Source organism: Sinohyriopsis cumingii, chromosome 11, assembly GCF_028554795.1.
Source record: "Sinohyriopsis cumingii isolate HCF-2022 chromosome 11, ASM2855479v2, whole genome shotgun sequence".
Classification (NCBI taxonomy): domain Eukaryota; kingdom Metazoa; phylum Mollusca; class Bivalvia; order Unionida; family Unionidae; genus Sinohyriopsis; species Sinohyriopsis cumingii.
In genome coordinates, this window is record NC_142971.1 from 76009728 (window position 1) to 76081816 (window position 72089).

Genomic DNA, 72089 nt, shown 5'->3' on the forward strand with positions numbered 1-72089 from the left:
AAGAGAGAGAATGTGGGAGAGAAAGAGAGAAAGAGAGAGAAAGAGAGAAAGAGAGAAAGAAAGAGAAAGAGAGAAAGATAAAGAGAAAGAGAAAGAAAGAGAGAGAGAGAGAAAGAGAGAGACAGAGAGAGAAAGAGAGAGAGAGAGGAATGAGTGAAAAGATTATTTTGTGCTGCGTACTGTTGCTGAGTCGACAGGCAAGTTTCATGAAGCAAATGGTTTAGTAAAAGTGCCATTTAAAGCAAAACTACAATAAAGAACTGTATGATACAGGATCTTGGCCTTCATTTTTAAATCAATTTTGTTTTTAGCATAATGTAGCATAATTATATAATTACGCGATTACATAATTATTTTGCAGCGAATTCTAATTGAGCAATAAATCCTACTATAACCCATTCATTAAAAGCCACATGGACAATCCACGATGATCACTATGTCCAGTCAGTGACATTCAAGCGTTTAATGAAATAAAGTCTACAGTAGGAGCCTATATTTTTCGTACAACGCGACGCGTGTACTGTACATACACACATACACACACACACATACATACGCACGCACGCACGCACGCACACACGCATACATACATACATACATATATACATACATACATACATACATACATGCATGCAAGATGCATGCATGCATGCATGCATACATACATACATACATACATACATACATACATATGCCTGCACATATATGTGGGCGTGAATGTCCAGCTTCAACAAAGCACATGAACTCTTTACGTATCTACATCATTAGCAATATAAGACATGCACAAAAATGAACAAAAATAATATATGCAATTACTACAAAATGCTATCATATTCACTGAGAAAAGGAAATATAGTGGCGTAAGGTCAGTTGATGGAACAACGGGTTCGTATTCCAGTCAGGCCGTCATCAATTGGTGACATACGTTACCTCGGAAAGAGATTTCACTGCTGTTTCCTCTACAACAGTTTCATAAAGCTAATGGTTTGGTAAAAGTGCCCTTTAAAGCAAAACTGAAACAAAAGAACTGTATGATATTGGATCTTGGCTTTCACCTTTAAATTAAGTGTTTTGTTTTTAGCATAAACGCAGTGTATACTTCTTTGAAGAGTTGATACTATTTACGGATTGCCGCACTGGTTTTATGGTCACCCAGCTGTAATTACGTACTCACCGAAACCAAACGTAAGTGCAACCATTTACCAAATTTCGGAAAGCGGATATGTTCATTCTTTATACGTACTACCTTAAAATAAAATAAAGAATGACGACGTTTTTATCAACAACACGTTTTATCAATAACGAAACTTGTATGATAGTTTTAGAGTAACTCCCCTTGCAGACCGTTAATTTAACCATATACATGTATACGAGACTGTTCACGCTTGCTGATCAACTATATAATTGAAACTTCTCATATCTGCTGATTGATGTTAATGTTTTCCAAAACATAACTAGTCTGGACAGAGGTGGACAGCGTTCTATTGTGAGTTACAAAATTAATCACATTTAGTACTCAGTCATGTGTAGACCTGTAAATGTTCTTCATTCAAATTTCGAACACATTTGCTATATTGTACTTACAGGTGTGTGTGATAATATCAAGGTCGTAACGAAACAGTTTGTTTTCATGTTGTTTTTAGCCTAATATAATCTTGACTCTCTCGTATGAAAAAATGATCCTTTGAGTTGTGTTGAGATATAAATTTTACATTTGGTAAATAGCCAGGGCACACAGTGCAGTAACTTTACGCTATGAACGTAGTGCACCTGTACAGGTAGAACATGACAATGTATGTACATTCATGAAAGCAAGTGAGTCAACTTTAATCAGGGAATCTACATCAATCGACAATATTATTATAGACTAGTGTACATTACATTGCCTAAGCATATACATGGTAGCTAATCAAGACTAATCAAATAAATGGATTAACTCAGGTATCCTTATGGTTATGAGAACAGCAGCTGACCGCTGAGTCATGTTGGAAGTCTATATTGTAGGGACTGGGTATCGACTGTAACCGATCCGAATGACGATTAGTTATATGCAGACAGTTGCTCCTAACAGTTCTTGTTAACATTTATATTTTTGTATGTTCTAATGTTAGTGTGATCTCTACGCGGATCTGCATGATACATACCTTTATCAAAACCTATGGGAAAGTTTGGTTGCTTACACCTGTTGCAGAGTGAGTGGTGTGGTTTACACTGCAGTCAAATTCAATTCTAAAAACGGGTCTTGAATCATATATATATTATTAATAAGTATGGTTCGTGTTGATTGTCCCATCATATTTAGTTTATTATACTATTTATTTTCTTCTGATGGTAATGTCTAACGTTCAATAAAAACGAAAGTGCAAACTTGTTTAAATTTGAGGATGTACTTAGCTTATTCTTGAATTAAAACATCTGCAAGCGTACTTTTTTAAACCTAAATCTCAGTATTAAAACATATCTTACAATCGGCAGATTTTTGAGTGTTCATGTACCTGTCATACAAAATAGCCAATATATTTTGTTCCCAGGCCAGCTTACCAAAGCCGTGTCATACTTGACCTTGAAAAAGTAGAATATTTCGTACCCAAAGAAGCTAAAGCATTTTCACAATATAAATTATGATGGTGTTGGTGCTATTCAAGATTGTCTTAGAGTGTTAAATATACCACAGTTAGAAAATAAAAGGGATGTCAAATATACTTATCCTGGTCGTCTAAGTATTCGTTTTGACCCCAACAAAAGGAAAAGAAATACAACATTTTCAAAGCGAATTAGAATGAATCTTATAGGCAACATCATCTAGAAAAATAATTTTTACCGGCAAGCAGGAATGGCTGATGATACTAAAAATAAACAAACCTTTTGACTCAGATTTCTTCGCCAGTATCAGCAGGATGAGTTGTATCAGATATACGCGTGTCTCTTGCTTTTCAGAAGGTTAGGATCTGATATAGCAAGACTTAGGATTTATTGTGTTATCATTATTATTGACTTACCAAATTGTTTTTTACATTACCCTTGAAGATCGATTAACATCTTTCTTCCTTCATCTTTCCAGATAAATCATCGCAAGTACAAGTAGGAAAGGCAGATAGGAAAAGAAAAGAATAGTGCATGTGTCATTTGTCCATACAGAGGGGGAATACAGAATGGGAATTATATCCCCTCTTGCTGGGTGCGCTCTGTTGTTGATGGCATCGGCAATAGGTAACTAAAGCAGTCCATGGCTAAAAGAAATAGAAATATAATTTTCCCCACAAAGAGTGACAGTTAAATACTCATTATCTTAACATGGATTTTTCAGAGTGTTTGCCCGTACAGAAACCCACTATGCCCAACACAACTTGAATCCATCCATATTCGCCGACAATTGAGTATCTGAATATCAAATATTCCCAACAAAATCCTTACCTCCCATGGCCTTTTATAAGACCCAAACTGTTATGTTATAATGTCCATACGTCCGTAAGTCTGCCTGATACAGATTTGGTTTCCCCCTAGTTCGAGCCTTCCACTATCTACGGTTACCAAACTATCTGAACGGCGGGCATAAGGAATAAGTAAAAGCCCATTGATCGGGGCAGTTAAAAGCTGAAGTCACTGGCAGAAAGAAGACAATTGGTTTGGGCTTTTAATATCTCGCTATTCACCATCTACAGATACAAAGACCTTTTACTACCTGAACAGGATAAAAGATAAACCGTACTGAATTTGGTATAAAACGGTTAAGGTTCCATATCACTGGGACAGGGAAAGGATTTTACAAAGATTGCTGAATGTGGCAGCTCTCCTCAGTTTATATGACTTTCAGCATATGGCTGAACAAAATAAGACAAAAGAAAGGTTGCTTAATCATAGGATCATGCCATGCAGGAATCTGACTATACTCGTGTGTTGCAGATCTGTCTACGAAAATTATTCTTCCACTCTGATGATATGCCTTTGTTATAACTTATATATTCTCTTTATTCGTATAGAGGCTGCCATTCCTAGGATGTCAACAGTTGATTTCAAAGCAATATTTGTGAAGCCAGGCAGTAGTGTAGAAGAATGGTGTAAGGCCAAAGGAGACCCTAAACCCAAGTATGTACAACTATACGCTGTCAGTGAACATTAATAATTGCTAGGGCAACATCATTTATTGCGTGACACTATAGTTTATCAGTTATATATAAGTACAACAATACTTGTTTAAGGCAAACATGACTTCAGTAGTGACAGTACACTCTGTCAGTGTTATGTGAGTATGACGTGAGTAGTGACAATACATTGTCAGTGTTATCTGAGCATGACTTGAGTAGTGACAGTACACTCTGTCAGTGTTATCTGAGCTGTGCACAAACATACATCAGGATAATGAGTACCTCTTTCATAGTTTGTGATTTTCATCAGCATATTAACCTGATCTGAGGGTTTCGATTGTTTACAACGTTGCCATCAAACGATGATGGTACCTACGGGCTTTGACTTGAAATGTTTTGATCCAGCAGCACTAATGTACTTGTGGGGCTATTATTAAGTGAACTTTTTTCTTGCCACTAAATACCTTAATACCATATCAAGTCCATATGAGTACCACACTGATGTATGTGGATATATAAAAGTATCACAGTAATTAGTTAGTTGTTCAGACCCCCTAAAATGTACATCTTTAGAACTAACACACTAGATTGGACTTACGATCACATAATTTATACGCAGTCTATGAATGTTTCTTAGTAAATACAAGTAGTACACAATACAGATTTTTACCTACTAGTACATTAGGCACATGAGTTATAAGCGCTTCCAAAACTGCTTATGTTTACCATGGCTTAGGAACATCTCGGAATCGTCTTCTGATACATACCAAATATGTTCTTTGCCAAAACTTGGAAACAATGGTGTCATTAGCGAAGACATCAAAACACGTGACGCTTTGGTGACCGTTACATAAATAGAGATAATCCAGATTAAACACCAAAACCAACCAAGGAGAAGTAGATGTATATATCAGAGATAAATATAATGTCGTATAAAGATATTCAGTTCCACCGCTACGTTTTATTGGATATTACTGGAACTACGACTGCGTCAAAGTAAAACAAATAAGAGCAAATAAAATCATTATGCATGATATCAAACAAATAAAATAAACAAAATATTCAACTCACCCAGTCAACTGATGGAAATGTGTATATATAATAAGATTAATTTTACTGTTTTTGTGATAGGTACATCTGGAAGAAGGATGGAAATGTACTGTCCACCGATGAACATTATGACATTAATCCAAACACTGGTGCCATAAAAATTAAAAGTATAACATTGGCGAATGGAGAGGGAAAGTATCAGTGTGTGGCCCAAAACAAACATGGAACAGCATCGTCTGGCTTTTGGGAAGTACGATTAGCATGTAAGTCAAATGTAAAACTCCTTTGAAACATTTCACTTACTAATAAACATTCTTGTCTTAAATTTAACTTTGGGTTGCCTCTTGTTGTTATTGTTGTTGTCTTACTTCAAATTCTGATACTTTCGTATATAGGTCTTATGAAGTTCAACAAATATTGTTCAATTGTAGGCAGTTTCCAATGTCCTCCAATCGATGCTGTCCAACATTAACCTAGTTATTGCTGCTCGGTGACATATTCTTTTCTGAAAGATATTACAAATAACCAAAACAATTATATTGCTAAATCTGAGACAAATTCTAGATTACAATTGCAGCTCCCACGCTGTTGAGACAAAAAAGAAATGAATGCCTTAACAAGAAACTTTGTGAATTGCACAGAGAAAAATAAAAACGTGGAGCTTGGACTCCTTTAATTTTAATGAATTTTTGGAAGTCATACTAGACTGAAAATTGTCAACTGAAAATTAGGCAGGTAAGAACTTTATGTATTACCATAAGTTCTGGTATGATTAATACAGATATTTTGTCTCTTGTAGAATCACAATGAAAAGCTTGTAATTTCAACTAATATTGCCTATAACCTTTGATATGTTGTCCGTAACCTGCATTAATATCTTTAATTCAATTACATACATTTTAACTGTATTTATAGCTATGACTGGTGACGATAAAAAAAAGAATAACAAACCGATGGAGAATAAACATAAAGATAACAAGATGACATGTGAATATGAAACCACAAACATACCGAAATCCAGAATTGGCGATAAGAATGCATGTTCAAAACCTTCAGACGACAAGCGAAGATTTGTTCTAAATGCTCATGGTAATTATTTTATGTTGTTTTCAATACTGGGCATGCTAGAATAACGTTTTTGTTGTTCAAAATATATCTGCATTATTAATGGTTTGTCATATGTATTTTCAGCATTCCACCTATATATCTATTTCGAGCAATATTTGTCTGATCAATACATTTCGTGGTTGAACATTATTTATAATTTATTACATTATGTTAGGTTTTTATTATGACTTAATTGTAATAATTATATCCTATTCATTGCACATGTGCTAAGTTGATAACTTTCTAAATCAGTATGTTATGTTCGTTTGCGTTGGTTATTTTCTTTCAGAGTATAATATTGCAAGATGTGTTGTCATTAGGGAATATGAAGGTCCATCATACAGGCATCCATTTTGTTTCTCGAGTAGACGGCTGTCCCATCTTTTGTCTATAATCAGATGAAGGTTGCCACGTTGCACAATTGGTTCACAAAATACCTTTCTTCCGCCACATTTTGTTAGACGATCCCTAACCTTCCCATAAACTGTGTTGATCTTTACATCTTGTGGCTGAGAATAAAGCCTCTATGGGGAAAGTATGGTCTAAGACTATCCTGGTTTGCAAGTTTCATAAAGGTCATACTCGGCAAGACGGATCGATGACAGTGTCTTTCAGATATAGATTGTGGTTTCATCCAAGCTAGATACATCAAACGATAGCCAGCCTCGCATCCACCCCACCTCATGATAAAGTCGAACAGCATCCTCTCATATGAGAAAAATTGGGAGCTTCTTTGCTCCAATAATAATAATAATAAATCTGATTTGACTCTTTCCATCAGATCCTCGTCAACATAATGACCACCCTGTACGTGTCACTGGCTTTTGAACACCGATCGCTGATATTTAGGTCATGTTATAGATCTGTGGAGGTATATCAGGCCGATGACTTCCCCATCCCCGCTTTAGTGCTACTGTTTGATCCGTATTGAGATATGGCTTTGGCAGTACTTGTTTTGCTAGAGAGCTGAATGAGATCTATATTTCATTTATCTGTTTTCTAGTAAGTTGCAAGGGTATGTTGGAATACTTTTCTCCGGCAAGGTAGCCCCTTTCTTCTCTCTAATAGGACCAATGATTTCACACCCTTTGCGTCAATGTGGAAGAGATGTGTAAATGTTTAGTCTTTTATATTGCCAGCAAACAATAGGGGAGCAGATACAGTCCACCTAGGCACCCCATCAGGAATGAGAAAGGACAACTATATGACCATGTCACCATTCCCGCAGAGGTAGACTAGTAGAGAGAGTAAAGTGTCCTGTTTCATTACTGGAACAAACATAGTTCTCTCTCTAACCGCTCGAGGAGGAGGATTTAAGGGTCCACTTTTCAATTTGGGTTCCCAGCCAGCATCATCCAACCCGTAGAGATGGCTCTTGCAAAATGAAGATAAAATAGATTATGTTTTAATCGCATTCCATTCCAGGAATGTCTGAAAACTTACAAGTACATTTTCAAGAGAATATAATTTCTTCAGGCAGTATATAGGGTGGCCTTCCAATTACTTCCATCTCTACGTATAGACGACTTGCCTCTATATACAGTTATTTGGTCCAATCACCGCCTAGACACCTTAGGTTTCAACTACCATTTTTGATACTTGGATATCACAAACTGAGATAATTGTTGATAGCTTGCATCGCCATCCAATTGAAACCTTTGACGCTAAGAGCGTAAATCCCGTAGACTTGAAATTATTGCCTCGGCTGTTGATCAGCTTTCCGCAGCATCATTCCGTCTTTCGAAATTGTATTTAATATCTTCTGCGATGCCTCGCTGTTTCTGCAGGATGTGGTACAGTGGTCAATATCAAGTTATCTGATATCCAAAATACCACACTATCTAACCAACACGCGGTTTTAGTGTCCAATAATCAGTGATTGACCACTGAACACCCAACACTTACTAAACATTTAAAAGGGAATTTTGTAAATGAAGGAAGCCAATAACACACTATCACACTGAGTTTGGTTTAATATTCAATTGCGAAAGGCAAGGATATACACATTGACATACACACAGAATACTATGAATTGAAAAACATATATTGTGTTGAGAGGACTATTGTGTTTGTTAATCATTGATAAGAATCATTATCACGGTAATGGATCACTGCTATTCTTCTAAAAGCTTCTCTTTTGCCGATCGATATACGAAGACCCTCTTCAGGTTTCGTTGCCTTTCATTATACATCATTCGTTTCCAGTTAGACGTTTGTTTTGGATTTTCAATGTAGATTTACAAATTGTTTCAGTCATATCGCTGTCTGCAATGTTGCAATTTAGAGTGATGTCTAGCACTGGGGCATCATGCCGCAGACATGTAGCATAACGTCTAAACCCAGACACATTACTCTGACACAATGACGACCAGTAATAACAGTCACCACTTAATGCTGAGCCTCTGGCGAGGCAGCTGTTAGTAGCATTCTCATAAGTCTTTGGTAGGACTTGGCCAGGCTTCGAATTTTTTAACCTCAACCTTCGTAATCCGAGGCGGAAGGTCTAAAACCTAGACAACCGGATCGGTCATAGAAAGAAGACAAATTGGAGATTGTTTAACATTATTCCAATCAATCAATCAATCAATATATATATATATATATATATATATATATATATATATATATATATATATATATATATATATATACTTTGTCCTGCCACTGGATGTGCAGAAAATCCAAAACACTCACATGCGCTCGTCTTTCCGACGAAATGGAATTTTATATATATATATATATATATATATATATATATATATATATATATATGGTTGCTTGGCATCCGTCCGTCTACGAGAGTCGATGGTGTAGCTCCAGAGTAAGCTATATTTTTTATCCTTCTGATTAGCTCTCTGTTCAGCTTGTTTTATTTTTCTGTCTTTCTCTGCTTTTCGAACTCCCTGCCTGACAGCTAGACGCCATCTGGAATGGTTGTTTGGACAGCTCTCCCAGTCATTGACATTGATGTTTGCCGTCTTCATATCATTCTTGGAAACATTTGTGTAGCGCAGATGTGGTCGTGCAGTCGGTCGTGCGCCTTCTGCTAACTTCCCGTGTAACAGGTCCTTGGGAATGCGGCCTGGGTCCATTCTCATGACATGGTCAAGCCAGCGAACGCGCCTCTCACTGAGAATAGTGAACATGCTGTTCCTGTTGGCGCATTGTAGAAACTCTGTGTTGGGTACTTTGTCCTGCCACTGGATGTGCAGAATGCGCCGAAGACAGGCGGAAGCTGTTGAGTTTTGTCTCGTGTCTTGCATAGGTGATCCATGTTTTGCTGCTGTAGAGGAGTGCGCTGAGCAGGCAGGATTAGTAGACACGCAGTTTGGTCTTCTCGGTGAGGTTGAGGTTGTTCCAGACCCTCTGGTTAAATCTGGCCATCACTGCTGCTGCCTTGGCAATCCTGCAGTTCACCTCAGAATCAATGGAGAGTGAGCTGGAGATGTTGGACCCGAGGTATGTTAAGTTCTCTACAACTTCCAAGTTGTACCCGTCGATGGTGACAAAGAGAGGAGAGTCTGCGTCCTGCGCAAAAGACGTTCGTTTTCTTCAAACCGATGGTCAGTCCAAATTCCTTACAAGGGTGGGAGAGGCGGCATACCAGCTGCTGAAGTCCATCTTCCATGTGTGATGTCAAGGCTGCGTCGTCAGCGAAGAGCAATTCACGGATGAGTACCTCTGTGACTTTACTCTTAGCACGGAGACGGGCGATATTGAAGAGCTTGCCGTCAGCCCTGGCATGGATGTACACTCCCTCCCTGAAGACATTGATGGCGTACTGGAGAAGGATGGAGAAGAAGATGCAAAGAGCGTCGGCGCAAGGAGACCGCCTTGTTTGACTCCACTGATGACTGGGAATGCTTTCGATGTTGCGCCATTGAAGCTCACTGTGCTGTGCATGTTCTCGTGGAACGACATGAGCAGACGTGGGGGGGGGGGGCAGCCGATCTTCTTCAGGTGTCTGAAGAGTACACTCCGACTAACCAGGTCAAACGCCTTCGTCAGGTCTATGAATGAAATATAGAGGGACATCTGCTGATCGCGACACTTCTGCTGCTGACATAGTGAGAAGATTATGTCTACAGTTGACCTGCAGGCTCGAAATCTACACTGGGACTCTGGGCAGACGCTGGAGGCTAGGATCTGCAAACGCGCCAAGGCAACACGGGCGAAAGCCTTTCCGACGATGCTGAGGAGGGAGATGCCTCGGTAGTTATTGCAGTCGCTACGGTCTCCTTTATTTTGTGTTTAAAGTGACGATGTTGGCGTCACGCATGTCCTGTTGAATGTATCTCTGTTTCCTTCAGAGGCAGAGGAGTATTTGTAGGGGATGGAACAGTGCTGGTTTTCCGCTCGGAAGGACTTCAGGCGGAATGCCGTCGCTTCCAGGAGCTTTAACACAGGCAAGGCAATCGATGGATTTTCCGAGCTCTTCCAGGGTGGGTTGTGAGTCTAGCTTCTCCATGACAGGCAGGTCAGGAATGGCGTCCAGGGCAGTGTCAGTGACGTTGTTTTGGGTTGCATATAGCTCGAGATAGTGCTCAACCCTTCTCTACAGTTGTTTCCCCTGGTCTGTGATGACTTCGCCCGTCTTGGACTTGAGGGAGGCGGTGTTGTAGCTGGGGGGAGGGGGCCGTCGCCTTCTTAATACCCACATACATTCCTCTTGCATCCCCCGTGACAGAATCTGTCTGTAAACTGTTGCAAAGGTTCAGCCATTAGGTGTTGGCACAGCGGCGGTCGGTCTTCTGGGCGTTGTTCCTTGCAATCCTGAGGGCTTGCAGTGTTCGGGGGCTAGGTACAGCCTTGTAGGCCAGAGGGCTCTCCTCTTCGCCGGAGTCACGTGCTCCATCTCCTCCCGGTTTTCCTCATACCAGGTAACATTCTTTCGCTCTCTCTTCCCGTAAGATGTTGTGCTGAATTGTACACATAGTCACGGAGATGAGACCACATGGAATCAATGGTGTCATCAAGTGTCACATTGGTGAGGGCTTCAAGCAGTTTGCTGATGAACTGCTGTGTTTTATCAGGGTGGCTTGCATAACAGGTGTTGATGCGTGGGTGACCCTTTTTCTTGGTGTGGTGCATCTTCTTGGGTAATATTAGCACCTTGCTGGCCACGAAGGAATGGTCCGTGTTGCAGTCAGCACTGTGGTAACTGCAAGTGAGGAGGACACTGGCCAGTTTCGCACGCCTGGTCATGACGAGGTCTAGCTGGTGCCAGTGGCGTGAACGTGGGTGTCTGCATGACTCCTGGTGGATCTCCGTTCCTTTTGAAGAAAGTGTTGATCACACATAGACTGTGGGAGCAGAACATCTCCGGCAGTCGCTGACCGTAAAAGCCGATACAGGTAGACCAGGCCTCATGGTCATCTCCCACTCTAGCATTGAAGTCTCGTAGTAAGTAAAAGCCTTCATTGCTGAGGAAACTGAATATTGCCTGATCCAGAGCCTCGTAAAACTTGTCTTTCTCCTCGTGGGTGAAGCAGAGGGTTGGGGCGTACACTCTGACGATATTGACCGGGCCTAAGGAGGATGTCGCCAACCGGACGTCATGGATTCTCTCATGGATGCCGGAAGTTCAAAGCAGGCGATTAGCGTGTTCTTTACGGCAAAGCCTACACCGTTCTGTCTAGGTTCATCCGAGGGCTTCCCCTGCTAACAGAACGTGTAATTGCCTTCCCTGATGGTGCCGCTGTAAGCCAGTAGGGTCTCCTGGAGGCAGGCAATGTCGATGTTCAGTTGGAAGAGTTCTCTGTCAATGACGGCAGCCTTCTGTGCATCGTCAATTTGCTGTAGGTCTGCGGTCAATCCAGGACACATGGTCCCGATGTTCCAGGTTGCAACAACAAAGAGCTGGAGTATATATATATATATATATATATATATATATATATATATATATATATATATATATATATATATATATACCTTCTAACAATTGTGTTTCGTGTGCATCCATTCATATGAGTTGAACAATTAAAGACATCTTTAGCATAACTGAAAAATAAAGGTTGCATAATGGAAGAATTTACCGACGGTTAATTCTATTTTGGCATTACATGCCATCCATAGCTGTCTCCCTTTAACAACCAAAATATACATTATACATTATGAAAGTGTTTTCGGAGGTAGTTTGACGCTCCTACATGCACTCATTGCCTTGAGGAAAATATTGACCACGGAGATTCATTCACCTAGCCTTGAGCCATGACAATATGCATCACTATCTATGGCACTCTTTACCACTGATATGGACATCACAACTTCGATGAAATTTAGTTGGTAAAATGGTAACATTCATTATTTGTCTTGAAGATTTATATCAAACAGCGAGTGCCAAAGGCAACATTGATATGTGATGGTTAAAAAGTTAAAATGAAACTGCATCAAGCACATATATTTTCTGCTTTTATAGAAATCGATATCGGGATTTTGTAAATGTGACACATGTTTCTTAATACGCAGATGCTGTTATTTATTTTATTTTTTCCATTTTTCCGTTTATTTTCCTGTTTTGTTTTGTTGGAGCTTTTTGTATTTTTTTTTATTCAAAAAGTTCTTACAACCCCCAAATTAGGAGCATAGTTCTTGATGTCTTGAGTACTGCCATGGGAGAATTAATATAATCATTACCTATAAGTGTTGTTTAGTCTTTTTACAGCCGTTTGACATTTTATGCGAACGTGTCAGCTATGTTTCTTTGAATCATCCAAGGGCTATAATGGATTATGATGCATATTGGATGCATTAAATATCAGCTGTTGTGAATAATTGATATACAAATAGTTCTTTGCTATTTGTGCTAAGCAACTAAGCGGCAATAACACGGGTGGGGAAACTAAAGCATTGACACTATATACCCGAATACGGTCTATAAATATAACATATCAATATTTAGCGTTAAGGTTCATATGCATACATACACAATTATTATAATTCAAAAAGCAGGTGTTTAATGTCCCATATAAAGAGAATACGTATCGTATTAATTTCACTGTGCGTGATTCTTCTCATAGCTGAGAACGTTATTTTGTATTCAAACTCTCCACTCCCCACCCAAAAAACGGCCTGTAAAATACTCTGATAGGGATTAAACATCACAACATGTTTACCATGGTAGGTTTGAAACATATGGTCACTCTGGTAGTTCTCTAACATCAGTTCGTGTTCGCTCTAGAAATATCAACATAGGCTTAAAATCAAGACTGAAAAATCACAACCTATTCCTTTTGCAAGGGGTTTTAACATCATTACATTTTTCCCTTATAGGGCCCAATAATTACAAGTTACTTGACCTTGTAGAGACCCAATATTGTTCATACAAACTGTTTAAAACATGTTATGGTCCTGGAGATCAAACACTATACTACATTTCTGTTAAGTAAATACATAACAGGAGAAAAAGTTTAAACTTGTACTTAGGCAGTTTTGAAAACGTGATTTGTGCAGTTTGATTTTGTAATATCAATCAGTATAAGTGAATTTGCTCGATGAGCTATTGTTGGTTTGAGTGCGGCGTGTTCGTTACTTCATTCAAAGCTATTAGGGAACGATTGATCAAACAAGCATTTTCAAAGCATGCAATAGTAACATCTGTCATTACCAATCTGAACTCAAGAGAAGGCTTCATTCAACCAGGTGATGACTGACAATGATGGATATGTTTGTTCATTACTTAGTACACCAAATACAACTACCTAATAGTATGCATTAGGAATACAAACACAAATTACATTGAATTAAAGATGCAATGATTGAAAGGGATCATAACGAGATAAGCACATATATTGAATATTTAGAACAAATCGAATTAAGAGTCCTTAGAAACTGACTCTAGCGGGTTGTTTAATCGAAAAAATGTACTCGTCTCAATAACATCGATATATAATTGTTCCAACGGCTTTTAGTTGTATTTGATATAAAAATAATTATGTTACAGAAATAAGCTTTATTATTTTAATTATCAAGTTCATTCAGCCTTTTAAGCCAAGCAGCTGATTGTCCACATCGCATCTTTTTTCGACTGAGAGTCAGTACACTGACAGTCATTGTTCAGACTTAAGGTTTCTTTCAATTATTGAACAATTATTTAGGTCATAATCGATATACTTGCAAATTTCCCAGGATTAAGGGCCTCTTTGAGGAATTTCGAGATTTTTTAAGACTAGTCGAGACCGTTATTTTCAGATTTTGTGTAGCTGGCATATTTTATATTTAATTACTGATACGCAACAAATGCTCAGTCGATGATACAAAAAGAAACATATTGTGCAAAAGAGTAGTTTAATATTATCATCGAGTGAACAATTTTATTTTGTTTAGATTGAAACCAAAAGAAACGTTACTGATATCATCGTGTCAGCATTTTCAAAGGTTGTTACAATTAAATAGAAATCGGCTGCAGCTGAAACGTCGGCAGGAACGACATTCATCGGACTGAAGTATAGTAAAATAAGAAAAATTAAAGTTTGGTATCTGAATGAGAATCAGATGTATTAATAGTATAGACACAATGAAAGAAAAGTTAATACATTGAATGTAAAGGATGGCTAACTAAATAATCTACGTCCACGTTACACACAAGAGGGGATTTATGCGTTCGTTTAGTGCAAGATATACCTCTCCAACGAGATATAGGATAATAACGCAGAGAAAAACAATTTTTTTTTTATATTGCATGCTTTATAAACTTCGTCGTCTATAAAGATGAAACAATCGTGGATCCCCTGAGTGAAGTGATGCAGGATCTATGGAACAGTGATGCCAGTCGTCTACGTGATTCGGATTACACCATTAATTCCACAGGCAGCAGGTGATGTATTACATGTGCAATACTGTATGACTATTTTAAGACATCCAATTATACTTCAACCGCACAATGAATACTGTACACATATATGTTGCTCTTTCGGTAGATTAGAAAATAGCAAAAGGATAGACCAGTTGGGACGAACATTTACATTTTGCATTGCTTTATACAAATTGAATTAGTTATCTGTGCACAATAGCAACAGTTGAACCAAATTGTAAAAACATACACAAATATGCTTATTCTTATCTGACTAATTTTTTAAGTCATTTTGTGTGCATTTTAATGTTTAGGAGTAAATTGTCTAATGTTTTCGACAATTTCACTTAAAGTATCAATGTTTAGTTACTCTGGATGAGACAAGTGGTACTAAAGATTGCAAATGCTAACGGTCATGAACGAAAACAACGGATATTGCAGAAACGTTTATTACAAAATTCCATTATTAGTCTTTTTTGTCAGACCGGATTCATCTACCACAATTAAACCTGACCACTAAGAGAGACCACCTGACCACTATTTGTAAAATTCATCAACTTGCTCCTGCACGTCAACGATTAATTTATCAAATCTATTGTATTGATTCAGCTATTTCACGCTTTGCATACATTATATCAATTTTGTATGGATTTGGGTCATGGTAAACCTCTATTGTGTTCTGTGCGAAGGAAACATGTTCCATTGCTAACTGATACAATATGTAACACTAAACTCTACTAACGCCAGTATGGACAACACGGCTTATCAAAGCTAGTGACAATTGAAGTGTTTGAATAACGAAGAATGGGATACAAGATTATCTCCGTTTTCTATCATAATCAAGGTGAACGCGCATCTTTCATAAGAACATTTACTAGAAATGTTTCTAAATGGATAAAGGATAAATAATATCGATTTTATACAAGTACAGCAAATAAAATTAAGTAATAATGTCAAAACTCAACATTGTATGTTTTTAACACCAATTAGGAGGTCATATAACAGTTTCAAGTTATACTCCTTTGTCTAGATAGTGTTGCAGGCCGAAATTAATTGCGTTTAGGATACACACTGCATATGTACATAGTGACCAACATACCTTTAAGTGTATATCAATAAGCGTTAGACGAAAAGTATATTATGGTGTAATCGATATCATCGGAACACTACTTCTGAGATAAGTGTACTCGTGCATGAAGTGTAGTGGAAAAGGGCTTTAGACTGTGAATCAATATTATGTAATATAATCTTGTAATTTTAGGTTATGGTTTTAGTCAACAACCTATTGCATTAATTTTTAACAGAAATAACTTAATTTGTTACAGGAAATGTAATTGTGGGTACATTAAATACACTCTTAATTCTCCAGATTTTACCGCACAAATAATATAGGACTCTAAACATGTGATCCTGTGATAATCATCTAGAATTTTATTTAACAAACTAAGCCGAGGAAGCATATCATATCATCGCTCTATAAACGTATATTGAACAACCAATTTATTTTGACGTAACCATCATTTACACGTCTTAACAAGAGAGTATAAGAGAATGGGCTTTTGAAAATATAAACATTAAGGTTCATAGGAAATGAATTAATTATATGCCCATATACATGCCATTTTACAGACGATTCTAATTTATTTTCTCCACCGTAAGGCATATAATGGAAAATTCAATTAATGGAGAAGTAATATGATAGGATGAGTGTTTGTAAGTGCCTACAAATACTTCTGTTCAACAAGATTTATGTCATCAGAGAATATGAATCGCGTGTCATTAACTCTTGCTACGTCTTAAGATATGAAGCGCTAGTAGTGAATTGTTGTTTAATGTTAAGATGGGCATGACTAACAAGTTGTTAGCTGTTGTTACATCTTAAGGTTGGTATGAATTGCTAGTCTTTAACTTCGTTAAGTTGCTGTTTGTGTTAATGTGCACATATCCGTTTCTGGTAGCGAAAGTTTCAACGATGCCGTTATTTAAAGCTGTGCAGTAAAGTAAATCACAAATCTTTATTCCTAATAACAAACTATCAAATTTGACTTAACAGTGATGTAAATGGAAAGTAATATAAAGACTGTGTCCTTTGCAGACTATTTACATATTTAAACGAAACGACGTTGAACAAGCCAACATACCAAGGCTTCTTGCGCTTGCTTGATAACTACAACAGGGTGGTGGGTCAAGCAGAGGAGCTGACTATAGCAGAGAAGGCAGAGGTTGACGCTTTCGTGAATGCCCTTCTCGCCACGTCAGTTATGTCTAAAACATATACCTTTCTGACAAGCAACGGTAACTAATATTTAATTAATGGCTTGTAGTGGTATTAGGCCAATTCAGGAATCTATTTCTATTAACATAGTTACAAAAGTAAATTGATTAATTTATTGACAAGTTAGGAAAGGAATAATGGAAAATAACTATAATCAATATCGAACAGACGGGGAGTCAGATAGTATGATTCCCGTATCCAGATGGGGGTGGGGGTGGCTCGGATAATATGTTTGTTTCTTCAAAGCTGATCTAGTTTAGAAAAAGCGTGTTTGCTCATCAGATAAAGGGATCTGCTTCATATAACAATTATTTTCTAAGTAGATGAAGGATTCAACTAAACTCTTCCGAATCTTCTATTGTTCAATACCTAGATGGCATTGATGAATGATAACATTTGACATTTATAAATAATAACAATTTTGCCAGGTCCCTTTGAAAATTGAGGAAGAAATAAACATTATTTAGGGACATACATAATAACGGAAAGCATACATGCAAACCAAAAGTCGGGATAACATACAAAGTAAGCTGTATGATATTTTTTACCTACGCTCTCTTCCATCAAAAAGGGATAGTTTCATTTAGCTTTGAATATTATTTTATTGTTGAAAGTATTTCAAAGTTTGAAAAAATGTGTTCCCAATTTTAATAAGCTAAGTTATCCGTTATCTTTATCAAGCAGAAGTCTACTGTTTCTTTAAGTCGAATGAAATGTTCAGTAACTGTCACTTTTGTTTGGCTTATGTAGAGTATTTAATCAATCATTGCCGTTAAAATACTTATATGGAATATTTCAAATTTTCATATTTCTCTACCACCTTACCTTTTCCAATGCCTATACGATATATTAACATTTAAGATGATCGCTTGTTTGTCTTTCAGTCATATCAATAAATAAACGTCTCTTTGTTGCTTCCATTAAAAACTTGTTTGGTAATTTAATCAATAGCGAACTTTAACAAAGGTTATATCATTACAGTATTTGCGTGGCACCACCCACTTAGTGGTATAAAATGACACACGTTTGGTTTCCGATATTTTCTTTTACTATTTCGTTTTTCCTCATTTGCTTTTCTACTGGTACAAATATGTTTGAAACAATGCAGAAATATACCATGAACTTCTATAGCTGTCTCAACGGAAACGTATTGTTTAAATATACATTCCAGGATATATTCCAGACAGTAGTTCCAAATTCCGCGAGACCATGATGGAATTGTGGTTTAACATTTACTCTCGTTCGCGGCATGGTTTGTCGGACAGTAGTGGCTTTGAACATGTAATGGTTGGGGAACTCAAAGGAACCAATTCTGTTTTAGGATTCCATAACTGGATTCAGTTCTACTTAGAGGAAAAAAATGGAAATCTGCTTTATCAGAAATTTATCACCAGAAAAGAGGTTTGTTCTCATTTCAGCTATACAATCTAACACGTGTTTAGATTTTCAACGTTATAAGGCACTTCTCTCTGTGATAAAGAACTCATGTGGGAAGTTAGACTTAGGTTTGCTTTTGAAAAACTTGCTGGTTTCTGGATCTGCTTATAATGGTTGTCAAATGCAGAACTACAACGAATCATGTTAAACTTAATACATTATCTAAGAGAAACAAGGAAAAATAAAATTGGATACAAATACTCGAAAGACAAAGTACGAATTTAACGCCTGCATATATTCAAGAAAATAGATTATACATTTAAAGTTTCCTGACAGTGATCAACAGTTGTTTCGACATACAATGGCAACACAGAACACCGTAAAAGAACAAATTTCGTGAAGATTATCTCGAGAGTAAAGAAGTTCTAAAAGTTTGATTGGATTCTTGCTTTTCGTGCAGATATCGTAACTATTGTTTGGCATGTTTGAATTCTTACCAGACCATACTGGGTTGGGTCCCATGCAACATTCCAGTCCAAAATAGTTTACACCCAATGTCCCGAAACTAAGTTGCCGTTCGGGTGTTGATGAAGCACCAATTCAAAACTAATCAGTAAACATACATAGTCTGATCTTGCGTAGTATTGTAATTCTGATAAAATGCTGCTATTAAGTTTAATTAACAGCTCGAAACAACAACCGTATTATTGCAACAAACTGTGAGAAAAATAAGAAGTCAAATTGTTTGAAATATAATCTATATTGTTTTCATTGCCACGTCCATCAGCAGAAACGTCCATCTATTTTCTGCTGAGACGATTGTTTCCAAGAACTCATATTGCAACTTTTAGAACTCAACAAAAAGAGGAATAATACTAATAATACATGACAACCTACGTCAATATTGAAAAAGTGAAGGATTTGGAATTATTATAAACAAAGTGCACAAACCCATCCATATATCACTTACTTTCACATGGTACCAAACTCACGAATCATCCATAATTAACTATCGGTGTTCTGTTAAGGACACACACACACACACACACACACACACACACACACACACACACATATATATATATATATATATATAGAGAGAGAGAGAGAGAGAGAGAGAGAGAGAGAGAGTAGACTGTCTCTCTGTCTATCTATCTATCTCTCTTTCTATATATATATAAATATATATATATATATATATATATATATATATATATATATATATATATATTCATACATACAAGTATATCTTAAAAACATTTTTCACATGCGAAATCGTGTCTTAATCTACTCACTTATATTCCTTCCTTGAAAGGAAAACATTTATGATACATAAGACAAGATGGCCGCTATCGCTAAACCGTCTTGAAGCAGCTGTTCCGTTATTTAGTGCCGTTTTCATGATTGATGTTTGTGGTTGTTGCCTGTTTTCATCTTGGATTTTGCGTTCATTATGTATAGGCTGTTAAATTCGTATGTGTTTCTTCATCTCCTTTTTTTTGAAGCGAGAATAATTAGACTTTGTCACAGCTGTATTGCTCCACTGTTTTTGAAGAAACCGCCATCACGTGATACTCGCCAGTCAACCCGTTTATGCTACGAAGGACCCTCATTAATTGCTTTAAATGTTCATTCCTCGGCTCACCACACTACATTGTGCTATAGAATAAACGAACTGGAACTACATTCATCATTACCTAAATGTAAACAGAAGCGAAGAAAGAAACGTTGTTTCAAAGCTGGCCGGCGTAGAACAGGTAGAATATTTCCAGTTACCTCCCTTATTTCTGCACAACCATTTACAAATGTTTCGACCGTTAATTTAGATAACCTAATTCAAATCCCAATTAATACGTCAAGCTTTGTGTCAACTATCCAAGATATACCTCTGCGCATTGCATTATTCAATGGCCAATCAGTAGGACCACCGGAAAATCGCACAGGAATAGTTAATTTTATCAATGACCAAAATGTTGACATTTTTTCGTGACAGAAACATGGCTTAAAACATCAGGCGATGAGCCCAAGTGTGCTTATCTAACACCCACTGGTTACTCCATCAAGTCGTTCCTATATAATTCTCGCGGAAGTGGAATTGCTCTCATCACAAAGAACTCCATGATAAAACATCTTAGCTATACCACAACATTCAGTTTCGACCACAAATCGATTGAACTAGCCCAAACCACACTCACACTGGAGCGAAAGTCAGTCCATTTTTTCTGCATATACCGCCCTCCTCCTATTGGAAAAACATGCTGGCTGACTCTGTCTTCTTGGAGCAGTTTCCGAATCTCCTGGACTTTAGAAATTCGATAGGTGGCAACCTGATTATTCTTGGAGATTTCAACTTTCATTTTCACTGTTCCGGAAACTCAAATACATCAAAACTCGTAGATTCCATTAATGTTTTCAACCTCAAACAGTCAGTTAACCAACCCACCAATAAACATGGTCACATTTGAGACTAGATTCTTCATAGACCTGATGATAACATTCTACGGTTCTCCCTGGTATCCCATGACCTTGCATCAGATAATCACTGCATTGTATGCCATCTTGACGTATCAATCCCTAACCCTCCACCTTTATCTGTTACTAAGAGAAACCTCCGTATGACAAATAGAACCAAACTAATGCAAGACATCCAAGCTAACCTAACAACTTGCTTACCTCATACCGCAGAACAACTCGATAACTGTCTGCGTTCATTACTTGACAAACATTCCCCAGTTACCAAGTGCAGAGTATCAATTAAAAAGTTTTTCCATGGTATAGCAGTGTTAGGGACCAGCTTCGCACTACTAAAAGAGACCGCCGTAAAGCTGAGAGGCTCTGGATTTCCACCAGACTCACTATTCATAAGCAAATATATGAAGCCGCCAAGAAGAATGTCAGAAATATAGTCCATGCAGCGAAATCAGCCCACTACACTACTAAGATCATGGCAAGTTACAGCTGCAAAGATCTCTTCGAGATTACTAACAAGTTAATGTCAAGGAACAAATCAACAACACTTCCAACTACATTCTCTCCAGCCGACCTGCTGGACATGTTGCAAATTTCTTCCGTGACAAAGTACAAACCATCAGAGATAAGCTTGACACCACAATTTCAATTGACTCGTCGTCACCGTACCGTTGGGATACATAATTTGAGCGGACACTATTAGCAACATTTGAACATGTCGCTATGGATTTCGTATATACAATCGTGATGAAGAGTACACCAAAGTCATGTGAACTTGATCCAATTCCAACATCACAGCTGCTTGAGTGCTTGGATCCAGTATTGCCTTCACTAACTGATGTCATTAATACCTCTCTCTCATCAGGGGAATTCCCATCATTTTTCAAAACTGCCATTGTAAAGGATCTGCTGAAGAAACCAACACTAGACCATAACGATTTAAAGAACTATCGCCCAGTTTCTAATCTTCCATTCATTTCTCAAATCCTAAAAGTGTTTTTAGCAATGTACAATCTGCATATCGCCCTTGCCACGGTACTGAAACTACTCTTCTAAAAGTAGTTAATGACATTCTCTCTGCGTTGTATAGCGGAAATATTATAGTCCTCACCCTCCTTGATTTGTCTGCAGCATTTGACACAATAGACCATGCTATATTACTTCACCATCTCCAGCATGTATTTGGCATTCATGATACAGCCTTACTGTGGTTCAAGTCCTACTTGGTCAACAGGTCACAAATTGTATCTGCAAATGGAATACACTCCAGCCCAGTCGATCTATGTTGTGGTGTTCCACAGTTGTCTGTTATTGGACCTGTTCTCTTCATTCTGTACACTCAGTCGCTCTCAAGTGTCATAGATCATCATGGAGTGTCTCACCAATTGTACGTTGATAAAACTCAACTATACAAATCAAGCCACCCAGCTGAAGTTGATGCTACCATCCAAGGTGTAGAGAGGTGCATTTTTGATGTGAAATCATGGATGACTTGTAACAAGTTGCAGATGAATGATGATAAAACTGAGGTCATTCCGATTACAACATAAAGACTTTCTAATTGACATCCTTTACCTTAAACAATAAATATCAGCAACGCCAACATTAAATTTACACAATCAGTACGAAACCTAGGTATTTCTTTGGACTGTACTATCACATTGCACCAACATGTTATGAACAGATGCAAGGCTGCATATCTTGAACTGAGACGCATCAGCTCAATTCGCAAATATCTTTCAGTTGATGCCACTAAAACACTTGTGTATTCATTAGTACTTTCAAGACTGGACTATTGCAACTCAGTTATGTCTAGTTCATCTCAATATCTACTCCAGAAGCTTCAAGAAGTTCAAAACACAGCTGTTCGGATCATACTTAGAGTACCATGATCAGAGCACACCTCCCAGCTGCTCTGTACCATACACTGGCTATCCATTTGATCCAGAATTAAACACAAAATGTGTTGTCTGTGCTACATTTCACTGTCGGACTCCAGTCTAACATGCCTGTCCGACCTCACCCATGTGTACACACCAGCAAGATACTTACGCCCCTCTTCTGACAATTGTATACTCATTATTTCCACTATGAACACAAAGTCATATGGACAGCGTTCTTTTTCATACCAGGGCCCAGCAACGTGGAATCAATTGCCCACTGAACTTAGACACAAAGACACAGGGACCACATTCAAGAAGGTTCTCAAAACTCACTTATTTCGACTGCAAGAACAAACTTAAAGACCGAATGTTTCCTGCCTTAACTATTCTCAGCATGTTTTTTTATTGTTTCATGTTTTCCTAATTTCATCTTGTTTGTTTTTGTAATAATATTATTATGTTTCTTATCTTATAGGTGTTGTCTAACGTTGTAAAGCGCTTAGAGCTTTAAAACATTAAGCGCTATACAAAGTCATTATTATTATTATTATTATTATTAATATGATACATTTTTTAATTGTGAAATATAGACAGCCCGATATTAACACGTAAAGGAAATTCAAGACTGTCGCCTAAACGGAGGGACAATTACTAAACAGTGATAATTTATTTAGTCTATTCTTCATCATGTCTATGAATAACATAATACCCTTACTCGAAATGAAATAATTGCATTACGATAAATCTTTTATTGAGAAGAAATCTTTTAAACTTTGTCTTGCTGAATGCTTTCTAAATTAACATAACACCTTTATTTCAGCCCGCTGTGATCGCATTAGCATTCGCATGGCACGGACGTATAAAAATCAAGACATCTTTCTTCTTGGGCACGAGTCCTGAGTTCGACCTGGCCGTTTATACCATATGTAGTTTGGTTCATCCCAATAGTCAATGTAAATTTAAGATCAATAAACATAAGGTGCTCCTGCAGACGTGGGATGTTACCCACAAGCCTGGGTATCAGGTTGCCACAGCATACCCTTTGCTATAAAGAAGTAACAAAGGAAACAAAATAAAGTCAATTATTAACTGGAATTAACATACACATTAAAAGCGAACGTCTTTAATGTTTCCATCATTGTAATGGAAATTACATCATCGTAAATCTTATTATTGCAATATGTGACTACATTTTCATCTAGTTCATCGATAGATAATATCAACATACCATGATCTGTTAAATCAACATGCTTAAATCTACAATGTAACGTCATACAAAAGTTGAAAAACGGAATGAATAGCTAGATGTGTCGGGCATATATCTTGTGGATCGGGTACCTACATTTCATGTAGCATTGATTAGGTTAGGTGTATATAAATGATAGATGGGTATGTGTTACTAGATTCTAATGGGAACATGTCCGAAGCTCTGGCGACTTCAGCATTTCAAAATTATAATGTCAACTCTATAAATGTGAAGAATACTTACTATAATAAACCTTTTTTGAATGTGTTGCATTCATTTTAGGTGGTGAGGAGGACCGGAAAACATCCCGTATCCCTCCACATTCCAGTGTTCTCCACATTTGATATATTTGAATTTAAAGATTGCATGTAGAATGCAGAGAATTAAAATTAATAAAAATGAGAGCATTGCCTTTTAATGCCCACATAAGAATATCATTCAACCGCTCTGACGAACATATGGAAGTTCATAAAGCAAAAAAGTGTATTCTACCGAACCCCATATTTATGCATGCATGTTTCATGTATGGAGGCCATTTTCGACAGCACGTGAGGATTGTAATGCAGAAGGAATACGTTCGATGGTTGATAATTTTAATACAATTTGTGTACTTAATACCTTGATGCAATTTAATACAATTGTCATCCATTCAGTTTGGAAATTATTATACTTGCCTGTAATACACGCATCTATCATCATCCCCAATGTTAAACATATGGCCTACATAGTTATAATTTGTCCCAGAAGTGTTCCGCATGCTATACTACAGACGTCTACATAATCATGATATGCCTTCCAAGAGTCTTAAACAATAAATAACATATTCTGTTCTGCAAATACAATAAACTGAACAAATAATGATTTCTACGCAAAGAAAATGTGTGGTATAATGGTCATGATAGATGCAGATCCAGCAGTAAGTTGAAAATAAAATGGACAACAAATATGCTGCAAGAAGGAGCTTTCAAGAATATATTGATGCAGTCAAGACTATAATTGTCAAGCACATTTGCATATATCATTATGCATGGTAATAAGACATACATTACCTTTATGGTTACATTCGGTATGGTTCTACCTCTGTCGTTAATCGTAACAAAGTTAACTGTTCGAAACAGGTTTTGAAAGAGGGATGTTTTGCATAATTGATGTAATTTTTGCTTATCTTATGATATATCATATATTTGTTGTTTTTTCTTCCAATTGTGGAAACATGCTATGAGTACTAACTTTCAAAGTTTGTATTCATATTTTAAACACCGACGTCAACTGGCAGTTGTATTGGTCAATTTCTAACATAAATTGTATCGTTAAGCGTGATTTGATTTGAAATTTTTACGTAGCTTTAACAATTTTTCAGTCATATCGCTACGATGTCTGCAGTGTGGCAGTTTATAGTGATGTCTAGCACTGAGGCATCATGCCGCAGACATGTAGCATGATGTCCCACCCAGTCACATGATCCTGACACCGGGCCGACCAGTCCTAACCTTTTGATGCTGAGCGCCAAGCGAGGCAGCTGTTAGTACCATTTTTGTAAGGATCGAACCCACGACCTCCCGCATCCGAGGCGGACGCTCTAACCACCAGGCCACCGGAGCGGTTGTATCGTTAGGTAACTATGTGAATACTGACTATTATAGTTTTTCTCAAGTTTTCAAGGTCTTTTCAAGCTAGGCACAAAAGTTGCCACGCGATGGAAACCTCTCTCACTGATCTGTATCCTGCATGTTTGTCACATTAATGCTTCTAAAATATTGATTATTTTACCAGTATGGCAAACAACAATAAAATGGGAAGAAATGTAAAACAGTTCTGTTGCTTTGCATGTTCTCTCTACAAACAAGTTACCTTTCATACCTTAAAGGCACCATGTACTAATGCAATACATGATATACCTTGGGTTAGACATATTGTTATTATTTTCCTGAAAGCCACATTAATACAAGTTGAAGACTGTCCTAGCTGGTAAGTAATTGCTGATTGGCAATGAACAAATTTAAAAAGGTTTATCACATATTCGTGTGAGTTTTACAGTCTATTGAAGTGTCTTGATCATCTGCACATATGCAATGCAATGATTTAGTGTGCGTCATGATCTGTAAACGATGAACCGTACATTTTAACTCGTCCCCACCCCCTCTTTGGTACCATTTTAAAATACATGCATAAACAAATCTTATTACTGCACCTAGATGACATGCAGATAATCCATTGTACCACGGAGAAGTCGGACCTATTCCGGAAAAGGCATTTCCTGTTTAAAAAAGGTCGTCACAAATCCTTAATGGTTTTATAATGGGTGTATATATATATATATATATATATATATATATATATATATATATATATATATATATATATATCTATATATATATATATATCTATATATATATATATCAGGTGCCAGGAATATTAATAAAATTACTATATCATCTAAGTAGTCGTTTCTGACTCCGTATACCATTTTGTTCCTTTGTCCGAAATGACAAATGTTTAATTATTTGATACTAAAGTACGTTTATACCATTTTGTTCCTTTGTCCGAAATGACAGATGTTAAATTATTTGATACTAAAGTACGTTTGCTTTGGAGGGATTCATTTGTTTCTTTTTGCTGGAGGATAGCAGTTGAACGTTGTATGTCTCTAAACACGACAGAATCGTATTAGCTTCAGTTATTTATGGCTTAATTCTATCAAAAAATAATTTGATTGTAATGTTTTTATGATATTCTGTTTTCTTGATATTTCTTTCAATTCATATTCTACCTGTGACTTTCTTTCCTGTTGCATCTTGCTAGGTAAAATGATATTGCTAGGTAAAATTATATTGTATCCTTGATTTCTTCGTGTGATCGTTCTTTCACAGTAAATGGTAACGACATGTGACAACAGCTTAATTATGCAATTACAACTCATATACAAAATAAGAATAAAAAGTTGTTTTTTTCCGCTCAGGTCAGTAATTTGATAGACGAGCAAACAAGAGTAAATCAAAGTAAATAAACACGTGTGCGACATTAGTCACATTTTTATAAGGGACTAATAGTGTAGTACCGTTGTAGTAAGTACATATGGTGATGTAGACAATTAGGTTAATTTCCTGTTACAACATTATTCAAATAATATCATCTGCACATATCAGCACACAATTTTAATGGTTCATATTCAGAACATGCTCGATATGGATTTTAATTGGGATATAATACACGTTTAAAATCTAAGCAATCGATATTACAGTAGCCTATATAAAAGACTATACAAACTGATCAATATATGATATTGCTATATCGTAAACGATATCGCTGATCAATATACTTGAGTATTATGTAATAGAAGGTGAAAGGTGACCTTCTTGGTAATTAAAAACATTTCGCGTAACATAAATGTTTACTTTATTCATGGCATATTTGTATAACACGTAGACCTCAACTGGAACAGGAATATACATTGCTGATTTGTACTGAAAGTAGACATAACTCTTCTAAATTTATACTTTCGGTAGATTTTGGCGGTATGCAAAAAGGACAGTTATATGTTAAATGCAATTAATCACCGGAAATAAATGCTTCCTTTGAATACCCGTTTTAGTCATTTATATTTTTTTATTATTGTTTATGATTTCTTATCCTTTTAATAATTTGCTCATACTTTTAAATTATGTCTGATAATAGTTTTTAAAAAATGTGTGATCTGTAGTTAATAGTGATATAGGTCTCCATTTTTTCTTTGGTGGCTGGGGGATGAGACGAGCGTTTCTTGTGATGTCCTTACCCCACTATATATATATATATATATATATATATATATATATATATATATATATATATATATATATATATAATCTTTCACCGTTAAGGGAGATGGTGTTATGGTCATTTTCTAATATAGAATGCCTTCTCATTTAAATCTATTTTAAACCACGTGTTTCATATATCACGAAATGCCCAATGACTTGGTTTTTTATTTTTTGTGCGTGTAATGAGGTTTTCGCGTTTCTGTTATTTCATTTTTATCAGCATAAATTGAGATAAGTTTATCCGCCCACATTGTGATATTCTATTATCTGGGGTCCATGTTTTGTGTTTTATAGAGGGTATGAATATATTTATAAATTCCTTTTATAAGTTTATCTGTATTCTTTCTTGTTTCCTTTCAGCGTTACTTTCATTCTCAAGCACCTGTTCAGCTCGATTCATCGTTTTAATAAATACCTTGTCTTCTTTTCTACAGTCAGTACAAGCACACTTTTTAGCTGTTTTTCGATTGAGTTAACTTATTAATTTCCTGTAGGGCACCCATTAAATTTCCATCATCACCTTCATTATATATTGTATTAAACTTTATCCTGCATTTTCTTAACGTCCCTATTGTGTCACACATTTTTGATACATTATTGAAGATTCTATGTTATACAGAGCTATACATATGTGTATGCAAATTTTAAATTTAGTATTATTAATAAACTAGTTTTGGTTCACTTCCGATTGGCTCGGCGAGTATTGCAACGTTAGTCACGCGGGAATAAACTGGGAAGTATATAACATCTCTTTCTCGCTCGTAGAATATATGAACACGGAATGAATTAATTGTTCAACTTTCTCTCTCTCTCTTTCTCTCTGTGTATACACACACACACACACACACACGCAGATATATATATATATATATATATATATATATATATATATATATATATATATATATATATATATAGATATATATATATATATATATGTGTGTGTGTGTGTGTGTGTGCACAGAGAGAGCGAAAGTTGAATAATTAATTCATTCCATGTTCATGTTATTGCCATTTATTTTAAATCAATCAGCAGATGTTTATATTTTGTTTGGATTCCGTTTGAGAGGTACCGTTTCTAATAACTTTTTATTGGAATTACAATGTACCTATAAGACAGCCTGGACTAACACATTCTGGACAATGCCATTGTAATACATCAAGGCTGTAGGCACCTCATCACATTCAAGCTGTTGATACGTCAGCACAAGGAAGACCTGGAATTAATTTGGACATTTTATTTTATCTTGAAATTGTTATTTATGTGAATGTTTTGGATTTAATTGATATTAATATAGGTTTCTCTAAAAAAACTTTCATTTTTTAACTTAGAATTACACAGTTTGTTAAATTTTGAACAAAACAACTTGATTGTTCTGTCTGTTCCCTGTTAGTTAGTATGAAATAACAGATTATTATCATTCTCACGTTTGCAATTTTGTTCTTTTACTTTTTGGGCTATCCATGATATCATTGTTGAAATTTATTTTAATATACTTTTGCGTCATTGCATGTTATATATTATGAATTTTCCATTAATGTTCAATAATATTTTTGGGTAACTTTATACCATCTATAAATTTCACATCTAAAAGTTCCATATTGCTCTAAGTTAACTTTATATAAGATATTTTCATTATTTTTTGAATTAGGCGCATTCATATTATATTGTGTTTTTTTTATTTTAAATTCTAGCTTTTCTCTCAGTTATAAATGTGCTACGTTTTCTGTCTCCATGATCCTTATTGTATGATGTAGTGTGATTGTTTTTTTTTTTGCTGTTGCGATTTTGCTCTACGTCCTGTGACCTGTGCTCTTTTCCTAAATTTGGCTGTTACAAATTGGATTATTTGAATTATATTAATATTTCCATGTTAGGATAGGGATAGTGCATTTGTAGGATCGGACGGTTTTCTCTCAAGGTTCTGAAAAACCCCACCCCCACCCCAAGTAAGAGGTGAACGTGTCCATTCATGAAATACATAGCTAAAAATGAAATCAACAAAAGAAGTAAACCTTGCAGTCTGGCTTAAGCATAACTCAAATGGCTTGTAGAAATACAAACAAAACGGGGTTAAGTTCCTTACGTGCGAGTTGACGAGGATGAGAATCTGCACGAGGTAGACAATCATCAGAGGCTCAGCAAATAAACACATAATTATACGATGTACAAGACGCGAATAGAAACTTGGACTAAGCGGACACAATTATTAACAAATGCAGGTAAAAGGTCATACAAATAAGCGGCACAGTAAGCTGGATGTTTATTTTCTAAGAAACAATTCAGACACTTATTACCACCCCCCGTAAATGCACACACACAAACACACACACATCCATATATATATATATATATATATATATATATATATATATATATATATATATATATATATAATGATGCAAACATGGTAAGTATTTCGAACCACTGCAAAGATCACTTTGGTCCATGTGAAACCAGCCATAAGTTCTCAAGCATAGGGAAAAAGGAACAAACATGTTCTGAAATACATTTTTCATGAATGGAGAATGAAACTCAGTTAAACAAAAATAGGAATGTAAATTGAAACTAAGAACTTTCTTCTTGACACAAAATTAATTTGTTTTAAAGAAAACAGAAAGAAAAAGGACAGATTGGGGTAAGGAACACACAGACATACACATGCATTCACACACCCCATATATATATATATATATATATATATATATATATATATATATATATATATATATGAAAGTTTAGATTAATTGGAGAGGGTAAACTCAAACTCATGATACACTGAGGTCTTGAGGTAGGTGTCCACACAAAGAAAAATTTAATTATGATTCGATTACAATAAGCATGCAGTTTTGTTAATATTTCTTACTGGAATACAATGACCGTATAATCAATTTGCTCATTGACACACTGTTTGGTCTACGTTGTCCAAACGGTAAGCGTATATGAAACGCCTTCTTCCCAATGTCACATATGCTGGTTCGTCCTTCCAACTTTTGGTATGACAATTTCAATGAGAACTATAACGATGAAAATTATTATTTATTCTAGGTGGAATGTCTTTTGAGACAAATTGTTATGCTTTAGGCCAAAAGAAGAATAATTAAGTCGAAAACATAACGATCTTAGATCTTAAGAAAACTATTATATTAACTGTCACAATTAACAACTCCAGCCATGTCATGCCTCGATGTTACTATGACGTCTGGTTTCCATAACATAGGTGTGATGTATAAGCCATATAGCATTCTCATGTATAATGTATAGTCTAAACTTTGATTTCGGAAGACTTATCAAGAACATTATTCCAGTAACTGTCGAGTACAATGTCAGTCACGCACCCCTCCTCCTTTAAAGCAAGCACATAAAGTAAGCTACTGAAACATCAAAAATATTCGCTGGTAAAGGTCTAGATTTATAAAGCCTCATGTAATTTATATATAAGTAGAATATAATAAACTAATAAATATTGATCATAACTTGGACCGTTGAAAACTTCCATCGGTTGCATTGCAACTACATTCCAGCGTTGATTTAATCAGATTTTAATCAACATCAAAATTATAACCACCGCGTACGCTTGTCTGAAGTTGTGAAGCCGTTTTCCTAACGACGACAATTATATTATTTGTCTCATTTCTTTATATATTCCACTGATTTGTTGTTGGAGAGATGGATTGAGAGAACATCTAACAATTTATTGATTACTAAACATCGCACAGTCATCAACCTTTGACCTCGGGAGGGTTTCGACGACTTATATCTTGACCATTTTAGTTGTTTTCATACTTATTTTATCCACGTTTTACCTATGAACCCTTTTATATAGTAGAGGTGTGTCGTTTGTTTGTTTAGACTCTCAAAGTATCAGCATATATATATATATATATATATATATATATATATATATATAAATTGTTGGCGATACACTCATCATATCTTGACAGGATAAGATCATGATTAAGCTGAACAAGGACTCACTATTCAAGGTATTGATGAATCACAGTGGTCATTGTAATGCGATTTTAAACGGAAATAGATTAAAGAAGAAATTGTGTTATTATAAATAATGTCGCTTTCAGCTTCGAAAGTCGGATACTCAAATTATGTATGTGTCATTCGAGGCATGACAGACCCTTCCTCACTATAACCCAGGAATGATGTATTGTTATGAAAACCGCTAACATTGTTATCATTGTGTTGTGGGACAGAAGCAAAGCAGCAAGACCATCAGAAACAACCCTTTGTGGTAATATCTCTTGATTCTTTTACGGCATAAACACAGAAATACAAGTCTGGTAAGTTTTTGTCACCCATCTTATTCAAAATTGCGTGACGAATAGAAGCATAAGTCACATAATTGTCCTTGAGTTGGCCACCTTGTGTTAACTTGGAGACAGCAAGTGGGTGGTTTCTTTCAATAGTTGTTTTCTTCGTTATTTTTCGCTCAATCATGCAATGAGTGCGTATCTGCAACAGCTTTGTGGATGAATTTTAAATTTGAAAAGAAGGGCAAATATAAAATATGTACGACTGTTGAATTATTAAGTGACTTGTATAATGTATATATTTATCCTTTTTTACCAATTCATGAGTTCTTGACTTGATACGGAAGAAACTGCGATTGCATTATTATATTGACTACTCATTCACCCTATTTAGAGGAGCACATTCTCTCAAAATCTAAATATTGATCCATGATCTGGGAGATGAGAGATGCAGTTGAATGGACAGATGGATGGAAGGTATCTTAAGAAATGTGATACTAATTTAACTCCCATATTAAACATAATGAAAAAACTTGATATTCAAATTTCCGTTCGTTGACCTTTCTGGGTGCTCCTCATCTGAGTTATATTTTTCATCCTTGGTGTAAGTTTCAGTGTAGGTAACACTATATGGCCTACGTCATTTGTGTTGTGCATATGCATGAAACGTGTTACCAATTTTGTACCAAAATAATCAGGCTCTACTTTCATTATTGAGTGTTATCGTGTCATGTTTGTAAAAGTGCCAACATTGCATCAATGATTAGAATCTTGTACTTAATTTTGTATCGTTACAGATAGGATAAGTTCTCAGAAGATATTTTTATTACTTTCAAGGTTAATCATTTATGGACCAAGAAACCCATACATACTCTATTTATGTACAGCCATTTCTAGACTGATTCACAATTGTTATGTATGATGAGTACTGCTATATGTGCAGTGTCTTTCCCAGTCACCTGATGGACATGTCTATTTGATGAGATATAGGGTAGATAAATTATAGCATAAAATGTATTAACAGAGTAAAGAGTATATCTGGGAAAGTCAGGCACTGACAAGATATGACAGCTGATTGCTTAAGGGAGATATATGTTATTTATCTTGCAAAGTATAGAGTATATACTAAAATATGGGTCCAAAAGCAAAACTGCATATACCCATATCTGCCAACATGTAATATGATACTGTATATATTTATAATTTTGTATCGATTCATAACTTGTTGTCTAGATACTGAAAACAACAGTGAATGCATTGATATTGATTAATCATTCACCTTTTTTTGGAGGAGATTATCTCTCAGGCTGTGAATTCTGATCCATGATCTGTGAGATGACAGCTTTTGATGAAAGGACAGATGAATGGATTATATCATAGGGACTTGAGGTACAAATTCAACTCCCATATTACACATATGGAAAAACCTTGATATTCAAAATTCAGTACCTTTCTGGAAGCTCCTGATCTGAACTATATTTCTCATCCTTGGTGCAATTTTCGACTTGGATAGCACTATATGACCCATGCCATATTATGTGCATGTATATAAAAATATTTATCAATTTTCTATCAACTGAATCAGGTGCTACTAAAATTATCGAGTGTTCTCAAGTCATGTCAGTAAACATAATAAAATTGCCTCAGAAAAATCTTTTCCTAGTTTGTTCACTTGCAGATAGTATTAGTTCTCAGAAACTAGTTTTACTAGCATTTGACTTTTCAATATTAATCAGTTATGGCCCAACAAATCAATACATACTCTATTGTATATACAGCCATTTCTAGACTGGTGCACAGTTAATATGTCCCAGTAGTAGTGCAAGTCCTTAAAATAGTATTGGAAAATGCATGGGATATATGTGCAGAGTGTGCTTATCTGTCAACTGATTAACCTCTCTCATTTGTAAAATTCTATGCTAGGTTAATTAATTCATAAAATGTATTCACAGAGTACTGCGTATATTTGGGAAAGTCAGGCACTGCATAGATATGACAGGTAATTGTTCAAGGGAGCTGTATGTTAGGAGGATGCGCTATATACAGTATGTACTCACTTGTAAGACTGCTTAGATCCGGATCTGAGATTACATAATGATGCAGCATATCCGGATCTGTGCTGTGTGAGCCACACTATGCGACGTTAGAAAATTCTGTGTTGTGTATAGCTGGACATGATTTATAAGCAAGCACATGTAGCAGTTAATATTGTTGTATCTGTAGTTATTATTATTTTCCTTGATTCAACAGGTAATCTTATCTCCTACAAAGTATTACATCAATTAGATACCGGAAGCAAGAGCAAACTGTTTATAAAAAAGTAAGGAGTGTGGTTACTCTCAAACAAAAGTATTTATTATTTACTATACATTTTTTTATGGAGATATGCATGGCATTAGGGAAGGAAAATCATTTGATACAAGCAGGTAATTGTAAAATCAATATTATGCCAAACTGGTTTGGCATGTTTTATTTCACCTGCATGAGACAAATGTAACTCAGAATGAATGATTTTATTTTAAGTTGGGTACATTAGTCATGAATGAAGCTGAGACCAAGTTTTGTGGATCACTTGCTTAGAGCATTCTGTTGAAATGGATTGTAAACCATGGTCAGTTCTAGACTTGTGAAAACATAATTCATGCTTGGACAAAAGACTACATAAAACGCCTGAAATGACATATCATACTGTTGTAGCTGTGTAGGGTAGGTGGCAGTTGCAATGGGGAATTAGCTGGTAGAGCAAACAAATAAATTTCTAGGCTTCATATTTCTTTTTACTGCACCAAATTCAAATTCAAAACCCTCTCTAGCCATTTCTGCCCTCTGTATATATATTAGCCTAACCAGACTTCACAGGAGACATCCTGGTATCATATTTATATAACTGACTCGATTGTTTCAGGTACACGGATCTGTGTTTCCTACAATAAACTAAACATTTGATGTCTCACTAATGAGTTGTCTAGAAGTTGATTGGAAAACATATAAATGCTTATAATATGTCTGATCAGACTCACACTCAGTTTCAACCTATTCCTCAAAATATAAATGTTAAATGTAGCTTATGTGTAAGGATTGGCAAAGATTGTCAAGTATAAAATATTATTTCTTTAACATATGTATATAAGATACTCTTGCTAATTAGATAAAGTATCTACTATCTTGTCTCTAATATCATTCGCATTTTATAAATCTAAAAGCAAAGTCTATTTAGTTTATAGATGGACATAATTTTTAAGCAAGCATATGTAGTAGTTAAAATTGTTGTATTTGTATTGAAAAGTATTTACTTTAATATATTATAGATCTGTAAGTTTGTCGCCCACAAAACAACAAGAAATATTTTTCTCCAATAAAGATAAAGTATTTATCTCATGACAAGAAAGTGCAGGAAGCAAGGCTAAACGATTTTTTTTAAAAAACGTGTGATTATTCTCAAACAAAAATGTTAATTATTAGTATTTTTTTCAATGGAGATCTGCATGTCAGGGTATTTCACTCGATAATGGGCATTTAACTGGATAAAGGGGTATTTCATTGGATAATAATGCAATTCATTGGATAAAAGGGCAATTCCTTGGATAAAAGCAGTTAATTGTAAAAGGAATAAAAGAAGAAGAAAAAATGTGTTAACATGTTTAAGTTAACCTGCATAATATATATATATATATATATATATATATATATATATATATATATATATATATATATATATATATATATATACACGTTTTAGGTGCGTTGTGGGCAGTCATCCCGAAAGTGGGTTTACGGGAAGGACATGATATAGTTTACATTTCAAATCAAAATATATATACATAGGTTGTATTTCTTACATAGTAATTATGTATATGTTGAAAATAAGTATATATACTTATGTTATAGTCCTATTCATGTTTTCGGTTCGTGGGCAGATATATAAATTTCATGGGCAGTTTTGACCTTTAGGTTGAAGATGACAAAGTAACTGCCCAAAAATACGTTCACGAAGAACAAACATATAGCATTCTGCCCGCGAATGCGGCCATGGGAACAATATATAGCGTACTGCCCACGAATACGTTCACAGGTAACAAATATATAGCATGACTTTCCGGTGTGCGCGCGCAAAATGGTTGTCAAGACACGACGATAAACATTAATCTATTAAAGCATCCTTTGCAATGGCCAGCGTACATATAGCGGACGTGAGGTTCGTTTTTCACAGTTTGTTTGAAATAAATGGATGATTATATATCCAGTGTAACAACTTGTCTTGACAGCTTATGGATGCTAATGTTTGACATTTATTGTGAAGATGATTGTTCACTGTTTGTTGATGAATTCGTAGATTCTGTTAATCGATGCTATAGCTCAATTTAACTGTCATACACTGATATGTTTAAGTCTGCTTGCACAGTTAACTATGCAGAGTTATGGAAATACAACAAATTGGTTTTAATAACTTTCAGAGTTTGTTTTACTATTACTCAATATTTGTTTCAAGTACTATAAAGGCTGTGATAGGTTGGGTGTCTGAGATTACAAATCAGGCCCTTTCTCACTTGGGGTGGGGTGGGGTGGTACTGCCCATTATGAATATTACTGGTCCTAGATGTCCAACCTGATATTTATGACATATAGGTTCAACATCTTTCTGCCAGCAGAAATGGTGTTCTGTAGTATTTTTCCCAGTCAATAGTTTATGGATATATTATGTCATGTACTATGCTTGTTTAATTCTCTCATCTCAGTTCTGACGTTACCATTGAATGCTATAATGTTCCCAGACATGCGGTATTCTTGGTTATTAAAATTATATATATACACAGATAACTGAAGTTGAGTTCTCATTATTCCCTAACAACTGTAATTAGTGGGGCTGTAGCAATTGATGCTCTGAGAATTCAAGTTAACTGGTTCAAAACTTGGGTAAACAACAAACTGTTTTCTTCCTTTGACAGGCATCATAAAGTTTTGCACCTTTGTCTCTCTGATGACTGTGGTACACAAGTTACAAACTTTGCCTTAGAATGAGCCTGATTTTTTATACTTGTTACTGAATGGGGTGGGGTGGGGAAGTAACAAAATTATTAAAGGTGGAATGTATGCAAACCATGCTGGAAATAGATATGTGCCAGCAACTGCAACATGTAAGCTTCAGTAGATTTGGAAACTATAAGCTTTATCCTGTAAATATTAACAGTTCACACCCTGTATAAAAGATGATTTTGTGTTTGATTAACTGGAACTGTTAATTTATTATGTTAAGGAATTTATTGTTTTAACCCTAGTAAATGTAATATAATTAGGTCAAAAGTTCCAGTTTGTTTATTGTTTCCAGAGTTGATTACTGTAACTGGAAGAACCTGTTTCTAAGTGTTAAATGAAACGAAAGAGATATTGTTTACTCAAGTGATATAAAATAAAAGTTTAAAATGAACTGAAAGAAATATTGTTTATTCAAGTGATACAAAATAAATGCAAAAGTGTATATTCATTAAGAAGTGTATTGTCAATTGCAAATAAATGAAGATTTATCTTATTTTGTTCTTTACTTGTGTACAAAATTATACCTGGATTGGGCAATAATTACTTGGACTCCATTTGGAAAAGAAAAATCTATATGTCCTAAATACCTAATGTTCATATCATAATGCTCTTTTAATGGATGATTATGCTTTTCAGCTGACGTTACCATATTGCCAAGTGAACTAATAGTATGGCCTTCGGTGTGGCCCACTAATCATATTTGTAAATGAATTATGCATACAATAGAGAAATAGCTCTTAAAATATCTTATGAGTTGAACAATGTGTGTACACAAATAAACATGAAGCAAATCTTTGAACTTGTATGCCACACATGCAAGCGAATTGGTGGTTTTCATATGTAACTTGTGTACTCTTATGGCTTTTGTCTATATTACTTTTAGCCATTTCTATTCACACACCAGAACACAACCTTTTTTGTCTGATTCAGGTGCTAATGCAAAACTTATTTCAGCTGTAACTGAAGTATACAGAATTTTTCCTGATGCTGAGGCCTACTGTGTAGACAGTATAGCTGTAAGTCATCAAATCAAATGGAAGACAACAGTGTGCAGTTGAAGAAAATGATATATACCCAGTACCATTTAGAGTTATCTTAAAGAAAAGTCACAATGCACACTGATACAAGTAGTTTTAGAAAATGCATTTGTTCCACATACATTTTAACTTAACCCAAAAGTTCAGTCTCTTGCCTAAAATTCAATCAGATGTATGCATTTATTCCATAAAACACAAAGATATAATGAACCAAATCATTTTCATTATTGAGTTAGGTAGTAGGCTATGTTAAAGAGTGCAATCACTTTATCGATTTTTTTTTCCATTACATTTTTATTTATTATAAAATGACATTTCTTAGTGGAGTGCTAGCAACTGTAACTTGAGGAATATTTTGTACATGCTGGCCTAAGTGTCATGAATATACTGTGCTACATTTTGCTTTATTAGGTACAATACTATCATGAGACTTGCTTGATTAAATCCTGAATTTGTCAGTTACACTTACAAGTCCACTGGTAGAATTTAAAATCTGTGACAGTTTGGGAACTTTTTTTGCAGTAACTGCAAATCACTTTGCCTTCATAGTCAATGAATTCAAGCCATTGATAATTGTCAAACGATTGTGACTGAAAATGTGATTGTCTGTTAGTTGTATCCTATTTGATAATTTTGCTGCCACAGAGTCTGGATTGTGTCTCTGAAGAAATAGTTCATCTAGACTCTGTTGCAGTATTACATTTTATATGTTCAATTTAATGAATTTTCTTTCTTTGAATCATTCTTATGTCATAACTTGCGAAAATAGTTTAGTTAACAATATTTATTCAAACAGAAAAGATAACCTCACTTGACAAATCATCCTACTAAAGTGATCATGGCATACACTTTTATCTTTGAAATTCAAATATTGCCCACTCGTTAATTAACATAACTAATATTGCACATTGAAGGTGATCATATGTATCATCAGTTTTAAAAAAATAAAGACATAATACTATCATTTAATCACTGCATACAGGAAACAGACACTTGTGTCTGTAAAATGCCTTTCATTGGAGATTACTTTGGTTTATTAAAACCAAACAGCGATCCACTCAGGATTTTCTAGGGTAGATACAGAGAATATATTATGGTCATTCAGAACGCTATCAATACATCAGACCAGATTGTTTTTATTATTATTTAGGCAAAATAACTTAGTAAGTCAGATGGCAAACATGAGGATGGTGATAGGTTATGTGGAATTTGCATTGAATCAATGATCCCAGAAGATTTGATACAATGTCACTGGCTGTGGTAATCATCAAGTGCAGTTGCACGGCACCATAAGACTTATCAAGATACCATAAGCTAGAAAGATGAAGAAAAAGAAAAACGATGACCCAAAGACAAATCCTGCAAACTGTGTGCAAAAACGATTCCACAGATTATAGATGAAAACTTTACTATATTTAGCTTCAAGATATTAATAAATTCGGATTACTTCCTCCAGTCTGCTACAGTAATTCATGCCCATTGCACTCATAAATTGATTATAGTCCTTGCAGTATTTTGTGTGGGCCACAATATTTTAATTGATGCAGCTGATGCTCCATTCTTCAGTTCAGTGTTGATTCAAACATAGCAATGTCCCTTTGGGATGTGTGCATAAATAAAGAATGCCTGTCCCTTCATTACCACACTTGTTGAATTTATCGTGTCTCTCTGAAAACTGTACCATGTGAGAAAGAATTTTATAAACAAACTGGACATAAGTATTGCTAGACATATACTCAGACCTGAGACTCCATAAAAGACTGCTTACTTGTGAGGCATTATTAGTGCTAGGGCTTGAGGTAATAACTTGCTATATGTTTGGTAAGGCAAAATAAGGGGCCTTATGACTTAAATTGAAACTGTGAAAAAACAAAAGGTTCAAATGCAATAAACTTTTGTTTTTCCTCATTTGTTATATTACAGTGCCATGAAAGGTCATTTCTTTTATCTTTTTAATCCCTTGCCAATTTTAAGTCATCATCACTAACCAAGTCTCTAAATCAATTCTTGGCATATTTAGCTAAAATGGTGTCTACTATTCCATTATATCATTGATTGTTTAGCTTGCTTGTATGGAGCTTAACACCATTTTTCAGGACATCATAGACTTTACATGGCAGCCAACATATTTATTGGAAGAAATCAACACACATAACGCTACTGGCAAGCTTTCTCATATCCACACATTGGTTGGACTAGAGAGAGTTGATTAGTGATGTGTATGCCTAGACCATTCTATAATCCAGGGCCCCATGATTGAATACAGCTTAAAGAAATTAACCCTAATTCAATTTCCTTGTTGCATTTAAATCATAACACCCACCATGCAAAGTGACACATGTCTCAAGATTTTCAAATTTGTATATGTTTTGCAACTTTTAATTCTGAGTTGATGCATGTGGATGTGGAAATTCAGTTACTGAATACTTAGCTACTTATATAAGGAGCTCTCACACTGGTAAAAGCATGCAATTGGGATTGTATTTGCAAGAGGGCAATTAATTGTTCAAAATACTGTTTTAGCTAACTACATATGCGAAGGGTTGATGTATAAAAAAGAGGATCAAGAAATCCTAGCTGGTAAAGATAATTGTATCCAACTTGATAGAAAGTGAGAAGGCCTTTTAATTTTGTACAGCAGTTTCATTAAGGAACCAACTATAATACCATTAGAAGTTTATGAGCAGCAAAAACCACATTTAGGACCAACTAGACATCAAAACCATATGCATAGTTTCATTTACGGCCAACCAGACATCAAATAGGTCATCTAGTGAAAGCACAATGTCAAAATGACCAGCCATCTAGGAGAAGTAGCAAGGAAGGGTTTTCCAGATGCCCATTAAAACAGCCATATTGGAGGTTAGATTGGCACTATTTTCATTTACGTCCAACTAGACATAAGAAGTCTTTCACTGATATGACGATTCATTCAGGAGAAGTAGTTATACCAAGATTTTCAGGATGGCCACATTGGTGGCCTTATAGGATGTCTGTACAGCACCATAATTCTCATTCAGGACCTGCTAGACATCAACATAAGTATTTTGTACACATGTTGACACGCTGACACAATTATCCATTCAGAAGTAGCGATAAAAAGTTTCTTAATATGGCTACTGTGGCAACCACACTGTATGTGTGAGTGGCACCATCTTGTTTTTTCTTCCAGATATTTTCACACAAATATCATATTTAAAGATAACATGAATTCATACAAGATCTTGTCGGTTTATTTCATAACAGATTTTTCCCTCATATTAATATAATCTTTTGAAAACATTTATACATTATAGTTCTAGAAATTTTTCATGCTCTCAGAAACTATTAAAATCACAGCAGAAAGTGTTATGTTATATCTTTATTCAGCACTGAAAAATATTTATGAACTCTTAAAGTTTTTTCCCCTATATTAACTTAATTTAATGAAGATTTTCAGACTATAACCTTTCCATTGGATTTATTTTTTCAAACATGGCGTAAAAAGTATGTTATAGTAACCAATTTTTACATTGCCTTCACCATTGCAGAAATCTCTATAATCAATTTCCTAGTAAAGAAAAGCCAAGAAAATAAATGGACAGTTAATATTCACTTCAGGATCACAGACCTGAGGCAAATATGTCATTGTTAAATCAAACATTTTTATTGTGTTTCCTTAGACCTAAATATATATATATACTTGCTGTTACTCTAAACGAAGGCTGGTGATCCAGTTGATAACCTTTTGGGGGTCTTAAGGATGTCTTTAAAATTAATGCCTTAAAAATGTTGAGATCTTATATTAAAAATGACAATTTGAGCCTTGCAGATTCATGTCCACAGGTGCCCAAATAAAAAAAAAAGGGGGGGGGGGGTGCAAGGGGCAAGCTTGTTGGTGTGTTATAAAATAACTGACTTATCATCGGTGTGCTGACAGGTGATGTGTAATTAAATCACTGTTGTAATATTAATAATGAGTGAGTCTGCACAAAGGAATTTCATACAGCTAAACTAGCTCAACAACTAGAGGCAATTAAGAAATATATCCACATTCGTGATTCTGTCAAATGGCAGATACAACAGCATCAGGAAGCTCAAGTGGCATTTACAGAAGGTAAAGAGCCGCTATACTTGTTATCTTTTTAGGGATGTGCTTGGATTTTGCCCTCAAGCTGGAGCAGTCATAGGATATATAATAAATCGCCACGGTCGGAATTTATCCCCAAGCTGGGGTAATCGATGGGTAAAGTCTTATCCACAGTCGGGGTTTTATTCAAGCTTCAGGTGCAAGTTTTTGTGCATCTCCATGCCCTTGCATAAAACACAGTTACACGTTTTTTTATATAGATATTTTTCAGTTGTAGACAGGAATAATAAGTATTTGCGAGTGTTTGAAATGAATGGGTTCATTATGAATTGAGTGGCACTACATTTCAAAAGCAAAATTGGATTGAAATGCAAGAACTGTAGTACGGAATTAGTGTTGGTTCTGGATCGTAGAATGGAATTGTGTGTGTGTGATTGGATTTTTAACGTAGCTTGAATAATTTTTCAGTCATATTGCTACGATGTCTGCAGTGTGGCAGTTTATAGTGATGTATAGCACTGGGGCATCATGCTGCAAACATGTAGTATGATGTTGCACCCAGTCACATTATCCTGACACCAGGCCGATCAGTCCTAACACTAACCTCTTAATGCTGAGCGTCTAGCAAGGTAGCTGTTAATACCATTTTTGTAAGTCTTTGGTATGACTTGGCTGGGGTTTGAACCCATGACCTCCCGCTTCTGAGGCAGACGCTCTAACCACTAGGACACCGGAGTGGTCAGAATGGAATTGTAACAATTACAATGGAAGCAATTTGTATTATGCTTGTTGGGGCATTCCTCACTGATGGCTGTCAGTGACATCATCATGGGAATGTGTAACAGCCACATTTTGTAAGAACAAGGTGTCGTTGGTGAACAATACAGACACTTTTCTGCCATTTCCACTGGCATCATCTCATATGATGTTATTTAAAAAAACTTCCTACAACATACTCACAACATATAAAACCTATATGCAAATCTGATGAAAGCTGCTTGTGTTTCTGAAACACATATTCCATACTGGTGGCAAGAATGTCCAAATCTACATTACAAAAATGAAAACATTACCATCCATCTAGGAGTTGCAAATGTATGAAATCCTCTTGTTGGGTAGTTTTACTAACAGGCTTTACAGCAGGGCCTTCCATTAGATTTAAATGTGGCAGGTATAATTCATTTTTTTTTTAAAGTAGCATGGTGTAAAGTAAAAGTAGATGGGCTGATAAGGAATCCACTGAATTTACAGACTAAAGGTTCAGACATTTGTTTTTAAGAGAAAAATGAAAGAAGGAAACAATACAACAGATATTTTAATATGACTTTAATGTTTATTTTCTAGATTTAATTAAGATTATGAATCAGAATCAGTCTCCAACTCCACTGTAAAGTTTATCTATTACTTCTTCTGCTCAGGCACCTGCAAATTAAAACAAAATTGTAATGCTTAAATAAAGTCATATCATCTCAGCACTAGTTACATATGCAGAAGTCATGTTAATCAGCATTATAAAAATGTATGAAATTTTCTTCACTGCACTTGTGCTTCCCTTACTATCGTTAAGCCATGATACAAGATAACTTTGCACTTACTTGTCATTTCTGGCAAGTGGATGGTGCAATCAATTTGCACAAAGATGAATTTATTTCATCCAAATATTTCATGTGAATAAAAATTCCAAATGGAGGCACTTGTCCGATCAGACAAGATATATGCATATTGTAGTTAGCTGGACTCTAGCTCTGATAGTCCTGGGCAATAGGATAAGCTGATTTTGTTATCAGTTTAGAAATGCATCCGCTTTGCAAATACTATGCTTTAAAAGACGAAACTGAATCCAATATTGATGAAATAAGAGTCATTTGGATTACCTTGTTTTTTATCATTCTGCGTTGGTTGGGTGCATATTTGAGGGTCTCTGATACGGTCTCTTCCATTCCATTTGCCTTTGCTTTGCCATTAGTTTTCAAGCAGGCTTCTGCAAGAGGAATACAATGTTTTAAAATAAGTTTCACAACAAAGGATGCATTGCATTTTTCTAAATGCCAGCAATAATCAATGGAATATTTTTAAAACATGTACTTTGAAATGTGTCTCAAGTTACTTTATCAATTCATTTAAAAATCTCTGGCAAGTCACATGAAAAACACAATTTAAATCAAGCCATACTTACTTATCAAAACCTGACATATCACAAGCTCTTGAAATGCTTTTTTCCCTTTACGTCCCTTTGGACTCTTTTTGTTTTAAGCTTTTTCATCATCCTGCAGACACTATCCCCAATTGTAAACCTGCCAAGGGAGCTCAAGTAGCATATCTGAAAATAATAATAATAATAATATTACTATTTTTTGATTTTGATATTATTATTAGTAGTAGTATTTCATGATCGATGTGACAAAATATGCTTGTATATAGTTATTTTTTGCCATGGTTTTGCAAGCAAATTTAATTTCTCTAACTTGAAAAAAATTTGATAACATTAACTATGCAACACAATGTACTAATAGCAATTATAAACCAAATTAACCACCGTGAATCTATTAACTTCATAAATGACATTCACTCAAGGATTGAATTAAAGTAGCCACATAATATGTAATAGTGTATATGTAGTAAAATACCTGTTACATGTTCATCTCTAAACATGTTTTGGCCTACATCCGTAAGACAAAACAGCCGACCACTACATGTTCACCCCACCCCCAAAAATAATTATACAGGCACTGCAGAACTTGCATAATGCATACTGAGGTTCACAACAGCAAATAAAGGTTATAACAGTTTTTTAAACAGAAAATAAAGCCCCAATTTACTATCTTCTTGGAGAGTTTGGGATTCTCCTCCAACCTCTGGCAAAGGCCCTCTAGTTCCTCCACTGAATCACATGGCATTGCAAGAATTTCTTCTCTATATTCTGTGTCTGGGCCTTGTGTATGAACTTGGAGGGCCAGCTGCTCCAACAAATTCTCAATATTTGTGTCCAGTTTCATAAGTACATTGAACTGGAAATCTGTAACAGATTTGTGATGAAATTAGTTTTGAAAGATCAAGATCATTATTATAAACTCCTTAAAAAGATCTGTACAGTGAACATGGGTTTAACAATGAAATATATTTATGAAATGAAATACATGGTTTTTGTACAGTTTATATGAAAACTTTTCCCTATAATCCTTTATTTTTTTATTCCCTGGATATGTTGTTTCACTGCTGGTGTCTGCTGTAAAGTCTGCATTCAATGTAGATGGTTTAGGCGTCTGACTTACACAAGACAATGGTATACATCAGAAAGAAAAATAAAAAAACCAATGCAATGATGAACAGTCGACACATCAATGAAAAACAATTCATTGTTTATTTGCACAAATAAGTCTTGAACAGTATGTTTTATGACCTATAATTTAATTAATTAACATCTCACAATGTTCTGAAATAACAGTATCTAAGCTACAAGAGCTTGTGCTTTCATGTCATAATCTTCCATTTCGCAAACAAATTTTGATGTTGAATCAATGTATATGACCTTAGCATTGAACACTAACATTCAAAATGTCTACAAGATGACAAGACTATTATCAACTGAAGTGACAACAAACCAATGAGTTTTACGTGCACTGAACATAAGCATTTTTAAATGCTACAAAATGTGTTTTTAGTGTATGGCCACAAATTACCCAACATTTTGTCAAACATAAAACAGTTCTACTACCTTAGATGAGAATTAAATTCATAAATACAGTGTATAATTGACCTACTCGTATTTAGAGAGCTGTAAATGAAATAAGAGATTATATAAAAGTCAACACCTGTAGTATTTGTTTCATTATTCTATAATGTACATTTTTTTCCATCCTCAATACTTACTACTTGCAGAGGAACTGGCAGAGAGAAATCTTTATATTCTCCACTCCAGAGTGGATGGGGATGGTGATGGTGTTGACCTTCTGGATGCAGCTAAGAGTATAAAGATTATCACTACTCCTTAATTGCAGTAAAAAAGAAACAAAGAAATCAGACTGGATTTTTTGGCATGTAAACAAAATGCATACTGGTTGCAATGACCACTGTATATAAAGCAGTGATACAATATATCACAAAATGCATTCTTTTTTAACAAAACATCTAATCTCATATATACAGCATCATGAGTAAGTAAGTATTCTTAAACACATCTTGTTAAACAGACAGAAAAATGATGAAATTTATACATACTTTTGATAAAGAATTTCCAATTGTGGCATGGTATAAAAGCAATTGATAAAAAATAAAAAGAGACCAGATAAACTAAATAGAACATACCAGCAGGATAAGAGGAAATCTTGGAGTCTGCAAAATACTCTCCATTTCAGGAGGTTTTGGATGAGATGGCTGACCAGAAAGGTTTCCACTTGAGATTTTCATCTTTAAATAATCATCCTAGAGTGCACCAAAGTCATGTGAACTTGATCCAATTCCAACATTACTGCTACTTGAGTGCTTAGATCCAGTATTGCCTTCACTAACTGATGTTATTAATACCTCTCTCTCATCAATATAATTTCCATCATTTTTCAAAACTCCCATTGTAAAACCTCTGCTGAAGAAACTAACACTACACCATAAGGATTTAAAGAACTACTGCCCGGTTTCTAATCTCCAATTCATATAAAAAATCTTACAAAAGGTTGTTCAATCCCAGCTTGCATCTTGTCTGAATTCAAACAGTCTTTTTAGCAATGTACAATCTGCATATCGCCCTTGCCACAGGACACAAATTGTGTCTGCAAATAGATTACACTCCAGCCCAGTTGATCTATGTTGTGGTGTTGCACAGGGGTCTGTTCTTGGACCTGTTCTCTACACTCTACACACTCAGCTGCTCTCAAGTGTCATAGATCATCATCCAGTGTCTCACCAATTGTACACTGATGACACCCAAATATACAAATCTAGCCACCCAACTGAAGTTGATGCTGCCATCCAAGGTGTAGAGATGTGCATTTCTGATGTGAAATCATGGATGACTTGTAACAAGCTGCAGATGAATGATGATAAAACTGAGGCCATTCTGATTACAACACAAAGACTTTCTCATTCACATCCTTTACCTCACACAATAAATATCAGCAACACCAACATTAAATTCACACAATCAGTACAAAACCTATGTGTTACTCTGGACAGTACTCTCACACTGCACCAACATGTCATGAACATATGCAAGGCTGCATATCTTGAGCTGAGACGCATCAGCTCCATTCTCAGATATCTTTCAGTTGATGCCACTAAAACACTTGTGTGTTCATTACTACTTTCAAGACTGGACTATGGTAACTCAATTCTGTCTGGTTCATCTTAATATCTACTGCAAAGACTTCAAAAAGTTCAAAACATAGCTGCTTGGATCATACTTAGAGTACCACAATCAGAGTACACCTCCCCGCTGCTCTGTACCCAACACTGGCTATCCATTCGATCCAGAATCAAACACAACATAAGTTCTCTGTGCTACGTTTCACTGACAGACTCTAGTCCAACATACCTATCCGACCTCACCTATGTGTACACACAAGCAAGATACTTACACTCCTCTTCCGACAATCATATACTCATTATTCTCACTATGAAAACAAAGTCACATGGACAGCATTCTTTTGCATACCAGGGCCCAGCAACATGGAATGAATTGCCCACTGAACTTAGACACAAAGACGCAGTGATCCCATTCAAGAGTGCTCTCAAAACTACTTATTCTGACTACAAAAACAAACTTAATGACTTAATAATGTTAACTACCTTAAATATTCTCAGCATGTTTTTTATGTTTTCTAATTTCATGGTGTTTGTTTTTGTAATCATATCATTGTGTATGTTTTTATGTTGTCTAATGTTGCAAAGCGCTTAGAGCTTCTAAAGATTAGGCGCTATACAAAGTCCTCATTATTATTATTATTATATTTAGCTTGGATGAATATTTTTTAAATCAGTGGCCATAACTAAAAAATGGGATTTTGTTTTATGATCATAAAAGTATGTTGGACACCATCCACGATGTACAATGCTGTCTGACATTTCTATGCACCTAAGGTTTCCATCTCAAATATTAAAGCAAAATGCATACCGAATTTGACAGATTGACGAAAATAAAAAAAAGCAATGCTTACCATTTGAAAAGAGGCAATTGTCACTAGAATATTCTATTCAAAATGATATTAATTTTGGACACAGGGGATACCACCCCCATGTTTTCCTGACTCGTGATATGTCGGCCTATTCTGTGCACAGCTTTAAAAGATGTAATGTTTATCCATCGAGCTATAGAAATGAAATACATTTACTGTAGACTGTTTCTGTCAGCAGTTAAGTTGAGTAATTAGGTCAGGTTTATAGCTAGTTTACAAAATTCAATGTAGAATGCCAATAAATGACAAGATATATTTTTGCAAACTAAAGTGATCTTGAAAAAAGATTAGTAAAGTTTAACATTTTATAAAAAATAAGCTATTATGTGGAAAAGAAACAACAATGAAATAGGATGCAATGTGTTTACGTCTAGTTTTGGAAGGTACCGTCTCTAAGGTACCGTCATAATTGTACCGTAGTTTAATGGGTGGAAAGGCCATTGAAAGGTAAGGGCAGTGCGGAGACCATCGAGTATGTTCCAGAATAGCTGAATCTTTGTAGATACATAGATCCATTCGTAACTTCAGTCCACAAGCGAAACACTGTACTTCGTATCCCAATCCTGACTCAGGTCCGAAGTAGACAAATCCTGTTCTAGCTAAAACATACGAAGAAGGTAATCCTTCCCTATCCGTAGGCCATTTCTGAAATGTGTCCAATCGACGGGCACAATCACAATAGTCAGGTAAGAAGACTGGAAAATGGTAGGGTTTGAACTTGGAGTTCTCACTGGATTTCTCACTCGATTCTTGCTGTGGCGAAGTCATCCTTCTGGTGGGTGGCTATCCTCTTACAACCAATGTTTTATACCGACATGTCCATACGGCAAAGTAAAGTGGGTGGGAAGCCGCACTCGCTTCTGCTACACGATTTGATAGACTTTTTCCAAGGGTCGACTGACGATGTGGTGTGTGGGTAAACGTACAATCTTGTTGGGTTGATAGGTGGTCACTTTCTCTAGACTGCAAGGCTTCTTTCAATACGCCAAAGTTGACCACTCGACTGGTACGATAATTCAGAGTAAGTCCTTTCACTTTACACTTCGTGTGCACTTCTCCTTGTTTGTCCCAGTATTCGTAGCTGTAATTTTTGGGACCGCCACTGACGAAACTTAGAATCTTGTCATCGGGGTGCTTGTCTGTCCAGGCTCCTAAACGGTCTCCTTCGATGTCAGGGTGCTGTTGACTCGGGTGATCGATATAAATGCAACTGTCCATGTCAAAGTACAAGACACGTTCCCCTAACAGTTCTAAAGCTTCGTACAATTTTAAGCGAGCATGAGCTGTCATGTAAGCTGCAATGATGACATTTCCAAAGGGGTCATCTTCTACAAAGTTCAGATCTTCTTCGTAATTCACCAAGATCAAATCCTCACGAACGACGTCCACGTGTTTCATGAATTTGGCTTTGTCGTGAATCATCTGAAAGTAGCGGGAAGGTTCGGTCAAATACTCCGTCTTGGGTAAACATGGTCATTGTGCCATTTTACCCCACAAGCAATTTAACATCACTTTGGCAAACAATCGCCTGCCTTCGTTTTTCTCAATGTGATCTAAAGTAATGCCTTCTTGTGCCCAGAATTTCTCTCTGAATGTCTTTTGGTCTTCGGGAGTGTGACACCAGGACAGATAGCCACTGGCTTCTTGCTCAGTTTCAAAAAGGCATCCATGTAGTCTGCGAAAATGCCTTTCTGCGTGGGGTCACCCTTGTGGAATTATTGTGTCTTGGGAAAGTGGCAAATTTCGTACACTTCTAACAGTTGGTATCCCATGTTCAGAGCTTTGAACAATTCTACGCTGACCCATGTCCCCGTCAAGGCCCGTTCTTCCTGGGTGTGATGACAAGGTTGATCTTGGTTGCACGTTTCAGCACAAGTACGGCACAAAGGAAACATAAGTTTGCCTTGGCAATGGCGAGGTAAGACGGGATGGTATAGGTTCGTGGGAGGCAAAACTTTGCACTTGATCAAGCCTTCGTATTGTCGAATGTTTTTTAGGTCGATGTGTTCGGTGAACAATTGTGGGTGCCCTGCAGGAAAGCAACAATATTTGCACACGTAGGGATACAGTGAACACACGTCCAAGTATTTGATTTCTTCTCCTTTCTCTTCGTCAGCTTGGTACAGCAAACAGGTGGCATTGGTCCTTCCTCCGTACAAACTATCACTTGGGTTCAGGGGGTCCATGAACTGGTAACTTTCCATGAGACGTTTAAACTCGGGATCGGTGTTCAAACGGTGATTGTATTTGTGTTCCCACATTTCCACCACTTGGTATCCTTCCTGTTCTAACTTTAGGCGTCGCTGACAAATGGCCTGGTACAAGTCTTCCATGGTTCGTTGTAAGAACTGATTTTTAGTGCCGCGGTCAGGGTAACAGACGGGACATCCGTGAAATAAGCAACCGTTAAACTCGTACATGATCTTGGGGTTTTCTAAGTCCCAGCCATCGACCGAATGGATTCCGATGATCTTTTCGCCCTGTCCGTTGCGGGCATGCTGAATCCATTTGTCTTCCTTGTCGCACAAGTAATGCAACCAGCATGGGGCTTTGACCGAGTATTGACGTTTGACATAGTTGGTTGTTTGAGGACTGATGACAGCCACAGTGTTTTCAAGCATGAATCGTTGTCGGTAGACTAAGGAACACGCTTTGGCAATGGTGCAAGCCTCTTTTAAATGATCAACCCCTCCGTGTTCCATGAACAGTTCTCGAAATTTTCCACAGCATCGCCGTAAAATGTCCACGTCGGAACGACGATACTTTAGCATTTCTTCCTGAAAGTCGAAAGGGTCGGAGGCGTGAGCCTGGTACCAAGCGTAGAAAGTTTCTCGTTCGGTACGCATGTTGTCAGGGTCGTAATAGTGAGCCTGAGGCAAATGGGGTAGAACGGCGTGTTGATTGGCTTCTGTATTGAAAAAGTGTGGAAAGTACCCTTTAGCCATTTCTGTCATTCCAAACATTTTAGGCATTCGACTCAAAGGCATGGCTAAGTAGCTCATCGAATCTTTAAACTGCACTTGTCCCACTTGCATGAAAATGATTTTGGCTCCGTTCAAAGTGATTTTAGGACGCTCGATGCCACGTTCCGTATAACATCTCAAAAGAAACTGTCCATCGTATCCGGAGAAATTGTGAGCCATCACCGTGGCATGGTGATGACATTCTCCATAATAATGTTTGATGTCCTCTTGGCTCCACGTCTTGTCGATGGGGTCTAAGACCCATTGTGTGAAATCGGCTAGTGTTTCGGTCCTTGAAAGATTTTTTCACGCCCTCCAGGAATCTTACTGCAGTGAGGGCAATAACTCAAGATAGGTTCTTGAATCACTTCTCGCACGCTCGATGAGCCACGCAGAAATTAGGAATGTGAATACCGGTCTCTTGCATGCATTCGAAATCGAAAAAGATGAAATTGCCTTTCTTCTTCTTGTGACCATCCTCTTTCTCTGGTTGGGATTGGTATTTTTGCATGTAGCATTGGTGTTCCAAGTCCACGATGCAGTGACAAATGTGACATTTTTTCTTTCCTGAACATACGTGTGCCTTGGTACTGTTGATACATAGACCTTGTCCACACATTGGGCACAATCTCAGGAGTTGACAAGCACATTTCTTCTGTGAACCTTGCATCTTCAGATGTTGTTGGTAACAGGCAGGGCTGACAAATGTGCGCAGACAAGCAGGACAATGCACTGGTTCTTGCCCTTCGCTCAGACAGGGTTGAGAGGCCAAACATCCTGAGCATTTCGATCCACAATGTTTGTGTTGCTCTCGATTATTATAACCATCATAAGTCACATTTCTCACAGTAATATTTGTATCCCAGGAATCCAGTGATAGTGGTAATGGTATCGAAATGGTCATCATGATGATAGAGGTGAATGTATTTTCCATCCTTAAAGTCTTTCCCTCGAAACAACAGAGACCCGCGCACTTCTTGAGGGTGCACTTTCAAGGTGTATCGTGGAGCTAGGGCATCTTGCAATTTTTGCATCTCAGGAATGCCACAGGATGTGTCTTTGGACAGGCATGCTTGTTGTAACAGAAGTTCTGCTTCATTTCGTTGTTTGGCTCGGTTCGATTTTCGAATGTTCTCCCAGGCTCTTTTCCATTCTACCATGTGTTCTTGTCGGCATAAGTTCATCCCACCACGATGGCTCGGGCTAAACACATGTGGTCTTGAAAATTATTAATTTGGACAAGACTTGTTTTGGTAATGCGAAGGTTGTTGACCAATAAGGTCTTTCTGCATTGTCCGGTCCCTTGAGGAGGAGAGACGTGGGTCATGTCCAGTGTGGCTTTTCCATCGGTGATGTCAAACTGGTCATTAGATTGTTGCACGTGTTGAATCTTGTCCATGACTTTGGAAGTGGTCAATTCTGCAGGGCTGCTAAACTCGATCCAAACAGGGGATTTCAAGCCGTCATGTTGTATGGAAAGTCTCAAGCGATCATCTTCTTTGGGTTGACATTGTCGCTTGAGTGTGGTGAGCAAAGAATCCCACATGTCGGTGATGAACCCTTCTGCTTTCTCTAACAGTACTTCAGACTTGAAATCTTTAAACTTCACTGTGTATTTGTAAGCCGTAGTTCTAAATTTTCTAGAGGGACGCTTTTCCGTCTCTCGAATGTCATAGTACTTTTCAGGCTTGACTAAGGGTGGTAAACTTTGTTTAGAGGGTTTGGATTCTGGTTCACTCATGTCCACTTCAAAATCACTGGCATGAATTTGTGCCAAGACTTCAGCCCTGGTACGAGGCGATAGATCACGTTTCTGCCTCTTACTTTCTTCTTCTTTCTTCTCAAATGAATTGGATCATTTCATCTCGATAGCAAAAAGTCAAATGACTAAAGTTTAAACACCATGGACTAATTTATAGTCATAGCAGACCAGTGTATATAAAGGGTATGTGTCTTGTCCTTTCACTATTCATTTCACTCTCAAACTGAGCACAACGATGGAAGAGACTACCAAGATCGAACGTTTCATCAGAGCTTTGCGAGGGGTCATTAGAAAATTCTCTTCAGACCAGCCGAGGGACTACTCTCCTTCCTTTCAAGATAAAAGTCAAGATACTTGCTATATCTGTCAGAAGAAAGGGCATTGGTCTTCAGAGTGTCCAGACCGTCAAAAAAGAAAAAAAAGGGGTTAGAAGAGACAAAAGTCAAGATACCTGTTATTATTGTCAAGAAAAAGGACATTGGTCACCAGACTGCCCAAAAAAGAAACAAGAGGAGTCAGAAGAAGAGAGGGATTCTTCAGAGGAAGAGGAAGAAGAAGAGGAAGAAAACAGACAGGTGAAGAAAAAGAAACAGGAGAAGAAAAGAAGGGAAGAAAGTGAGGAGGAAGAGGAGGAAAAGACTATGACGGTGAAGAAATTAAAAAAACAGAGAGTGAACAATGAGACAGAATAAGTCTATGAACTTTTTAAAGTGCTCTGTTGTGAATTGTGAATTGTAAATATTTATAAAAGAATAAATTAATTATAAAAGGTAAGTGTCTTTGGGTTTTGATTTTAAAATAAGAACCTACACTCACGCACACTCATACACAGACAGGTACTATTGGGTAAAATGTTTTTTTTTAGTTATTGGCAATTGAAAGTCCATCTCTTTTCGAGAGACGTGGATGGCCCTGAAAAGGGCCTTTTTTGGTGTAAGGGGTGAGTTTAAACAATCAACTTTAACTGTCTTAAGCCTTTGCCATGGCCAAGGCCTACTTCTGGACTGCGTACTGTTGATGATGATTTCGTTGAAATCACTAAGGGTGGTGCAGTAGGCGTAGTCACAGGGTTGGAGTGTTTAGCTTGGGAAGGTCGTATTCTCTTCGGCCGTAATAAAGAAGTCTGATACATTTGTTTCAGACTTCTTAACTCCACTAAAATGTCTAACAGTACCGTGACCGTTTGATTTTGACACCCTTGTTTCTTTGCTGCTGCTTCTTCTTCTTCTTGTTTTTTTCTTACCTCTTCTTCTTGCTGCTGTTGCTGTAGGAGAAAAGCTTGTTCCGCTTCCTTTTGCTGTTGTATAAATTTCTCCAATTCTTCTTTCTGTCTCTAAAATTTTTCATGTGCGGTAATGAAGGAGAAGGTGACGAAGGTTCAGGAACAAATTCTTGCAAGGTAAAAAAATCCACAAAATCCCAATTCACCTCTTCTGAAAGTAAGTCTGGGTTCCCTTGGGTGGTCTCCACCATCAGTGCACCCAAACTGATCGTTTTCTGAGTTTCCGTCATGTTGAAAAACTGTCGCTTAGATTGACTGCGCACAGGCGCTAGCGAATCTATATAGACTATGTGACGTCACAGACTGCTCTCTTCGGATTGGACGTGGGCTGACTGAATTTTGTAACGCGTGTTTGGATTGGTCAACAAACTCAATCCGTTTCAATCCTTCCTCCCCCTATAAATAAGTACAGTTCACTGCATTCCTTCACCTGTTACTCAGCACCCCAACATGTGGACCGACGTACAATCTTCAACGCTTGTGTCTTCGATGATGTTCCGGACGGACATATCAATGTATGTCCGATCCAACTGGACAGTTATCCACAGGACAGACACCAGCCTGTGGATGCGAAGAATCTTATATGGAGCATCAAGGATGCCTCAAAAGAGTCTTAATCTATGGTCCTGCAGTCAGGCGCAGCCTAAGGTCAAGAAGAAGATGTCACAGATGCCCTTTATGTTAAGGGTATATTAACATAAAACCAAAGGCCCTTTTCAGGGCCATTCCTATCTCTCGAAAAGATCTTGACTTTCAATTGCCTACCCCTTTTTTATTTTTTTGTTTAAAAAAATAATAAAAAAATAGAGACCCCTCCCTGTTTCAATTTTCGCCTGTTCCATTTTCATAGACCCATCAGGTCGGGACCTTATTAAAATAGGGTCCCGACCCTGTTCCATTTCCCTTAGTCCCAAGACAGTCCCACGATTTATTCCCCATGTTCAATTTCCCTTGTCCTTAGAGTGAATAGTTTTTTTTCTTTCTCCCATGTTAAATTCCCCTTGTCCCTAGAATGGATATTTTTTTTTCTCCCATGTTAAATTACATAGTCCCCAGAGTGGATGTACCCTTTTTAACATGGAAGTTCCCTAGTCCCTAGACCGTCCCTATTCACTACTACCATTGTCATTACCAGCCTGAAACCCAATTTAATGCCATTTGTATAAATTCATTTCAAATAAATATTATGATATAGTTGAAGTGTAAAGTCAAGCAAGTATTCTGTTTGCAGATTTTACATTTTAGATATTATAGTAAAGTCATATTTTCTCTTGTTTAGTAAACTTTATTGCAACTGGTTCCAAAATAGTAAATCTTATTTAATGTTCATTCACCAGAATAGGTATTAATACAATCCCGAATTAACTGTATGGTACTAAAATATACCCTGATCTTGTGTGAGATTGTAATATACAGAACTATACCTCAAGACAACAATAATATATTGAATTTATATTGTATCAAGACTGTCATGGTTATGAACTCCAACTTTATTCAGGTTTTTTCATAATAAATGATCATCTTGTGCTATGGTTGAAAAGAAATCAAAGTTCAGTTTAACTCCATTCTCTCCACATTTGTCAGTTGTTAAGAGTCATACTCATCCTCAGTGTTATAGTAAAATGTAATCTTATTTGGATCAATCTTGGTGGTGTAATATATGAATGGAGAAAGAATATTATCATCCAGATTAAAATATGTTTTATTCAGACTCTACTAAAATTTTTAGTTGGATATGGCTTACGGAGCCTGATGTGTACGAACAAAGCAATGTGTACCATGACCTTTTTCATTTAACATTTTAAACTCCTGCAGAAGAAAGAGATTTTTTAGATCCATTAAACTGTATTAACAAAAACATTTCTTCAGTATGATTTTCATTTACTTAGTATTGACAAAACTCATATTTTAAAGTTGTTGTTTTTTTGTGTTTGGTTTGGCCTTTTATGGTAAACCAACACAAGTAAGTTATTTAGTGCCAAGGCACTTTAAGTATAGTGCCTTGCCCAAGGACACACCATGGTAGCTAACCCAGGTTGGTCTGATGGTAGAATTTGAACCTACCTTATTTCACAGGTCCAGAAAGCTAACCACTGAGCCACTACAGCTCCCCATCTTATAGTGGAATGCTGGTATACTTTATGATCAAGAAGGATGGGTTGGGGTATGCATGTTGCATCTGAAAAAAGTGATGGAATTTTTGTTTACATAATATTTTAGTCATACAATATGAATCATTTTCTATAGATTTAAGATGTATCAGATCAAGTTAAGAAAAATCATATATTCTGTTTCCTGGGAATGTGCTAAAATTCACTGTTATTGATTTTTTGGTAGTAAGCTTACTTGGTATTTTTTTCTTTTTAACTTGAATACCTAATTTGTTAACATCCTATTCTAAATCTTCATAGTTCTGTCTATTAAGTGACAACTGTTGATACATGTAGGGAAGTTTTTGTTTAGGTGGCGCTCACCAGATAATATGTACTTTTGAGAGAGTGACGTATGTAAGGTGAAGTAGTTCGCATTTAAAACATGCACAGTGGAGAGAATGTTTGCATACCTCTATGCTACATTAATGTAATGTGGATGATATTTCTTTTGGATATTGTACTTTTGGAAATTTTACATGATTTAAGCACACTGCTAACTAAAATGACTGCTCCCTTGTGTTAAAAAATCAGTCTGAATTAGTCTAAAGTACACTATACATAGCAGCTATTAAAATAGGGAAAATGAATTTTGCCAGACTAGACAATACCAGCTTCTGAAAGTGCAATGAATGAATTACCAAATATATAAAATATAAAAAAAGTTATCGGCTCTTTTTTATACAAATGACCTCTGAAGTTCAGGAAGAGAAAATGACCAAGTAGAGCTAGCACTTTTTTGAAAGGTGCACATTTGAAGTAAGGCCAAGCTGTATACTCTATAACCCATAGTACACCCATCAATCATACACCAGAATAAAGGGAATTAAAGGTTCTTTGCATTATACCTAAGATATACAAGGTCTTTTTTAAATAGCCAGTATAACCAGTGAGGAAAGCCGGGGACATTCTTTTTCTTTAAATTCCTAACCCTATGCAAAATGCGAAACTGTATAACGCCACCTTAAAGAAAATAAAAAAATGTTTGCAATTATTTTTTTTTATTTTCATATAATTATGCATGATGTTCTGAATAAAATGGTACATTCATATTGCATTTAAGCATGAAAATAAGCTAATTATGATCAGTTTTCTCTTGCTTACATAATTTGCCATGAGGTATGTTTGTGTGAGTAGTGACCTTAATTATGGGGAAATTAGAAGACTTAGAATATAGGAATAGAGTCAACTTAAATTTAAAACTGTTGCAATAAGTGACAGAAATATATGTTGAAAATGTTTCTTTTCATTTATTTGCAATGAAATAAAAAAATAAATGAAGAGAAAGTGAATTCGCTTCTTCCATATTAAACAATAGGCAAATATTTTACATTTTGACCTTTGACCTTTATGAAGCTGATGAGTTACCTCCCTTTTCTAATTGTAAAATTCATTGTTGATATCTCAGAAATAATTCTGGCTAGTTTCATGTTCCTGTCATTCAGCATAACATTGGTTGCTATGTTTACAAAATGTAATGTGCATTCTTAAAATAGCTCACTTTTATCATGGGGAGGGGGAGGCTGGACTTGTTAGAGACTCTGACACTCATAAATACTGTTCTGTGGGGAAAAAAGCAGGAGAATTATTCATAAGGATTGTTTTGATGCTTGCGACTTAAATGTTTCAGCCATATAAACATAATTAAATCATAAAAAAAAATACCTACATCTTCTTTATAGAAAATAAAAAAATGTTTGCAATTATTTTTTTTTATTTTCATATAATTATGCATGATGTTCTGAATAAAATGGTACATTCATATTGCATTTAAGCATGAAAATAAGCTAATTATGATTATTTTTCTCTTGCTTACGTAATTTGCCATGAGGTATGTTTGTGTGAGTAGTGACCTTAATTATGGGGAAATTAGAAGACTTAGAATATAGGAATAGAGTCAACTTAAATTTAAAACTGTTGTAATAAGTGACAGAAATATATGTTGAAAATGTTTCTTTTCATTTATTTGCAATGAAATAAAAAAATAAATGAAGAGAAAGTGAATTCGCTTCTTCCATATTAAACAATAGGCAAATATTTTACATTTTGACCTTTGACCTTTATGAAGCTGATGAGTTACCTCCCTTTTCTAATTGTAAAATTCATTGTTGATATCTCAGAAATAATTCTGGCTAGTTTCATGTTCCTGTCATTCAGCATAACATTGGTTGCTATGTTTACAAAATGTAATGTGCATTCTTAAAATAGCTCACTTTTATCATCGGGGGGGGAGGCTGGACTTGTTAGAGACACTGACACTCATAAATACTGTTCTGTGGGGAAAAAAGCAGGAGAATTATTCATAAGGATTGTTTTGATGCTTGCGACTTAAATGTTTCAGCCATATAAACATAATTAAATCATAAAAAATAATACCTACATCTTCTTTATAGAAAATAAAAAAATGTTTGCAATTATTTTTTTTTATTTTCATATAATTATGCATGATGTTCTGAATAAAATGGTACATTCATATTGCATTTAAGCATGAAAATAAGCTAATTATGATCATTTTTCTCTTGCTTACATAATTTGCCATGAGGTATGTTTGTGTGAGTACTGACCTTAATTATGGGGAAATTAGAAGACTTAGAATATAGGAATAGAGTCAACTTAAATTTAAAACTGTTGCAATAAGTGACAGAAATATATGTTGAAAATGTTTCTTTTCATTTATTTGCAATGAAATAAAAAAATAAATGAAGAGAAAGTGAATTCGCTTCTTCCATATTAAACAATAGGCAAATATTTTACATTTTGACCTTTGACCTTTATGAAGCTGATGAGTTACCTCCCTTTTCTAATTGTAAAATTCATTGTTGATATCTCAGAAATAATTCTGGCTAGTTTCATGTTCCTGTCATTCAGCATAACATTGGTTGCTATGTTTACAAAATGTAATGTGCATTCTTAAAATAGCTCACTTTTATCATGGGGGGGGGAGGCTGGACTTGTTAGAGACACTGACACTCATAAATACTGTTCTGTGGGGAAAAAAGCAGGAGAATTATTCATAAGGATTGTTTTGATGCTTGCGACTTAAATGTTTCAGCCATATAAACATAATTAAATCATAAAAAATAATACCTACATCTTCTTTATAGAAAATAAAAAAATGTTTGCAATTATTTTTTTTTATTTTCATATAATTATGCATGATGTTCTGAATAAAATGGTACATTCATATTGCATTTAAGCATGAAAATAAGCTAATTATGATCATTTTTCTCTTGCTTACGTAATTTGCCATGAGGTATGTTTGTGTGAGTAGTGACCTTAATTATGGGGAAATTAGAAGACTTAGAATATAGGAATAGAGTCAACTTAAATTTAAAACTGTTGCAATAAGTGACAGAAATATATGTTGAAAATGTTTCTTTTCATTTATTTGCAATGAAATAAAAAAATAAATGAAGAGAAAGTGAATTCGCTTCTTCCATATTAAACAATAGGCAAATATTTTACATTTTGACCTTTGACCTTTATGAAGCTGATGAGTTACCTCCCTTTTCTAATTGTAAAATTCATTGTTGATATCTCAGAAATAATTCTGGCTAGTTTCATGTTCCTGTCATTCAGCATAACATTGGTTGCTATGTTTACAAAATGTAATGTGCATTCTTAAAATAGCTCACTTTTATCATGGGGGGGGGGGAGGCTGGACTTGTTAGAGACTCTGACACTCATAAATACTGTTCTGTGGGGAAAAAAGCAGGAGAATTATTCATAAGGATTGTTTTGATGCTTGCGACTTAAATGTTTCAGCCATATAAACATAATTAAATCATAAAAAATAATACCTACATCTTCTTTATGGTGGCGCTCACCAGATAATATGTACTTTTAAGAGAGTGACGTATGTAAGGTGAAGTAGTTCGCATTTAAAACATGCACAGTGGAGAGAATGTTTGCATACCTCTATGCTACATTAATGTAATGTGGATGATATTTCTTTTGGATACTGTACTTTTGGAAATTTTACATGATTTAAGCACACTGCTAACTAAAATGACTGTTCCCTTGTGTTAAAAAATCAGTCTGAATTAGTCTAAAGTACACTATACATAGCAGCTATTAAAATAGGGAAAATGAATTTTGCCAGACTAGACAATACCAGCTTCTGAAAGTGCAACGAATGAATTACCAAATATATAAAATGTAAAAAAAGTTATCGGCTCTTTTTTATACAAATGACCTCTGAAGTTCAGGAAGTGAAAATGACCAAGTAGAGCTAGCACTTTTCTGAAAGGTGCACATCTGAAGTAAGGCCAAGCTGTATACTCTATAACCCATAGTACACCCATCAATCATACACCAGAATAAAGGGAATTAAAGGTTCTTTGCATTATACCTAAGATATACAAGGTCTTTTTTAAATAGCCAGTATAACCAGTGAGGAAAGCCGGGGACATTCTTTTTCTTTAAATTCCTAACCCTATGCAAAATGCGAAACTGTATAACGCCACCTTAAAGAAAATAAAAAAATGTTTGCAATTATTTTTTTTTATTTTCATATAATTATGCATGATGTTCTGAATAAAATGGTACATTCATATTGCATTTAAGCATGAAAATAAGCTAATTATGATCAGTTTTCTCTTGCTTACATAATTTGCCATGAGGTATGTTTGTGTGAGTAGTGACCTTAATTATGGGGAAATTAGAAGACTTAGAATATAGGAATAGAGTCAACTTAAATTTAAAACTGTTGTAATAAGTGACAGAAATATATGTTGAAAATGTTTCTTTTCATTTATTTGCAATGAAATAAAAAAATAAATGAAGAGAAAGTGAATTCGCTTCTTCCATATTAAACAATAGGCAAATATTTTACATTTTGACCTTTGACCTTTATGAAGCTGATGAGTTACCTCCCTTTTCTAATTGTAAAATTCATTGTTGATATCTCAGAAATAATTCTGGCTAGTTTCATGTTCCTGTCATTCAGCATAACATTGGTTGCTATGTTTACAAAATGTAATGTGCATTCTTAAAATAGCTCACTTTTATCATGGGGGCGGGGAGGCTGGACTTGTTAGAGACTCTGACACTCATAAATACTGTTCTGTGGGGAAAAAAGCAGGAGAATTATTCATAAGGATTGTTTTGATGCTTGCGACTTAAATGTTTCAGCCATATAAACATAATTAAATCATAAAAAATAATACCTACATCTTCTTTATAGAAAATAAAAAAATGTTTGCAATTATTTTTTTTTATTTTCATATAATTATGCATGATGTTCTGAATAAAATGGTACATTCATATTGCATTTAAGCATGAAAATAAGCTAATTATGATCATTTTTCTCTTGCTTACATAATTTGCCATGAGGTATGTTTGTGTGAGTACTGACCTTAATTATGGGGAAATTAGAAGACTTAGAATATAGGAATAGAGTCAACTTAAATTTAAAACTGTTGCAATAAGTGACAGAAATATATGTTGAAAATGTTTCTTTTCATTTATTTGCAATGAAATAAAAAAATAAATGAAGAGAAAGTGAATTCGCTTCTTCCATATTAAACAATAGGCAAATATTTTACATTTTGACCTTTGACCTTTATGAAGCTGATGAGTTACCTCCCTTTTCTAATTGTAAAATTCATTGTTGATATCTCAGAAATAATTCTGGCTACTTTCATGTTCCTGTCATTCAGCATAACATTGGTTGCTATGTTTACAAAATGTAATGTGCATTCTTAAAATAGCACACTTTTATCATGGGGGGGGAGGCTGGACTTGTTAGAGACTCTGACACTCATAAATACTGTTCTGTGGGGAAAAAAGCAGGAGAATTATTCATAAGGATTGTTTTGATGCTTGCGACTTAAATGTTTCAGCCATATAAACATAATTAAATCATAAAAAATAATACCTACATCTTCTTTATGGTGGCGCTCACCAGATAATATGTACTTTTGAGAGAGTGACGTATGTAAGGTGAAGTAGTTCGCATTTAAAACATGCACAGTGGAGAGAATGTTTGCATACCTCTATGCTACATTAATGTAATGTGGATGATATTTCTTTTGGATATTGTACTTTTGGAAATTTTACATGATTTAAGCACACTGCTAACTAAAATGACTGCTCCCTTGTGTTAAAAAATCAGTCTGAATTAGTCTAAAGTACACTATACATAGCAGCTATTAAAATAGGGAAAATGAATTTTGCCAGACTAGACAATACCAGCTTCTGAAAGTGCAATGAATGAATTACCAAATATATAAAATATAAAAAAAGTTATCGGCTCTTTTTTATACAAATGACCTCTGAAGTTCAGGAAGTGAAAATGACCAAGTAGAGCTAGCACTTTTTTGAAAGGTGCACATTTGAAGTAAGGCCAACCTGTATACTCTATAACCCATAGTACACCCATCAATCATACACCAAAATAAAGGGAATTAAAGGTTCTTTGCATTATACCTAAGATATACAAGGTCTTTTTTAAATAGCCAGTATAACCAGTGAGGAAAGCCGAGGACATTCTTTTCCTTTAAATTCCTAACCCTATGCAAAATGCGAAACTGTATAGCGCCACCTTATATCTTTTGATTTTTGTGATTCTGGAAGTTGCAGTATTTGTTGTTGTATTATTAACCATTTCAGTAATTTAATGAATGCAGAGTATACTGCTCTATAAATGAAATTTAAGGGAAAATAATGTAAAAGTATGTTTCACTGCAAATATAAATTGTTTAAAATAATATATCATTTATCATATGACTATTCAATTGTGGTAACTAGTATTCCATCCAATATCTATATATTAAAATATGTCTTTTCATACAACTGGTGATCATTTAGATACAAGTCCAATTGAACATAATCAAATTATCAATGCAGGTGTTTTTATTAGTAGTAGTATTGCAAGTATAAGTGTTAGTATTAAGATTTCATATACAGGTATGATAAGTGTATCATAATGTTTAAATGATGCTCCTTGTTACAACATAAAATATGTTCATTGAAACAAATGGTTCACTGGTAAATTGGCAGCAAAGGTCTTCACTGAATTATGTTGCATAAACTATTTTACAATAAAACATATATGATGCATCTCAATTATGATGAATGTGAGGAGGAGGATTAATAATAATGCAATTTAAGTTATCTTCATAACATAAGTTCTAGCAGATGTGTAATTTTTATGTGGTTCATCATCAGTTTGAAACTGGTCTATGATTTCTGGATCTGGACATATCTGGTCCCCTGCTGTTGTGCTGCTATGGTCTTTACAGTTCATTAGGATATCAGTTACACTTGGTTTACATTTAGAACCCCATGGGATGGAATGCCCAGTTTGAAACTGAGAGAATGGTTAATTATCCATAATATAACTCCTGCAGTTATTATTAGGTTTGATATCAAGGTCTTTCTTTAAAAGCTTTTCAACTCAGGTTCTGTTCTACCATACAGATAAATAAAGTCAAATTCAACGCTTTCAGATTTGTCCAGTTTGTTTCATGTGTTGCGGCAGACAGACTGTATATTGCCACTGTACCATATAAATATCAGTGCTTAGTCTGCTCTCAGTTGCTGTGGTTTGATTAGTTACAAGTGTCATCACATGTGACTAATTATTGACCAATGTAATGAAACTTGTATAATTAGAAGGCTGTATTTAAAAACTCTAAAGATCTTAAATGTGTGCTAGAGGGTAGGGTTAGCAGTTATACTCCCAGTTATGTTTGTGATGAGCAAAAGCAGCTGCACAAATTTGAGCTTTTAGTTTGGTTCTGGTAGGGTCAAAGGATGCAGGTACATTTTACATTCATTTTTTACTAGAAATAGCTATTTTCAATATTTTTCTGTGACAAGGCAACTAAAAGAATCAGTATGTGCCTTATGCATGAATAAAGTTCACTAGTACCATAACAAATTAACATACTTTTCATCACCCCTCTACCATCAAGATTTTTTTATATTTACCTCTGTAGCAGACACAAATAAAAGTCGGCAGCTCATTTGCAGACTAAGTTACGCATATGATCTCCAATGCTCATCTAACTGTGACAGGCAGTCACCAACAAGCCAACCTATTTCCATGCCTAACTCAAAGTAAATCTGAACCACATTATAGATTTAGCTTATGTGTAAATTTATAAATGCTAGGCTTGTGATAATTAGGTTCATGCCTTCTACCTTAAAAATTAGAGGGATGTCAAAATACGAAACTATCCAGTGAGACCTATGATGTTAATTTTAATCCCTATGGGATTTGTGACATAAAAAACCCAAATGCTTTATGTATTAAAAGGTAACTAATGGGGGTAGGATCTGCAGTGAATCAATGGTTAGTATGCTAGACTCCTGATAAAAATGTTTGTGTTAAAATCCTGTTATCAAGTCAACCAGGTTACCTACTGCAATGTACCCTTGCCTTACTCCAATTCCCTCAGTACTCAGTAAACAACTAGTGTTGCTGTACATAACAAAACCAGTCCATATTGATTTTACATATTTTACTAAATCCTGACAAAAATAATTCTCTAAAAAAAGAATGATTAATATGTGATGGTCTCGCATGTAATCAAACTCTTCCAAGCTTTTAATGATATGAACCGATTTATCAATGTTTATCAAATTTGCATGAAAAACTATTTCTTATTTGTCATCAAATATGTTCAATGTTTTGATCATATAAGCATTTCTGCTACATTAGATCAAAATAATCTTTTTGTCAGAAATAGAGCCCTTATAGTATTTGCAAGGTCAACCAATCAGATGCAGAATTTGAGTTTAATATGAATGAATATTTTTTTTTACAAAATTGCTCTTTTGCTATATCTTGATGAGATAAATCTATTCACCAAGTCTGATAAAATTAATGAGAAATAGTTTTAAGAGCAGTAGCAAGAATGGCTAGTGAGATGTAGAACCACCACATTATATGCATAGATTTTGCTTATAGCCTCAGACATACAAGCAAATAATTAAACAAGTCAGATCTAAATTGGATCATAAACACTGTTGTGCAAATCATAAGAAACTCTGCCAATCAGATGCAAGGTCACTTCACTACCATACCTTTATCACACTCATAATAAGCATCATTGTGAAACTTGACTATATAAGCCCAATGGCCAAGCATGATCAAACTTGAATCAGCAGTAGTGGTTATAACCTCATGTATTTGTATGCATCTTCACTTCTTCAATCTAGATCTCATTTATATAAGCATGTATTCTAAGTTTAGTAAAAACTGCACTACATGTATAAATATTGCATGCGGTGGTAACATACTCAGACGAAAGATCACCTTATTATTATTAATGGTTAACACTCATCAAACTTCAAGGACAACTTAATGATTTTAGCCTATATTGTGGAAGTATGGCTTTTAGGCTGGTTAAAAAACTCAACTAATCTTATACATGATCACATGTATATACTTGGATTTTGCTCATTATTAGATTTATCCAAGATGTTGATTTAAGCCCAAAACCAAGTTTTATATAAACAAATTGATCAGAACTATGGACTCCAAAGTAGCTAATTTCTTACTGTTGAAAGACAGAAGGGGATGTGAAATAAATAACACACTCAGGACCATTACATAAACCCACTTAGCCTTTTGACCAGTTGAGATAAAATATCAACAATAATGTTAAATAAGATTGATAAATTATGTTTTCTCACATTACCTCTAGCCCTTTTCAACATGGATGGTATTTTTCTTCCACATATGTCAGCTCTTAATTAGTGGCCCTTTCCCATCATGAATGTTGTATGAGAAACTCTCAGAATTAGGCTTTTTAATTTATATCTGTAGAAGAAAAAAAACTATTGGTCTGCATATATCAATGTCACCATTTCTGTATTAGATTAAAATACCATATGTGTGTGTGTGTGTGTGTGTGTGTGTGTGTGTGTTAATTTTAGAATTTAAGCAAACTTGTCTCCATGTGTTTATTTTAAAACTGATGATGATAACACATAACAGGTTCAATGGATAAAATGTTATTTCTTACTTCTTACAACTGCTCATTATATCTGAATTTACATTCAATGTTTGTTTTAATTAACATATTTGGGATAATGGGCAAATTATTTATTTTGTAGTTTATCATTATATCATTTACCAGTCTTTTATCATTCAAATATGTAAAATATAGTACCATTATACTGACTTCATATTCTATATGATATCTCAGCAATACATATTAAGCAGATAAGTGCAAATAAAAATGTTCAGAATGTAAAATTTACTCCAAGCTCAAAGAAGATCAGCAAAAGATAATATCTAACAAACTACCAAACAAAAAGCGAAGTTAACGCAGTTACCTTTATTATGATGTCTCCAACACCAACGGCACTGTACAGCTACGTCTTCTGAGTTTTACCGTCATCTTGTCTTTCAAACCAGAATTAATTTCTTGAGCTCTTACAAAATGAAGAAACTTTTAAATACTATAATTTAAGCAGCTTCTTTACATGCCATCAGATAAATTATGGCACAGTGTTATGTCTGTCAGCAAAACGCAACTTCACATTTGGACGGCGCGCTGTGTGGGCATCGCCGACACAGCAACTGACATGAATTCTCTATTAGCAGACAATGATTCGGAATAAATCCTTCGCAAATCTAACATTCTCGATTTTTCATAGTTCCACTTTTCATTGTTGCATCTGTTTGATTGTACAATTGCTAATGATGTTCAATGAATCAACTTCAATTCATCTGCTGTCTGAAATCCCGGTTCAGTTGGTATTTTCTTCCGCGCATGATGCCGTGTAAATAAAAGATACGGTCGACATTCAAAGTGGTTTAGGTTAATTTATTATTTTTCTTTATTAAGGTCATTTGCAGAAAGTGTTTCGCTAGGGTGAGAAAAAAAATATAACAAAAAGAAAACTTTCTTTTCCAACGCTAATACTGTATATATTTCAATTTGTGATTGATGCTATAAATAAAAAAAAATGATAATAAAGCATTTTAGCCCGTGGATTCGGCACGGCACTCGTTTTTGTGGGTTTTTTAAAATGTTGTTAGTGTTGTTTTGGGGTTGTTTTTGTGTGTGTACCACACTAAAAAACATACCAGGTATTAGGCCTAACGTAGGAAAAGAAATTATCCTCTATTTATTACTATTCTTACTGTCAAATGACGCAAAAGTGATCAAATTGCTATTAAGATTTTGTTTTGTATAACACTTACCGCTCGTTTTCCTCGAGATAAAGCAGCCACTTCAAAATGATTATAAAATCTGTGACAGATGAAAAACGTGGTTTAAATAATTCGTAATCGCCTGCCTTAAAATACTGTAGGAATTTGCTAATGTATTTCATGGCCCTCGTTTGAATAGATACCAACGATCATGTATATCGACCAAAATTTGTATATTCCTGCCCACAATCATGTATTTTGTATTAAACGGTATATTACACGAGCGCTCTGTGGCAAACTCGCGGGGGGGGGGGGGGGGGGGGTATTTATTATACCCAGAGGCGTAGCTATGATATTTTGCGCCCGGGAACGAACTATAAAATTGGCGCCCCAGCCCCCTCCCCGTTTAATCACATTTTTGAATATTACCCTTGTTTACTTATTATAATGTAACGTTGTAAGCCTCATTTTGGCGCCCCTGTACCTTGGCGCCCGGGGACATATGTACTCCCCTTCCCCCCCCCCCCCCCCCCAGCTACGCCTCTGATTATACCTGCTGTATCAGTTGAGAAATATATTGAACAGATCAGGCCCCAATACTCTCGCTCTGAAAAACATTAAAATAATTATATGCAGAATATCGGTAGGTCTCCCTCTTGCCGAAAATGTCAGCACCATATATATTTTGCAAGTAATGTAATGGGTATAATAACACACACACACACACACACTTTTTTGGGAGTGGGGTGGGGGCAACGGACAGATGCCCCCATTTCCAAAAAAAAATAAAAAGTATTTTATATTTGTGTATTTCCCCCTCAGATGTGTTCTACGTTTTATTAAAACAAAATTTTATATAAAAAATTTAGTTTTTAGAATTTTTGATGGGGTATTTATGTTTCCATAGTGTTATCTAAAGGGTTGTTCGTCCGAGTCTGGTTTCCCTCACCTTGCTCGAAGTTCCTTCCCTTGAAATGTTTTGTAACCTTTGCTATATGTCGCCTAGGTCTCAGTGTTTGCTATATGTAATGGTGTTATATTGTGTGTATGCTATATTTTCTTTATGTTTGAGACAGCAAGTATAGATCAAATATCTTTCCCAGTTGTATTTCTTCCTTTATGATGTTATATTGTATCTTTTAATTTGTTTTATGGTTTTCTAATTTTGACGATGGAATGGTGTACTATTTAGATTTTGTTTAAAAAAAATAATTTCCTATTTTATTATTCGAGTGATAATATGTGTCGTTCCTCATAATAGTCTTTAAAGATGTTGATAGGTAGGTTACGCTCGATCCAAGGTTCACGCTTCTTTATTCTCTATGTGTTTTTCCTGGGTCGCGTTAGGCCTCCTTTATTTAGTTTATCTGATTATGCTTTATTGAAAGATCCAAACGTATTTATGAGACCACATTATTCTATAGTGGTCAACCATGCAGTGCGGGAGAAGTTAGTAGGGTTTTAAACTAAGTGTTATACAGTATGTATTTGTGTCTTTATTTTGTCTGTTTATGTTCTAGATTGGGTGTTTTCAAAGACTCATGATGGGCCTGTGCACTTCACTGAGCCTTGTGACTTAGCCCCATGATGTCATCGCCATTTACTTCCCCCTTATATTTTCCCTGTATCCCTTCCTATATATATCTTTAGAATTTTCTTTCAGAGAAAGAAAAAAAAAATTAAATTACAAAATTCTTTTATTTTTTTTCTTTCTTCCTTTCTTCCATTTTCTCTTTAAAAAAAAAAAAGTTATATGGGTTTCTTTGAAATATTTGAAATAGAATTTGAAATTTTGTTTGAAATATGGCTGTTGTGGGGTGCGAGGAGGGGGTATGGGTATGGCATCAGGTCGCAATTGCGCTACGCGATACTTCGGTCTGTAATACCTATTCCTCCCTCCCCCTCTCTCCCCCAATTCCAACATCAATTGCGTTATATCAACCTGACGGTTAAGTATCTATTCGTCGTAAGACGTATTGAGTTCTTGTTGTGGTTAGTATTCTTATTTTTACCACGTATCTTATTTAAAAATCTTTATCACCTGTCCACAGGATATCATCGTAGTTACTATATAGTCTATACATTTTAGAACGATTTTGTTTTCGTAGTCTAAATCTATGAATAAAATGTTATTTTTGTTATACTTATATTTTTTGCAAATTTTCATTATTAACTTTATCCTATTATGTTTAGTTTTATCACATTGGACAATCGTATGTAGTTTGGTGAAATTCGCTGTTTTACATAAAGGGCATTTCGGCATTATCCTCAGCATGCGATGTTTGATTGTTTCTTCGCCTGTTAGCCAGGTGTTGTGCAGGTATTTAAAAATTATACTTTGTGTTTTGACAGATCTTATTTTCCCCAATTTTTCCAATTTTTTGTCCAATTTACCCCCTCAGTTGTCCTGCTCTACTCTACATTTTATATTTTTGGTTACCTCCTCCCTAATCCAAGCGTGACTTTTACTTATTAAATTTTGCATAAATCTGTTTTGTCTCTATATTTTAAAATTAGTTCTCATATGTTTGCGTGGCACTTCGATTTTTTTATATTAATTTGTTATTTTTGTATATCTCTGGTCGGTTTCTCAAGGTGAAGCCGAACCAGTAGATGTACGGTGCTTCTCACGCTGTAGCCGGGTCTGAGTGCATTTTTTTTTTAATCTATTGATTATGTTAGTTAATTATAGTAGTAGAGGGCTCGGCAACCCCAAGCCCCCTCTACTTTTGGCCCTATATAATGTCTCTTTTTTATACATGATGCATTTTATGATTCCATATATAATCTATTATTTCGTTGTCTGTTTTGTTTAAAATTGTATTATCCATATCTATGGATTTAATTATGTAGTTAATATTTGAGTATAAATAAGTCTTGGCCACTTGGGCCCGCTCCATGATAGGTAATGGCGCCATGGCCAGATTTTCACATTTTCTCTTATTTTATTGATAATATGTTCATAATTTTCTACAGCTTCTTTTTTTATTACCAAAGTAAACCCCTAGAGCCTTTACAGTGTCTCTCAGTAAGTGTGTGTGTGTGTGGGGGGGGACGATAATCCAGGGTGGTTGCCCCTCCAGTTAACTATTTTTAAGATTTCGTGCTTGTTGTGGTTTATTTTGGAACCCGACGCTTATAGCATTTCCCCTCTCTTATAAAGATGTTGCAATCATATGCACGTTAGAGCATTTTTTAATTCTTTTTTAGGTTTGGTATTTGTATACCTTGTATAATCAGGGGCGGATTAAGGCTCACTGGTGCCCTAAGCACTGACAAATCTTGGTGCCCCCCTCTTTTCCACGTACACCTGAGAAGATAACCCTAGGGTGTACCATGATCAAGAAACAGAACATCATGATCAATTTGCACTAGTTGTATCAGTTTTTTTTTACAAATCTTCATTCTTTTTTCTTTCCTTCTTTTCACCCTTTTCTCAACTTTGTGGTGCCCCCTTTGGCCCTGGTGTCCTATGCACGTGCTTAGTCTGCTTAATGGTTAATACGCCCCTGCTTGTATATCTGGGTTGTTTCTTATCGTGTGACGTAGGATTTATATTGCCATTACGTATTCTAGCATTGATAGTGGACATCCTTGTATCACTGATCGTTGTATTTCAAATTCTTTCGTGCATTTCCCGTTTAATTATCCCAGTGTGTAGGATTTTGGTCCATTTTGGAAATTGGGTCCGAAACCAAATTTTTTAAAAACATTCTTTATACAGTTTTGTTCAAATCAGTCGAAAGCTTTCTCCTGGTCGAAGAGTACCATAGCACTCATCATACCAGTTTCATTTATGTAGTTAATTATAGTTTTAATGTTTAAAATATTGTTTTGTATATCCCTCCCCCACAAGTTTGATTTACATTAATTATCTTGTTTATCCTACCCTTTACTGTATTTGTTAAAATCCTACTTAAAATCTTATAGTCCGTGTTTAAAAGTGATATAGGCCTCCAGTTTTTAATCTCGTCTCTATTCCCTTTCCCTTTGTATATAATTGTGATAACTCCCTCCCTCATAGATTTAGTCATTTTATTTTTACTTAAAACTATATTATTATACAAAGCGTTTAAGATCGGCGTCAGTTCACCGTGGAACTTTTGGTAGAATTCCACGATGAGTCCATCTTTCCCTGGTGACTTTTGTGAGTGTTGATA

The 72089-nt window shown here is 35.5% G+C and overlaps 2 protein-coding genes across 11 annotated transcripts; one reads left to right on the forward strand and one right to left on the reverse strand.

Annotated features, from left to right (window-relative positions):
- The first annotated feature begins 1351 nt into the window (after nt 1–1351).
- On the forward strand, nt 1352–27866 carry LOC149788778 (uridylate-specific endoribonuclease B-like). Of its 3 annotated transcripts, XM_089974877.1 has the most exons (9): nt 1352–1486; nt 3062–3210; nt 3981–4086; nt 5217–5398; nt 6051–6224; nt 14955–15060; nt 17132–17331; nt 18483–18712; nt 23861–27866. In XM_089974877.1, the coding sequence occupies exons 2-9, from the start codon at nt 3153–3155 to the stop codon at nt 24089–24091; spliced, it is 1287 nt and encodes a 428-aa protein (XP_089831003.1). In that variant the 5' UTR covers nt 1352–1486; nt 3062–3152; the 3' UTR covers nt 24092–27866. The 3 variants fall into 3 exon arrangements, with proteins under 3 accessions (XP_089831003.1, XP_089831004.1, XP_089831005.1); XM_089974878.1 differs by lacking the exon at nt 3062–3210; XM_089974879.1 differs by lacking the exon at nt 18483–18712 and having other exon boundaries at nt 23861–24084.
- Nucleotides 27867–43803: 15937 nt separating this feature from the next.
- On the reverse strand, nt 43804–68161 carry LOC149788779 (uncharacterized). Of its 8 annotated transcripts, none has more exons than XM_089974888.1 (8): nt 67107–68161; nt 66467–66588; nt 56731–56845; nt 46363–46452; nt 45312–45508; nt 44669–44812; nt 44367–44473; nt 43804–43914 (listed from the first exon to the last, which is right to left on the reverse strand). In XM_089974888.1, coding segments are annotated over exons 2-5 (225 nt in total). In that variant the 5' UTR covers nt 66486–66588; nt 67107–68161; the 3' UTR covers nt 43804–43914; nt 44367–44473; nt 44669–44812; nt 45312–45507. The 8 variants fall into 8 exon arrangements, with proteins under 8 accessions (XP_089831014.1, XP_089831013.1, XP_089831011.1 ...); XM_089974887.1 differs by having other exon boundaries at nt 46363–46479; nt 67107–68159; XM_089974885.1 differs by having other exon boundaries at nt 67107–68005.
- Between the last annotated feature and the right edge of the window lie 3928 nt (nt 68162–72089).

What these genes read in the sequence shown, in the direction of transcription:
- LOC149788778 (XM_089974877.1), top strand. Translation starts at nt 3,153, where the DNA reads ATGGGAATTATATCCCCTCTTGCTGGGTGCGCTCTGTTGTTGATGGCA. An exon ending in ATTAATTCCACAGGCAGCAG is followed by an intron (nt 15,061 to 17,131) that starts GTGATGTATTAC and finishes TGTCCTTTGCAG; the next exon opens with ACTATTTACATATTTAAACG. An exon ending in TACCTTTCTGACAAGCAACG is followed by an intron (nt 17,332 to 18,482) that starts GTAACTAATATT and finishes TATACATTCCAG; the next exon opens with GATATATTCCAGACAGTAGT.
- LOC149788779 (XM_089974883.1), bottom strand. Translation starts at nt 51,802, where the DNA reads ATGGCTCACAATTTCTCCGGATACGATGGACAGTTTCTTTTGAGATGT.